The sequence below is a fragment of the Hoplias malabaricus genome, chromosome X2, assembly GCF_029633855.1.
Source record: "Hoplias malabaricus isolate fHopMal1 chromosome X2, fHopMal1.hap1, whole genome shotgun sequence".
NCBI lineage: Eukaryota > Metazoa > Chordata > Actinopteri > Characiformes > Erythrinidae > Hoplias > Hoplias malabaricus.
In genome coordinates this window covers 19,609,712-19,681,800 of record NC_089819.1, presented here as the reverse complement: position 1 = coordinate 19,681,800, position 72,089 = coordinate 19,609,712, and the positions used below count along the sequence as shown (strand labels likewise).

Genomic DNA, 72,089 nt, shown 5'->3' with positions numbered 1-72,089 from the left:
CCAGATACCAACTAAGCACAATGACTAGTACTCCTTGGCCTGTGTATGAGAGAGAGAGAGAGAGAGAGAGAGCTGTGAACTGAGGAGCACTGGAGTCTACTGGATTTGTCAAATACTCTCTTTTTCTTTAGCTGCAGCTGAAAATGCTTCTGGTGCCCTGTGGTTGTAAACGGGATGTATGTAATTTAATAAAACATTAGAATTAGGATTATTTATGACTGCAGTGGACAGCAGCATCTGGGGGCTCATGATAGTCCTCTTATTGTTCTCATTGTCCAAGAACACAGCTCTTATAAGCATACATGTCTCAGATGACTGTGCCCTTTGCATTTACATGACCAAAGCAATTGATCTGGTTCACTGACTTCGGTTGTAATCAATAGAATAAATCTGATTACATGGAAAATTTGAGAAGAAAGGGAAAAGATAGAGGCTTCTTTATATTATATATACGCCGTTGCTCACCATCAGTAGCTCTGTATTTCAATGACAGCAACAAAAAAAAGGCCACAGAAATGGTGACACTTCTTGATTAAAAAGAAGTGTTCCTTGTAAGTAAATGTCTAGTTTAGCAGAGAGAAACCTCTTACAAATCTGCAAAAACTGATTTTACCCCTTACTTTAAATGTGGTTGGTCTTCTAAGACATCTTTAAACTTAGTATTATGCAACATGACATAGGTTACAATAGTGGCAATGATTTTAAAAGTAAATGTTTTGACAGTATCAGTATCAGTGCAACTTAATTAAGTCTATATGAGCTCAATTACCACCATCTGAACTGAGGAACGCTGTGATGGAATTTACACTATGCTAATTGCTAAAAACAATGCAGAAAACTTTCTATACTTCAGTAAGTTACATTAGCCTCATAAATCGTGTAAGCCAAAAAAGCAAATATGGCTGACAGACTATATTTAGGTAAATGGGAAATAGTACATTGTGTACACAAACACGTCTGTTAAGCCAATATGGAGGTTTGTCTGTGAATTAGGAAGCAGACAGCTAGAGGGTACATCTCAGGGTTTGTTTGTTTTGTTTATTAATGGCAAACGCTATTTTGCCTTCTTTGAACCGCATGAATCTGTTTTCAATGAGCTCCTCAACGAGGATTAGAACAGACAACCTTATTGTCCTTCATAACAAACTAGTCATAAAATAATTGTGCCATCGTATTGAGGAGTCTCATCATAATGCTGAGTATCTATGGTTTCAGAGGGAATATATTTTTCCTCACGTAAATGAATAGCGGCTCCCTGTACAGTGAGACAGATGGTGGTTATAAATATAACGATGAGATTGCAGAGGTCTGGTTGATGTAGTTAGAGCGACCCCTACTGGCGAAACTGGGTGTCGGGTTTTGTGTGTGTGTGTGTGTGTGTGTGTGTGTGTGATACAGGTTTCACTCATGTTACGGGGACCTAATGGTTTACAGATTCTGAATGTGGGGCCTCTTACATTTCACGGTGAAGACATGTTTAGCGTTAGGGTGAGGGTTAGGGTTAAGCATTAAAAAGTAATAGTTATGGTTAGGTTTACAGTAAGTATTCATGAAATTAATGCAATTCAAATATACATATATACAAGCTTGTGACCTTTAGGTGCTGGAACATTTCGCTAAGGATTTGATGGCATTCAGCTATTCAGCTACGAGAACAATACTGTCACATGCTGATGACTAGTTCTAGATCCCAAAGGAATGGATATGAATCACTACAGAGAACGCAATAGTACTGTTCCACAGTCAAGTGCCAGGGGGCTTTACACGTTCTAGAACCTCTAGAATGTTTGCCATTGGCCAATGGTGATTTAGACTCACAGGCAGCTGCTTCAGAGCATGCCATTTGGTTTCATGCTTTTCTGTAGTCATCTGTGTCACAATGAGTGCATCTAAAAGTAGATGGATAGATTAATTATAAGGGGTGTCTACAAACTTGGACATATAGTGTTCATCGATAACTAAACAGATTTTACTCTTAATGGGCTATTTTCTGCAGTACCACTCTTGGCCAAATGGAGGCAACACAAACACATTTCTTATTTGTAACTTCAGTTTCACTTCTGTGATCGTCCACTGTCTGATTGCCAGGTGAGCTTTTAGAAATACCTTTGTTGAGTTGGAATAAGAGATTTGTAGCGCACAATAACGTGAATTCAGCATATAAGATCATTATAAATCCCTTGTAAATCTTCTGTTAATAGATATGTGCTTTAGAAAATATTTAAAAATAGAACATTAACCCAACGTGCTTTGATTTGCGTGATTACCTGAAAATACATTACATTTACTTGATTCACATATGTACATTGTTCACTTCTAAGTATAATACAGTATATTCCTTCATTCTGTAACCGGTTCATCTGGATTAATGTCACGGTGATACAGAGCCTACCCAGAATCATTGTGCCCATGGCAGGAACAGATCCTGGAGAGGACAGAAGTGAATCACACACTCACATACTAATACCAAACATATCACACACAGTGATCCAAGTCGGGGATTAACCCAGTACTCCATAGGGACCCAATCAGAGAGTAGTGCCCAAGCAGAACAGAATGAAACTAAAGAAGGAGTTAATGAGTCTATATAATTGACTAGAATATCACACAGTAGATCCCTTTGACCTCTTAAACACTTAAGTAGAAACAATTTCATATATATACATATTGAATATGATATATATTGATACATACCCACCTGGTGTGTACTGAATAAGTTCAACGTATTACTTTTCTCAGTGTATTAATACATGTCCTAATTTATTATTAATTTATTATTATATTATCTAATTTGTTTGTTCCCTCTTTCCACCACACTGAAAAGGTCAGGACTCAGAAACCCACAGATGCTGGAGCTTGCCAAGAGCTTCTGGTAAGAGTGTATATTTTATTTTATTTTATTTTTTTCATCTTTATGGTCCCTCATAAAGAAGCTCTTGGACCAAGCTGGCCTCAGGCTGGCCACAGAGAAAGCTAATGAAAGATGGTGGGTCAGAGAGCTAAATGACAGTGATTCAGTCCAGAGAACATGTATTACAGGCTGAGAAGAGAGAGCAGAGTGAGCTGAGATGAGATTTGAAGCAGACACAGTGACACAGGCCACATGGGAGTTTGGCAGTCTGAGACTTCCAGCGATACTGGAGCAACTGGACCTTAAGAATAACTCCAGATATGTGCAGAACACAACTGCAGTGTATATCAGTGAGCTCAGTCATCTGTGTTTTTTGCGTGCGTGTGTGTCTGTCCATCTGTCCACTTGTGTGGGTGTGTGACTGTGTCCATCCGTTCACCCAAATGTGTGCAATGCGGGAGAGGAAAAGAGATGTATGTGTGTGTGTGTGTGTGTGTGCATGCATTTGAGTGTAGCACAAATATTTCACATTGTATGGCCCAAAACTGTGGGCCATACAATGTGACCTCACATTTCTGGGACTTCTCTTCCAAATTGGTCCCCAAAATGTGAATTGTTAATTTTTTTTCAATGAAGATTTTCTTAAGGTGAGGGTTAGGGATAAGGGTAAAATGAATGGAATTCTATGTAATTTTCCCCAAAAATATTCTTGAAAAGAAAGTGAATTTCAAGTCCAAGAGGCTAAAAACATTTTAATCTTAATTTCTAAAATTAATAAATGCATGAAAACAAACGTTTGTATACAGTGTATTCAACGGGATATTTCCACATTCAAAGTTGCTTGTATATTCCAAGAAATTGTTCATTGACGAGTATATGACCTAAAGCATAACGTTTTGACTGGGAATGTAATGAAATGTGGTCTCTGGTGTTTGCACAATACTCTATAGTAGATATAGGATATCTGTATAATGCTACATTGTAAAATTGTATTAGGTGTTTCTGCGTGTGTGTGTGTGTGTGTGCGCATGTGTGTGCGTGTGTGTGTGTGTGTGTGTGGAGCAGAAGGCTGTGACAGCAGTACTCTCAGAGGGCTCCAGTCACAGATGGACAGTCTTAGCCAAGCTCATTCTCAGCCATCCCTTCAGTAACTCCCACTCAACAACCAGTGCCCGGTATAACTAAAATGTGAATTATTTTAATTAAAAACAAACTTTAAACTATTTTCAAGTCCATTTATGTTTAACTGAGAGGAACTATGTGGTGTTTCACAGTAACATGTCCTTTAAGGTATGAAAAAATGCAGCAAATTAATAATAATACAGAGCAAACTTTTCAAAACTAGTGTCAAATGCACATATTCAGGAGGTGAGAAAATGTGAGGGTTTTGGGGCATTTTCCAAGCATTGGGATTATTTAAAAAGATTATTTGTGAATGCTTTCCTGAGAATAATCCTTGCTAGTGTTCACTGTGTTGTTGATTAAGAAAACTTGCTCATTAATGAACACATGTCCCCAAACTTTTGATGAGTACTTGCACCATTCATTTAAATTAGGTCTGGAAATATACTATACATCTAAACAAAGCTATATTAGATAATGCCCTTACCTCCGGCTAAACGCACTGCCAAGTAGACAAAGTGAGCAATTGCAGTCATACGGATTGCCTTTTCTGAATCAATAATGATAATATATATAAAGAATAGTGCTCTTGCTTTGCTTGGAATTACTATATCTTTAGGCTTTATAGCAAACTATCTCACCTCCAAGACTAAGCTATTTGTATTCATGGCTGCAACTCCAATTCAGCATGGGCAATGTTAATATGGTTCTGCTGCATCAATACTGTATGTGATTCTGTTAACGTTTATATCAGAGGCCCTGCAGAATTAGCATGTCGAAAAATAGAACAGAGCTTCAGACAGCTGAGGCATGCTTGCTCCTGTGTTGCCCAGTCATGTGACCTGAGGGCTAAGAAACAAATGCATGCTAACATTTGTCACACACACAGAGGGTACAATCTGAAATGGGACATACACCTAGGGTGACCAGACGTCCTCTTTTACCCGGACATGTCCTCTTTTTAAGACTTAAAAAAAATGCCCAGGTGGAATTTCACAAACGTCCGGGATTTTGTTTTTCTAGAGCTTACATAGAACTTCGAGAAGTTTCGTTCACAAACTAGTCCCGCCCTCCCCTACTCCGATTGGTTCGCTTGAGAGAGAAGGGGGCGTGGTGAAGTAGCCTAAAATCTTCTGATTGGACGGTCTGACTTTAGAGCTACCGTTATTGGTCGATAACCTTCTCTGTAAACATTTAATTGGTCAGTCTGCATGTCATACACCTGAACTTAATGTCATCATGCCTAATGCCAAGTGTTAGCCAGAAGGGTATAAAACTTTGCACTCCCCATGAAATGCCCACACTTTGGAATGATGGCACACCATTCTATTCTGTGGAGTTGTGTTTGTGATGCAAAACTAATCATCCAAATCCATACCTAATTTCACTAATGTTTTCATGGTTTAATGTCTTCAAAGTACTTACAGCAATGCTCCCACATATAGTTTAAAGCCTTCATGAACAGATGTTTTTACTTCAGACAGTAATACCCTTAATTTCAGAAGAAGTATTAACAGCAGGTTTCCACAAGCTTTTTCCAATATTGAATACATGCACAATGCTACTTGTAATTTTAATGGGGAAAAAAATATTGTCTGTTTCATGCTGTGGGGAGATTTTGGGTTGACTTTTTAGGCACTACCATTACAAAACACCAGCTGACAAAATATCTCTTGGAAGAATGGAGTTTAATCCTTCAGTACTGTTCCAGACTCTTGTGGGCTTTATACCAAGGCACACTGAAGTTCTGGTGGCCCAGTACTATACTAAAACACATTATGTTGATTTTCCCTTCGTTTGGGCCTTGTCTTTGTCAAAAATGTATTCACTGTGTTATTGTTATGCTCAGTACAAGCCTAATGCCAATCAATGGTAGCTGTTATTTCACATGAACCTTTTCAAACCAAACCAATATATCAGGATAGAACACTCCATGCTTTAATTCGAAGCCATAAAACATGCAAACACAATTCTGTAACTTTAAAAAAAAATGAATCTTAGTCCAGTGTTTTAACCATATTTTTTGATGGAGTGGTGAACATTTCCAAGTGCGTTACAGATCAGCAGGTTAAGGCTGGGTAAAAATAGTGTCATTCTTGCCAGTAATGACAAAAGCATGCCTACTGATCCGCAGGCAAACCAACATCTTTTCTCAGATGCAGAAGCCAAGACCAATAAGCCGCTTTTTTCTGTTGACTGAGTTCAGCACAGATAATTGGAAGTGACTTAAGGCAGCAAGAAGCAGTAGGGTTTCCATAATGCATTAATACACTGTATAGTAGCTTTTCTGCATGACTTTCTATAAAAAAGCAATAGTGTTAGGAATGTTCTGATTGGAGCTAGGTTACTATATATATTCATGTATGTTAAAGTCAGTATATTCCATTTAGTTATTAAGGAGGAAAAGAAACCCCTTTTTTCCCCCATTTCTGAAGTCCATATTATACACGATGCACTAAATTATTTCTGCTGATCCATGCACTGCTGCTTTTTCTTCTTGGCAGAGATGTGTTGGGGAGAGCGGGAGAGTGTTGGGGGGAGAGAGAATGTCCTAATTAATCCTCATGTAAATTTCACCCCAGGCAAAATGAGTCTTTTTGCTTTCATTTATCAGACAGAATTGGCAAAAGGAGCCGCTGGGGAAAGTCATTTGTAGACCACTAAAATGCTGCTTGTTCTCAGGGTTTCTTCCAGTCAAGTTGAGATCTGTCTGTGCTTCATCATGTGAGGTCATGGTAGATAGAGCAAGTCATACAATGGCCAAGAGTTTAGATTTGCCTCCAAAAACCTTTAATTCTGCTTGCGTTCTTGGGAAAATACACTCAACATAGATCTACAAATGTTAGCATAAGGCTTACCCAGACAAAATCTGCATGAAGTACATTGCATTCAATTCTACTCAACCATCAGCATAATCAAAATATGCAAAATACATCATTTTTAGTTAAACCCTACCAAAATAAACTAGACTACCAACATACAGATGACAATGAACATCTTTAAACTTTAATCAGACAATGACAATCTTTAAACGTTCAGCTTTCTGTATATTTACTATTTAACAGTAATATGGGTTGGTACAATGACTTTGTATCAATTATTTATTGGTACAGAACCTTTAAGATTGATATAATGTTATACTACTTTGGCGTTCATATTTGTATATTGCTGGGGATGAAGCTGAAGATATATAAACTTTTGTAAAACTTTCATTTCAGAACAGTAGACTGTGTAAAATATTCTGCTCTTCAAAAGAAAAACATGATCAGTTTGAAATATTGATCAAATCTAAACATCTGTTCAGTGTCAATAATGTCAATAATCTCTTGTTTGCCTTTGGAAATTTTTCTGGTTCAAGCAGAATTCAATTGCACAGTCATGTGATTGCACCTAAGAGCAGTATTTGAGTGATTGTACAGAGCAAAGACATCATGATAGAGGCACATAAGTAAGTGTGTTGTAGACTGTAACATAGTAGGTTTAATTGTGCAGCACCTTTCATACATGTAATGTAGCTTAAAGTGCTTCAAATAAAAAGTGATAAATGGCAAAATGAGACAATACATTCTTGTAAACATTATTAAGAATATTTAACATCACCTGGGATGAAATAAAAAGTAATAGAATCAATAGCAATATGATTAGAAGAAATAATAATACATTGGGTAGGTATTCACTATAGTAAAAATGAACCCTTAAAAAGTAACATGAGAATTACAATATAAGTAGTTATGAATTCAAGCTGAATGGCTATTTAACATGTCAGTGGTCACAAAGGTAGATCACTAGTGAAGTGGAAAGTTGTCAGGCTAGGAGTAATGTGTCTGTTTTTGAGTTCAGCCCTCTGACAGTATAATATATGCTGAATGCTGCATGGACAAGGCTATTTATGTCTTTTGGCTTCATGGATTTTCTCATGGAGCCATATTGATCCAACTATCTCATCAGTGGCCTTATTGAATCACCTCCGAAGCCCTGATAGATTGCCTCTACAAGTCACTGTTGCTAATGCTAATCACATGGTCTTTTAAAGGGCAATCAGTCAATGTTCAAAGAGTCTGCCTCAGAATCTGTACTTTGTTTCAGTGTAATAGTCTAATGGAGCAGGACACTGAAACTAAATGGCTGTAATCCCATAATATTCTTAAACGTGAAATCTTGTATTTTTAAATGCTAGTGTTTTAGCATGTTTTTATTGCCTTGATGCCAAAGAAAACTTATGTCTCCCAGTAAATTACAGTAGCGTTTAGCTTGTCAGACCTGACAGAACCTGCTGCTTTCCTCCAGAGACAAGATTAGCACATGAGGATAGGAGGCCAAACCCGAACACATCTCCAGGGAGTTTTTATTATTTACACTCAGCTTTCCTGTGCACCTGATGTGAGCTGACAGTGACCATAGGAAGCTCATGAATAAACCAGTCAGCCCTTAAAAGCAGGAGAGACACAGATTGCAGCGCATGTGTCACCCTGACCAGAGGTTTGCAGGGAGGGGGTGGTGGCAGAGAGTACCGTGCTAAAGTCGGTAACCCTTCATACATTTATATTTCATTTTTAAAAATCCCAGCTTGTCCTTTAGGAGATATATGAAATTGATTAAATATCACACTATCCTCAGGAATAAAGAAGGAAAAATGTATATTTTTCAAGAATACAAAAAATTCTTAAAATCTAGAGTGATAAAAAAAAACACTCCTAACAAACATGCAAGAGCTTACCTGTCACCATCAGATAAAGAGTAGTTAAAGAAATATTCACAATTTTAATCAAATAACCTTTTTATAAAATTCTGAGGACGTATCTTGTAAATGAGTAAAACCCACTGTCACAGTCCAATATGCTAGAAAAGGCATTTGGAAGACAACAAACAGACCTCTAAACATTAAAAAGCATGAACTTTGATGAGGATATTGCTCTAGTCCTGCTCCATAGGTGGGTATTTTTGACTTATTTTTGCTGTAGATGGAACGGACTCTAAATTCAAGGGAGCGCTAACTGCATAAAAGTAAACACAGACCGAAAAGTGCAGAACAAAACAAACTTACAGAAAAGTTCAACTTCAGCCACGTAAAAACAACAATAATTTTATTCAATAAGGTTAGCAACGGTGGCGCAGCAGGTAGTGTCGCAGTCACACAGCTCCAGGGACCTGGAGGTTGTGGGTTCAATTCCCGCTCCGGGTGACTGTCTGTGAGGAGTTGGTGTGTTCTCCCTGTGTCCGGGTGGGTTTCCTCCAGGTGCGCCGGTTTCCTCCCACAGTCCAAAAACACACGTTGGTAGGTGGATTGGCAACTCAAAGTGTCTGTAGGTGTGAGTGAATGTGTGTGTGTTGCCCTGTGAAGGGCTGGCACCCCCCCTCCAGGGTGTATTCCTGCCTTGCGCCCAATGATTCCAGGTAGGCTCTGGACTCACCGCGACCCTGAACTGGATAAGCGGTTACAGATAATGAATGAATGATTTTTTTTCCATAAAACATACCATTCCACATTAAAAAACACAAAGCTTATGAACGTAAAAAAAATTACCAATAAGTTCTTCCCAACAATTGTAGCCATTGCTTTTAAAGTTTCTCTTGTATCTACTCTTGTCTCAGATTGGACTAGAAAACATAATGTAAATGTCCATGTTCCTCATCCATGTGTTCAAAAAACTGCAGATTAAATATAATAAAAAGAAGTTTTAAAATGCAAAACGTGAATTTGACTATGCTAATCATTTTACTGAATCCTTGTGGGTTTAGTGATTTGTAGGCATACCCTGTTGTAGCCTCCCACAATTTCATACATCCTCAAACCCTCTGTTGCACTGGTTTTAGCATTTTTCACCTCGTTCTCAAAAACTATTAGCATATTTACTACATACACACATTATTCCATAAACACTAGAGTACAACAACTATGTGCATAGCAACATTGTACATTTGATCTAAAGTATACAGGAGGATGTGCAGGTTTTATGTAAATACTCTACCATATTTTAATACAGGAAATGAGCATCTCCAGAGGGTTTGTTTGAACAATTACCCCACAGATACAGCAGGATAATTGTATTATATTTTGAAGCTACATTTAATAACAGGCTTCAATGTGATATGTGTTTTAAATATATTATTTCTACGCATTTTTCACAGTACTATAAAAGCCTGTATAATTAGTGCATTGGGGTTGGTAAGAGGTGTGGAAGGGTGGCTTCACTTCCTTTGACCAGCAAGAAGAGATGATGAACTCAGCTAATATGTCAGAGAAGAGCAAATGACATCATTCTCACTTCTCTCTCTCTGTATCTCTCTTGCTCTCACTCACTCTCGCTCTCTCTCCCTTTCACGTTCGTCCTCTATCTCCCATAATTGGCTGTTGAAATGGCATAGCCCCTGTTGTCAGCGGTCTCTGATAAATGGACTGCTTTATTGAGGCCATGCCACATTGTCTGAATGAGTGCTTCTTGCTCTCCTGAGACATTGTTTCCATCCACACTTCACACACACACCCTGCAAAGTAAGGCAATGGATTCGCCTTCTGACCTTTATCTAGCAGATAACATGAGACTGCAGATATTAAACCGATATTATTAAAGTATTGTTCCCAAAATCCTTTATAAATCATTGTTTTTTTCCTTACACAAAATATACTGTATCTGCTGACATATGTTTGGTGTCTTTGTAAGTTACACAGCTAACTCAGATAGCAGAAATGAAATTTGGCAGCTGTTTACATGGATGTATACCCTCTGATATAGCTGGGTTTATAGCTGTTCACAAGACCATGTAATTAATGTAATGTAATTAATAATAAAAGTAAATATTTAAGGGTTTAGATTATTCTCCCATTTTTCTGTGTCAGATTCTTCCCAGAATCCAAAAAACGCATGTAGGTTGATTGTTAGAAAGTGCCCACTGGTGTGGGTAAATATGTAAAGCCCTGTGATGCACTGGTGCCCTGTCTAGTGTTTGTTCCTGCCTTGACGCCAGTGTTTGTGTGTGGGCTTCAGACCCAGACTGCAGCCATGACCAGAATGAAGCAGTAATGGACATGAATGACTGCATGAATTAATTAGTAAATTGAAAATATCTAAGTGATAAACAACATTGTTTTAAAACTGACCTAGAGGATTTGTCTTAAAAAATAAATGTTATTAAAATTTTTCTTGGTATGTTATTTACATCCCCAGAGCAATCAATAAACCAATTTGTCTGATGTAAATAGAAAGATTCCATTTCTGTATAGGCTAGAGGGTCCAGTCAGTTAATAAGGAATTAACTAAATGATTGAATGTCGTAACTGCCTGTCTACTCAGAGCCACTCTGCCTTATGCATGCCCCCATGCACATGGGGTGGAGAAAAAAGGACATAGTGAGAAGGCTTTCAAACTAAAAGAGGCTGGATAAACTCTGACGGCAAACTAGAGTGAACATTGGTGTAGCTGTTGGGTAACTGGACGTTACCTGGACATGATCTAGCAAGATCCCCTCGTACAAAGTCCTGGTAAAGTCTGAGTGAGCGCATGTGTGAATATAGCCAGTAATGTTTCCGAGAATTACACTGCATCTCCTGCACGCACTGCCCCCTACCTTAGGTACCTGGGACATTTCTAGGAACTAATTTTACACTGAAAATCTCCTGCTAAGCGCTACATGTGTGAAAGGACTACTCTGAAAACTAACTATCCAGACCTTTGTTAGAATTCATACGGGAAAACATATAATTTAATATGTGATTTATCAGGCTATGTGCACGTTCAATTCAGCGTTTTGTAACATTATTTCAAAGATTAGCTTACATGCTTACTGGTTTCTACAAAATCACCTACTCCCAATTTAATCTGTCTATTAGCTGATTCACTATAATGGAGGCAATATGCCTGCTCATTCCTGTCCATATTAGCTATGCAAATGAGCCTAATAGGGGGAAAAATCAACTAACATTTCCCTGTAGCTCCCAATGATAGTTAGCTACATTAGCTTTGCAGCTTTACTAGGAAGGAAGCAGCCTTTGATTTACCTATTGGTCTGCGTTTAAGCTCAGGGGAAAACATTATTTAAATTAATGATTAGCTCAAATGCTAGAAAACTGAGTCATATTTGAAAAGTATAACAGCTCATATTTCACCTATTTGATAATAACTGAATAACTCAGTGCTATGAACTTCCTGGCTCTGTGGTTTCTGCCATGTGTCAGAACAGGTGATTCACATTAATAGCTTATGGTGTCACTCCCTCTCTTCTGTGGGAGGAGAGCCAAAAGAAAGACCTAATCCTGAACCCAACATGCAGCAGAGCCAGGCCCTAAGGCAGAGCATTTCAAAAAGCGAACAGGGATGTTGTGCCATGCCACAGCTCAGTTTTTACAATGTCTGTCTGAGGTTGGAGCAGTGGGCTAAAAGGCTCCTTTCAGCTGTAACATCCGCTGTTAATGCCAGTCAGCCTGCATTAAGAGGCTCCTGGAGAGGACAAAAGCTTTCCTATCTACAAAGGGCTTCCACAAGAAGCTTTAAGGCACAGACGTTATTGATATTCGTGCCTAGTAATTTTTTTGGCGAGGGGGAGTGAAAGGCTCCTAGTGATAGTAGGCTTATTGGCTCCCACCCCCGAATGCTCCTGTCAGTCTAGCCAGGGCAACCTCATACAGGAATAGAAGGGATGTCGGGATAGAATGAGCTGAAAATGCCATTAAATCTGCTCTCTCTCTCTCTCTCTCTCTCTCTCTCTCTCTCTCTCTCTTTGTCTCTTTGTGTGTGTGTGAAATGTCTCTCTGCCTGCTTTGCAGCTATTGATAATCATGTACAAGAAACCGAATTACAGTGCAAGAAGATAAAAACACTGCTCTCCGGGTGCTCAGGTTTCCTCCCACAGTCCAAAAACACGTGTCCTATTGTGTGAGTGAATGTGTGTGTGTTTGTGTGTGTGTTGCCCTGTGAAGGACTGGTGCCCCCTCCAGAGTGTGTTCCCGCCTAACCCAATGATGATGATGGAAGGCTCTGGACCCACCGCGACCCTGAACTGGATAAACGGTTACAGATAATGAATGAATGAATCATTTGCTTAATGGCCTTTTGGCAAGAAATTAAAACGAAAAAAAAATGCTGCTGTAGCTTGTAGCTATAAGCTTTTGCAACAGGTTAGATATATTAGTCTGGAAGCATCAGTTCAAAACTAAAGAACGATAATCCGAACACACACGCTTTGGCTGACCATTTAAGTTAAAGTGTAACACTGGGTAAATTAGATTTTTGGCCCAACTATCTTTTTAATGAAGTGGCAAAAGCTGTTTACACCCACTCACTTCAGAATCACCATCACTGTGTAGAAGTCCTCTCTCTCGATTTAGACCAATGAGGCACAATCACATGTGTAATTTAGTGTGACAATGCTCCGTTTAGTGTAATGACTTTCATAACACCATGCAAATTAGATGGCATTATGCGCACAAGAGTGGCTCTCAGGAGAAATTAGATTACCACACGTATCTCCTCACTTTTCCTTTCCTCTTTGCCACAGTCTCTGAATGGTATCTGCAGGACCTAAATGCCCCCATGAAATCTGCAGCGGTCTTACTGCAGAGGTCTCAGTTCACTGGGCTGTGCACTTTCAAGGAGATGGAAGTGAGTTTAATGTCGCTTTTGCTGTTTTTTATTACATTATGTTCCCTGATGTTATTTTAGAAACAGCATAATGTAGTATAATATATCTATTTCAGAACTGCTGTGCTAGTTTATTTTTGCAGAAAAGTCTGGGCATTCATTTGTGACTCTTTGATGCAAGTCAGCCAATAAACATTCTCTATGGCCAACTATTCATTTTTCTGGGTCTCAGCTTTCTCCAGGAGCTTCTCCCTCGGCAGCTGGTCAGTTTCTGATTGATTTTTTAAAACCCTACATTTCTGTTTGAATTCACTGTTTTCCTTGAGGTTTAAATACCGAAAATAAAATTCAGTCCATTAAAAGTAAACTTATAACTGATACATGTAAAGGTTCTCAGATCTGGTTGGTTTTCTCCCATGGTCCAAAAACACACATTGGTAGGTGGATTGGCTACACAAAAGTGTCCATAGATGTTAGTGTGTGAGTGAATGTAGCCCTTGAGTGTGTGTTGCCCTGCGAGGACTGGTGCCCCCTCCAGGGTTTGTTCCTGCCTTGCATACAGTGATTCTGGATAGGCTCTGGACCCACTACAAACCTGAACTTTATAAGCAGTTACAGACAATGAATGAAAATAAATATGTACCATTGTCTTTGCTGTAGATGGTGTGTACAAATCTTCACTCAGAATATCCACAAAACATACATGGCAACATACGCACCATTATGTGGTCTTGCCTAGTCCCCAGTAATTCAAAATAGGCTACTCTAATTTGGACTTAATGAAGCGGCTACAGAAGATGAATGAATGAATGAAATATCCGTAGGGCTGTCCAAAGTTGGGCTTAATATTGTATGTAGATTGTGCTGCTTATGAATCTCACATGGCATGTCATTGGCCTAAATGTTCTTTGAGTCGTAATGCCCAGAGCTGCATTTCAAAGTGCTCTGGGTTTCTCTGAGGTCATGCCTGTGGTCATTTAATGCACACATGCATAAGACTGTTAGCTATATAGATGTTCAATATTTTATGAAGTGCATATGAAAATGAAATTTTCCTAATGTATCATATACTGTGCTGTACAGTTTCAAGGTCTATGAAGATGATGGGCTTTCACTCCTAAATCAATCTCAAGTCAGTGTGAAAAGCAACTTCTACCAACACTACTGACCATAGCCTTAGGTGACCCAGTGAGAACGCATCACTGCCACATGCCCATCTGCTTCCCCACATGCACCTAAGGGAAATCTGGGAAGTGTGGTGTAGGCAGCCCAGGCTATGCAGTTTCCAACACATTTGAATCAAGACGAGAGGAGTGTGATCTACTACATAAGAGTATGATTCTGAGGCCCATTTACAACAGTAATAGACTCATATAGAAAATGGCACTTATTTATTCAATGCTTTCTGATGTGCGTTCATATTCTTATTATATATATCTATCTATAGAAAAGCATGACTAATTTAGGTGCCTTAGAGCAACAGCATATGAACGGTCTGCACGGTCAATGCCTAGTTTCAGAATGAAGGGTATACAAACCCCAACAAGGAATTGTAAGAATTTCACTTCTGCTTATGTATATTGGAGTATATTATTATTAGAGTAAAGGAACCAACATTGTTTCACTTACTTTCTAGCCTTTCATATTTATTCACTAATTACTTTTTCAGTTTTAATTTCATCATCATGTAAATTCATCATGCTTCGTTGGTAACATCAATGACCTTTCAACTTTTTATTTTCCACCAGAAAGGCTGTAAAGATCATCAGTTCCGCTGTGGTTAGATGTTGGGTGTATCAAGACATTTCATTGCAATGTTATAAGTTACTCAGTACCTAAAGTATTGGGTAAGGTACATTTACTTGACTATCAATTTAGGCTACTCTACTCATCTGCGTTAATAATATTTAAAATGTGTTGCAGTTGCTGTGAAACCAAGTATGAGTTTATACACGCACACGATGTTGACACAGTGTTGAAAGATGACCGACCTGGCATTTTATTCCTGTGTACTATATGAAAAAACCACATTGTAGTGTTGCATGTAATATAATGTGATTTTCATGCCTTCATCTCTCTAAATGTGTGAACACACCCCATCTCAGAGATGTGCGTACGATATCTTCAGCTTGAAGTCTGCTAGAGTCCTATTTAAAGTTTTATAGCTTCACCCTCATTTTGAAAGACTCAGTTCAAATGGCATTCATATTTTAAGGACGCGTGCTGCCTTTGAACAAGTTACACTTTCATTTCTCAGGACTCTAATAAAGTTAAAGTTCATAGAAAAACACTTCCTGGTTATACAGCAGCACTCAGGCTGAGTTAAACTTTCATACTAATGCAAAAGACAATTTGCTACAAAAGAACTGTGCTATATCTTCAGCCATAAATGCAGAACCAGGTCATGCATGAACGTGTGACCTAGTGGCCTTATGTGAAGAACTTGCTGATCCCCTCTATAAAATAAAATACCAGTAAATGATGAGAATGTATGCCTTTAAACTGCAACTACATCGCAGCTACATTTTTTTTTTTTTTTTTTTTTTTATTGTACAGTGTCCTTGGGTCACTTGAAAGGCGCTTTCAAATAAACATTTATTATTATTATTATTATTATTATTATTATTATTATTTACATAGCGTTAATGCCCAGACTGGGCGGCACAGTGGTGCAGCAGGTAGTGTCGCAGTCACACAGTTCCTGGGACCTGGCGGCCGCTCCGGGGGACTGTCTGTGAGGAGGAGGCCTGTGTTTTCCCCGTGTCCATGTGGGTTTCCTCCGGGTACTCCTGTTTCCTCCCACAGTCCAAAAACACATGTTGATAGGTTTGAATGTGTGTCGCCCTGTGAAGGACTGGTGCCCCCTCCAGGGTGTGTTCCTGCCTTGCGCCCAGTTATTCTGGGTAGGCTCCGGACCCACCGCGATCCTGAACAGGATATGCGGTTACAGACAATGAATGAAGGAAGGATGTCCAGACTGATTTGCCATTTCTTTACAGGCGGAGTATTTTGGCTACCACCTTTAATTAAGAGACACTGCCTTGGACAATGTTTGGGCGGGGCTTGTTGTAGCCAGACTTCTCATTGGCTGAATATATATATATATACTGCTAAGCTAGAAACAGTTGTAGCAGACATCTTGAAGCTTCCACATATTAAAAGTGTCCACATACATATTAAAAGCACAAGAAAACACATTATGTTTAAGGTGTGAACCAAAAGAAGTAAACTTCCAACACTAACCATATTTTGGGTGACTACTGTTGGGATATGTGGACAAAAATTCTATTTTAACAAGCTACATGTATAATGAGACATGGCCGAATGACTGTTGACAGCTGTGGTTCACGTTATTAGTGGGGCATACAGTGGGTATGGGAGAAATGGGGCTTCCAGTGTTAACATTAATACACACATTCATCACATCCAGTTCAACAGAGCACTCAAAAGACCAGCTGTAACTGTGTGGGGGTGCACCTACTCCACATTCCCTGACACTCCATCTTTTATTGCTTCCTCCCCAAGGTACACCCTCTCGCTTAACAGACATGTTGAAAGATAGGAGGAGCAGAACACCTCAACAGCTGCTTACACACAGACACACACACACAGTGACAAAGGATAGAACAGGATTCCTCAGCAGGTGCTCCTGCACCTACACTCGGCTTACATTCTAAGACAGACGATTAAATGCACCCTGCTTTGAATTTCATTATGCCTGGTTCCAGCAGCCTGTACGCCAGGACAAAAGGCCATCCAGCTTCACAAATCATCCCTCTATCACACAGGCTGGCACCCAGCAGTGTGTTCCAAAATACAGCAGACAAGACAGCCCACTCCTACCTACAGCTCAAAGAGTGAATTATTGCACTTTGGAAAAGAAAGAATAGAGGCAGTCTCTTCTGCCATTTTTCTTCGACATGTGTTTTGGTGATTCTCGCAGAGTTCTGATGCTCTTGACAAACACTATTTTCTAACGGCAGATTTGAAAAATGTTTCCGCTGCCTAAGGGAATTAACTGGGAAGTAAATACAACACTACGGGATGGTTTAGCAGACAGGAAATTCAATGGAAAATAACAATGCTGTGTAGTATCATTCATTCAATGTCTGTAACCATTTATCCAATTCAGGGTCAGTGTATGTTCACAGAGAATTGTGGGTAACTGAGGGCCAAAAAGGATAAGTGCCAGGATAAGTTGTGTCTTTCAAATCGCTCTAAATGTAGGCTTCATTTCTCGGCTGTATACTAAGGATCCTTCACATTGGAACAGACTTGGAGCACAGCTCTTCACTCCTCACTCACTTTTTGAGTAGCCAGTCCACCCACCTACCAATGTGTGTTTTTTTTCTGCACTGTGGCAGGGAACTGGAACACCATGGGGAGAACACACCAAGCTTCTCACAGAACGTGACCTGGAGCGGGGCTTGAACCCACAACTCCAGGACCATGGAGCAGTGTGATAGCTACACTACCATTTGCGCCACCATGCTGCCTTGAGTAGTACTAGTACACTCCTATATGTCCAAAACAGTGGCGGATGCTGGTCTTTCAAGGAGGGGAAACTCAATTGCGGCCTACATCATAAAATGTGTCGGTTTATTTATACGTAAATTCTAACCTCTGTTCCTTTTTAAGAAAATGATCTGTGACCCTGTCGTACCAACAAGGCGTCTTTTCCAGGGACTTGACTAGTGTCCTCTCAATGGCCAGCAGAGCTAGGCTGCTTAAACGGACTTGGCCCATGTGAAGTGTGTCCACCTGTGCTCCCACGGATCTTTACACCAAAGGATCGCTGATTAGCTCATTTCGCTGTCAATCAAAAAGGGATTCAGCCTCAGACAGATCATCCAATCATCATGCAGAAGCTGAGCATCCGGGCCAGCCGAGGTCAGCCCACTGCTCCATAGACCCCCAGAGACGCTGAGCGTCCGATGGGCGGGACAAAGCCCAGCATTTATCCAATGACTCGTCTCCTTTCGCTGCACTTCGCTGCTTCGCTATTGAACTCTGTGGACGCTCAGCGTCCAGACTGTTTAAAACACCGTGAAACTGCGGGAAAGCCACGTCTTTACCAGTGATAAGAAGCTGATTCTGAACAAAAGTTGAGCGCGTTGTAGTGCATATTTATTCAACGACATGTACACACAACAGTATATATTTGATCACTTATTTTTTTACATTTTAGGGGAAGCTTAGCTTCCCTTGCAGTCTTAGAGCAATCGCCACTGATCCAAAAGTGTATAGCCATTCCTTATTAGTAGTATCTTGAGCTACTTTAAGGTGCAGTCACAGAAAAGACAGACATATTTACATATAATGTAAATAATGTACTTCTTAATGTAATAATAATATGATTCTTAATGTAATAATTTTAATTCTGAACACATCCCCCACTTTGCTGGCCATGTGCGCAGACACTGTGGGAGTGTGTTGGGATGCTTGAGATTGGGAGATTAGAGGGAAGTCGCATCATGTCAGAATCAGAGCTGCCACAGCACAGAAGGTGGGGGAGGGATGAGGAAGAGGATGCTGATGAAGAATGACAGCATATGTCACCAACAGTGCATCAGGTGTACAGCTCTGCTAGCATCTGCATAAGAGACGAGAAATAGAGACATAGAAAGAACAGTCCGCAAAACATTTAGGCGTGTTAGGACTGCAGGGCCATGATGGGAAATGAGCTGAGAGACAGATGGAGGGACAGAGCAGAGAGGATGAGGCATGAGACAGTGAAAGTGAAAGGTAAATACATTACATGCATTACAGAAAGACTGCAGGCAAAGCAAGCAAAAGAATATTCAAAAGAAAGACATATTCAAGTTGTATCAAAACATAAAACACTAAATATCAGTGAAGCTCAAAAAAAGAACTGATTTTTGAACAGACAAATTCAACAGTCCGTGACGAAGTTCCTGTGTAGTGTCAGAGCTTTTACTCTGTGGACAGTTTCACACACTCACACAGTCACACACTCAAACCTCCAGGCAATTTGACGCACGCACCCAGTCACTCATTCCTGTAGGAAAAAGAAAAAACTGAAAGAGGGCAGCATGGTGGCACAACAGGTAGTGTATCTGTCACACATCTCCAGGGTCCAGGGTTTGTGGTTTCAAGCCCTTCCTTGGGTGACCCCTCTGTGAGGCATGTTCTCCCTTTGGGTTCCCTCTGGGGGCTCTGCTTTCCTCCAACGATCCATAAACATGTTGGTAGTTGATTCAATAATTAATCAATAAAATTAAAAATATTAATTAATGAATATTTGCCAATCAAGCTAAACAAGCCTATGGCTCAGTTATGTGTTGAGGATTTAGATGTTTAGCCCATGTACCTCTAATGGCAATATGCCCTTTAGAGCTGGTGCTTTGTCAAATTACTAAGTGCACATATGAGAAATGCCAGTGAGCGGAAGCAGATGTTTGGATTGGAGACAGGAGCAGCAGTGAACACTAAGTCACATCAGTCTAACATCAGCCTCACATCTGACTCCTTGTTTCCAGCAACAACCCCAGTCTCACTCATGTACATCTACGAGACGCTTTAAAAACTAAGCTGTAACTGCAAAAAACGGCAAAAGGAATATGAAAGGGGAAGCCATATTACGTAGTTTGAGGTGCTGTTTTGAAACATTAGTCGTTTATATATTTTTAATTAACTTCTATTTTTGTGTCATGTTGCTGAACAGGCATGATTTTAAGGGGTTAATCAATGACTGGAGAGGCCTATGCCCTTGTTTGTAGTCAAGTATATGTACTTGTTGAACAGAATGACTGTACTAAAGATCTTTGAGTTTTAGACTTGAATGTGAATTAATGAAAGAAAATGCGAACGTGAACTTGGGACAGAAACTGATTTTAAAAAAAGGGATTATTGGGATGATTGTAATATTTTCAGGAGCAACAGATCTCATCGAGTTCATATGTTGGATTTACTTAAATGAACCGATTCTTTTAAATGGTCCGGTCAGAACGAATCGAACCATTGACACAACACAGGACAGGAAACACTTTGCCACTCTACAGAGAGAAATGTAATACGCTGTGTGCACTCTACAGAGAGAAATGTACACTTCATGTTGGAGTGGGTTATTATTTGAATGATTTAATGGAATTACATTGTGTAGCACATTAGTTGAAACTGATGTTTAATCATTTTTAAATTGTGTAAATCTGGTGTTGTAATGCTGGCTGACCAGGCGCATGGTGGTAGGCCAAAAATACAATATATTAATAATGAATGCGGTAAAGTGTATTTCAGAATATACCATAATATTCAGTTATGGGAATGCTTTTTAAAAGATACATAAAAAACAAGAGTTACACAGAGCATACAAATGTGTTCTCCCTGTGTGTGGAGGTGGGAGCAATGCCCAATCCTAAACAGAGTATTTGTCCTGAAGTCCACATCTGTGTATGCCTGCAGAGCTGTAGAACAGGGGAACACAACTTCAGTCCTAACATCCAGCACAATATGGTGATTCATTTTCAGAAGTGTAGGTAGAACACAGAGTCACTTTTGCCTTTTTTTGCCCATCAGATTATCGCTCAGTAGAGATTGCTGTGCATGCTTACTACAGACTACAGCCATGAGCATAATGACACAGTGCCAGTTTCCCAAATCTCTGAGACCCAGGGCAACCCAAAAAATCAAATGGGCGGTGCTGTTTAAAGATATGAGATATTCAAATGTGGGCTCCTTAGCTGCATACTGAGCTAGTAATCCTAATTGAATGAATGCATATAAACCAGCATGTGGCACCTAACACTCGAGATCTATTGCATGTTGGTGAAGAGTGGAGTATGAGGAGGATTACAGAGAGTAGGGGGCAATTAGGGACTGAGTTTTGAAACAAATGTACGCTTCTGGGACTGGGCTTCACTTGAGTTGATTCGAGTGAATCGAGCAGATTGATTCATGTTTGAGACTCGGTCTGCGCGTCGCTCTGCGCTCGTTTAGCCAGGTCTGAGGGAAAGCAGTGGGAGTGGGAGCAGCTGTGGCAAAATGTCCAACTAATCTCGAAAGAAAAGCGAAGTTCCAGCGGAGGAAACACCACCGCACGGGTCTCTGAGCGGGACCGAGGACAGAGACTGGTCCCCGACACTAAGACCACACTCTGCGGCGGTTCAGAAACGTCTCGGACTTAAGGAAACTTCACGGGAAAAGAGCAAATAAGAAGCGCATAAAAAAGAAAAGAGAGAAGACTGGCACACGCACAGTGACAATAAACGCGCTCAGTCAAGTACAGCCGCTAACGTTACTGCGAACTGGAGCTCTTTATCCTGCCTTATTGTCTTATTTCAGAGGGTGGGGAAACAGCACCTGGGAACTGGCTTGTTATTTTTCGTCTTTTTCTCTTTTAACTGCACTCTCAGGAAACAATGAAGACCTAGCGTTAACTCCCGGAGTGTCCGTTAGCCTGGCTAGCTAACGCACAGTTAGCCTGCGAGCTAGCCGCGCTAGTTTCCCCTCAACAAAGTTAGTTTTTCTGTGTTTACACTTGGGACCGGACCGAGAGAGGGACTTTAGAGAGGGCGGCTGGTTGGAAACAAAGGACAGGGTGATTTGAAGGGCGGGCTCTCTTCTTTTGAATGGACGCGGAGGTGAGGAGCGAGGACCGGGGCTCGGTTACGGAGGGCAGCAGAGGACCGGGGCCCGTGCCGTTTTACCCCAGGGCAACCAGCCGGCCGCGGGTGAGCGACAGTTTCTCCGCCGTTATGATTTTCCCTATGGCTGGAGATGACCTCTCGGGCCCTGGGAGCTCCACCGCCGACGCGGGAGGAGGCTACTACTCCCCTGGGGCGGAGGGCGCGGAGAGCCGCCTATCCCCGGGCTCCACCGGCTCGGACGGGCACTGTGGCTTCCCCCCGCTACCCCCGCCTCCGCCGCCGCCCGGCTCCGGAGCCCACGGCAGTGTGGACGAGAGCGACCAACAGGACGGACCCGAATACGAGGAGGAGGAGGCTGTGTTCCCTCTCTCCGCGCCACCAACCAACCAGTAAGAGTCCAATTCACATCCGACACGGAGCTTTCCAGCAGGTCCCGACAATAGCTTACCCTGGGGTTTCTCAGTGGGAAGGCCAGAGTAAAGTGATTTCTTTATAACCCAGTGAAAAAACATTGGCTACACTTTACTGTAAGTCATCGTTCATAACGGTGCCTACATGACAGCTACATAATCTCCTCATGACAACTGACAAAATCCTACCTCCGATGGCTTATTCTCACCAGCAACAGTTGTTATATCACACTATAATCTTAAAGTAAGGCAGAATAACTCGTTAATGACAGGTAATGCTTTATTAAACCTAATGTACAGCGATTAATCATAATAATTTGACCACCTTGTTTTTACATCCACCGTCCATTCTCTCAGCTCCACTGGCCACACAGGAGCACTTTAGTTCTACCATTACAGACTGTAGTCCAGCTCTTGATCTGCGTACTTTCTTTGCATGCATGATTTTGGTGGTGGATATTTCTCAACATTGCCGTGACACTTATGTGTGTATGTTGCATCGGTACAAGTGGATGAGACAAGGCAATGCTGCCCTGTGTCCATTCACTGTCCACCCTGTTAGCCACCTACTTCATTGGTCTACATTGTAGATTTAATGTCAGAGAAAGTAGCTAATCTTTTGTTTCACTGTTTTTTGTCATCCTCCTGTCCTTCATCAGTTGACACAGGATGCTGTTAGCTGGATTTTTTTGGTTGTGGACTGTTCTCTGTGCTACAGGGACACAGAGGGGTTTAAAACTCAAGCAGCCCAGCTGTGTCTGATCCACTCATGTCAGTGCAATACACACTAACACACAACCAAAATGTCACTGTCACAGCAACGCTGAGAATGATCCACCACCAGAATCATAAATGCTCCGGTCATTTGTGGGGCCCTGAGAGTTTGAAGAACAGGGTGACAGAGCAAACGATGGACTACAGTCTGTAATTGTAGAACTTCAAAATGCTGGTGAGTGGCTGGTCAGTGGAGCTGAGAGAATGGACCATGAGTGTAGAAATAAGGTGTCATGAGGTCAGTATATTACAACTTTTTATTTGTGGAGGTATAAAATTAATGTGAAGATAATGTTTTGCCTAATTGTCCACTGGACAGCAGTGCAAACTTGAGTTAAGGTTAATCTTCTATTTAGCTGTCTGATGTAGGTCCATCTTCCACAAGTAATGTAAGGCCTAGATGAAATGCATGAAATAGGGTAGCCTGCCACAGTTGTGATCCCCAGTTATGTAATCAAAAGCCACCTAGAACCTAAATTAGTTCTGTTGGCCTAAAAATCCTCTGCCATTCATATCAAAGTACTGTACATGTCACTCTTGGCACGAGTGGCAGTTGAAACAACTGAAAATGTATGTGGTCAAAAATTATTTATAAACATAGCATCTGTTTTGGCGCTGTGTATGTCTAGGTTTAAACAAAACCTCTGACTAAAGTTTGAGCTGAGCATGTGTAGTGTGACTTTGCTGGTAAAAATAGCTTCTTTTTAATACATAAAATAATGTTTTGATTTCCAAAATTTGTAAAGAATTCTAACCACAGAAAAGCTGTACTGTGCACTTATGTCAGTGACGAAGACACATGAATAATATGTGCACTAGACACTAGTTGATTATTAGCTGGCTAATTTAGTTTTTGTACATTTAGTTTTTGTGAGAAAAATAAAAATAAAATGGTGTTATGTGAAACTTAATAATGGCTAGCAAGTAGTATAAAGTTGGAATTGCTGTACCCATTTTACAGTAATTCTTTTAAAATGTCAGTCAGTTGTGAATAATTTATAAAAAGTAAGCATTTATGTTTTACATTTTTATTATAAATGCAGTTCACATTTAATAATAAAAATGAACAATACACAATGTGTCAGAGTGGCAAAACAGTGGTGACACATTAACACAACAGGATTTCACTATTTATTTATTTTTTAAACATAAATTGAGATGGGCCGATGGGCATGATACCATGATTAAAGCAGGAAAACAAAGCTAAACTAACAATACCATGCCTTGTTATAGTATTGCCTTTAGATATACACTGTACCGTTTGATTATGAAGTTCTAGATTATTTATTTAATGAAAGATCATATTAGTAAACGTCTGAATTCAATCTGTAGTCATGATCAATAGTACCCTATTTAGTGTTCTATAAAGTGCTGTCTAAGTAGTGGTTAAGGAGTGAGAGAATGAATGAATCCTAACAAACACAGACTATTTATGTCTCGGAGCCAACAAAGTGTATTTCCCAAAAGATTGTATTTGCTGATACCAAATAATACCTAATGACATTTATTTGACCTAGGCTGATTGGTACTGCAAGTTTGTCACATGCTGATGAGATCAGGTGTTTGGCAGTTTTTATCTAATCTCTTTTGCATGTCAATCTTGTTTCATTAGCAAAGCATTGCTGTGTAGATTCAGTCATTTTTCTGTTAGCAGATTATTATGACTGCGTGAGAGTGAATGGCAGTGAGTGAAAGGGTCTGTTATATTGTAGTAATATTGGATTTGACAGCAGTTGTCCATGGGTAAGTGCATGCTAGTCATCCTGGAAGAAAATATTTTTCAGTTAATTTATTATTTTGTTAGATATTAATCATTATGGCATTGAAACTCTGGAAATAAGTGCTCTCCAGGGTTCACATGTCACAATTTCTACTCAGCTCGGTTGAAACTATAAGCGAGCAGGGACTAAAAAATGTACCTTGGTCCAGGGACCAGGTCCCAAATTTGGCTAATGGAAAAGCAAAAGAGCAGAATCTAGTCATGTAGATTCCATGCACTAATGGTGACAAACTAGACAGTCCTGTGTGATGGAAAGCATTCTATATGTTGATGAGACATGACCATTTCTGTTAATGGCTCTGGAAACTACAAAATATTACAACAGTTCACGGTTGAACTAAAAGGCAGTGATCAACAATATTTCTACAACAAGCAAAACACCAGCCTTGTTATCATGTGGCAAGCAAAGGCTTTTTATTGATCTTTTCTTCAATAACAATCTACTAATATGCTTCAAAAAACTTTCCTACTAAGGTTGGCTTAATGTTACTGTTAACTAAAGATTGGCCTGTCAATCACTATGAAATGCTTGGCTCCAGCACAAACTAGAAAAGTGAAAAAGTGACCAGCTAGTAAAGTCAAGCCGATCCCATTCAGTGGAAAAGCACCATATTATGGATTGTGTGCTAGCTGAGTAGATTATTGACCCAATGCAAGTTTGCTGGTTAACAAGTTCATGAAAGGATAGGCTGTCAGTGTTTCCTGTAGATGGTTATTTTTATTTATTTATTTATTTTTTTTCTCTCTTAAGCGCTGGCAGGCACCTTCAACACCACCCCCACATCCAACCGGTGCAGCGCGAAGTTAATAAAAAGCAGAGAAGAATAAATACACTACACAATAAATTTTACACACACTATATATTTTTTTTATATAAATTCAGTTGCTGCAGCTGGCTTAGAGCACTTTATTTTCTGCGATTTCTTTTTAAAAAAGAGCTCCATGGCTCTATCATAGGGGAAACTCTGACATCGTATATTGCAACAATATTCTGTGATATATTACAAGTTAAAATACTAGTAATTCTTTGTATGGGGAGAAATAAAACAAATACATGTGTAAGTTAGTGTCGTTTACGTGACAACTGGATAGAGAATTTTTCTGTATTATAATTATTAGGGAGGCACCAATTTTGAATTTTTTGGGTCAAAGCGATAACCGATATTAGCACGTTGGAGCAGCCGATACTTATATTAATAATCGATAAATTTTGTCTTTTTGTAATTAATGTAAATTCACATTGGATTAAAAGAAAACAATGTTTTGAATCATAGGTTGTCATAGGACAAGCCTTTTCTTTAATATTTGTACATTTCTGTACTTTTTAATTTTGTCTTTTACGTATATTAGATGAAGTTAATTTATCCTTTTATCAAAGGTTTACCACTAGTTCTGCATGAAAGGTTTCTAGAGGGGAGCTAATTAGCACAGCACTGGGTTTGTTTTGGAGAGCAGCTCAGAGTGAACAAGGGAGAGTGTGTTTGTAATCATTTTTCATCAAGTTTCAGTAATAAAATCAGACGCTGAATGACTCTATGGGTCTGTCCCAAAACCTAGAGAGCTTTTTACGTCACAGTGTGCTGACATGTAGGCTGTCAAAATTCTTAGATACCTCATAATGCTGTCTACTAAGATATCTTAATTTGGCCAAAATTTAAGGCATCATCGAACCCTTCCTTAGCCACAAAGGCAATCCCACGATGCAATGCGAGAACAACCCGTGTCAATTGCGCTCTTCTTCCAGAGCAAAATAATAAAAAATGGGATGATTAGACTCCACGGTGCATTTACTATGCAGTATGTGCCAAACAGAAAGTAACATTCAAAATGTTTAAATGTCTAACATTCTAAATTGTTAAACCTATCTAACTTAACTTTAGTTAGGCGTAGGGTTGGTTAACTAAAAAGCAGCGTATTTAAATTGGCTGCTTTTTAGTTGAGTAAACAATGTTTCAATTGACAAAGAAACTAGAAATTTGAATCTTAGCGTATTCATAATTTTTTGCTCTTTATTTTTTTGCTACATTTATCATCAGAGTGCAGAGCTTACAAATGTTGGATTTGTTAGGTTATTTGATGGATCATGTGATGCCAAATTTAATCATATATTAGTTTCATTCTGTATGATTATCGACGTTCATTACCGGGCACTGTCCTCAGTTCATTTCACCCAATTTTAAAGGTAGCTTAAAAATATGAATATTGACAAAGCCAAGAGGTTGTTGTTTGATGGCGATGTCATGTTGCTTTCAGTTCTTGGCAGTTTTTCTGTGGCTTTTTTGTTGTTTATATCAATATCGGAATCAATGTATCAACCGGAATGAAAAGATATATATCGTGATTATAATTTTAGCTGTATAGTCCAGCTCTAACATCAATAACCTGGCATTTGTTTTTTCTTATTTTTTATTTCTAATCATCAGTAGTAGTATTACACTGAATCAAAATGGATTCTTACAGTTTAAAACAATTGCAGTTTTATCACCATCTTTAACTGTATTTCTGCACTCTATTTGTCAGGTTTTAGTTGAAATGTAGTCGACACAAGGGTGAGCCTTTCAAACTAGTCTCCCCTTTTTTTATTATTATTTATTTATTTATTTTTTTAAATACATGGAGATTTAGTAACAATTCATGCTTGGTTCCTTGTCAAAGTCACTTGCCTATTGTTTTACTTAGTTTGCTTGAATTTATCTAGGATGAGAGGAACACTAGAATAAATAGCTTCTGCTCTAGGATGCAGGGCACTATTCCTTGGTGCCTTGTAAGTAGAGTTGAAAACATTGACGAGGTTGGACAGGGTCCCATGTTTGCAGCATGTGTGACTAAACTTAGTGTTTTGTAGCACTCCAAGAGTCAGCCACAATCGTCCATGCCTCTGTAGTGCAGTTCGTTCATAAACAATAGTGGCAGCAGCAGGACAAACATTGCACAGATTCTAACTAGCCTAATGCCTAATTAAGAGAAAGGAAAGCTACAACTCCCAGGGTGGCCACAATTATGTGAAAATACCAAAATGCGAGCTAAAACAAAACCTGCCCCTGAAAAATTAGTAGATTATTTTGAGTTTCCACAAAGATTAGAGGGATTTTGTCATTAACTGCTTTGCTTGAGATCAGGGGAAATAATGAGTGTTGGATTTGTGGATCTGTGCCACTGCTGTCTTTATCGTACAGTTGCTTACGATGTGTTCACTGAGGTGTTAATTAGACACTCGTGAGTTTCTTTTATAGAAACATGGAATGACAAAAAACCTCATACATTGTACTCATTTAAACTGTTCAAGCAACCAAAGACATGCCTCCAGAAAGGCATTTTCATTGATTTTAACTAATTTGCTTTCATAAGTTTAATAAATCCTGCTTCTCCGTCTATTGACCTGTGGCTCTCCCAAGCAGCAACTTTTCTTCCCTTAGAGAATCTGACTTAGGATCTATGTCACTATACAGAAATTCTGGTAGCTTTGTGTCGTTATAGCTTTTTAGGCTTATATAGAAAGCATTTCTTGTAACTATGTCTATGGAACATCATTAGACTTGGTATACATATCAGTGATGAATAGAGTGCAATTACGATCAGGCATAGTTTAGTGTTTTCTTATTTTTCATATCAATGCTTTTGGTTTGGCTTTGTGGAGGTTAATGTTGTCAATTTTACAGTACTCGTCCTAATGTGAAGAGGTTTTTTGTCATGGTTTCACATATTTTAGACATCACTGATAATTTTTTTTCTAATGTTCTTTTTATCAGTAAATTTGTTTTGTAAATCATATAGGTGTGTTTTTGTCCCATTTAGGTGTCATTTGCTTATTGCCAAAAATGAATTGGAAATATAAATGCATAGTATAACTGGTTCACTTTCCAAAATATGTACGATACAGGTACATTATAGTTCCATAAAGGTACCAACACTGGTGTTTAAGTCCAATTGTGTTCCCTAAAAATACATTACATACTGTTCTCCAGAAGAATAGGTGAATATTTGTAAAATTACATTATAGTATAGGGACGCATAAATACCAGTTTTTCCTAACCGAATATGAGTATGTGTATTTTTGTACTTGCTGTTGCCGATACTTACTTAGAATTAAGCAATCAGGAGTGTTGTGCAATAGTGTAGTTATCAATTATAATTTTTTTTTAATTAAACTTGTTTTTGTTTTTAATTTAATTTTAAATAATGTTAATTTAATTTTATTAAGCATTTTCCCACATTACACCACCAATAATTAGAATTTCGCTTTGGGATCAAAGTATCTATCTATTTATAAATTAATAAAATGAGATGCAACAAGCTCTGGATATGCATTTGCACAGTGTTGTGCACCTTTGGTAAGACAGTTTCTGTTCCGTTATATCTAGTGTTTATTTAAGAGCAGCAACCTGATCTATGGCGTTGGATCTAATTCAAAATTCGCAAGCTGAGAGAAATTTTGTTTGAGGAAAAACCACGTCAGGCAATGAACAGTGCTCTCGCAAAGTGGAAAACATTTCCCGGGAGTAAAAATACACTTTGAGTGAAGAAAAACCCACCTTGTTCGAGGACGGTCAAAACAGTGCGACATACTCACTGCTCTTGGGTTCTACCTGCAGTCCGGTTTGCTTGGGCTGCCTTCACTGATTGTGAAATAATTCCAGATCTGCGATATTTTGAAATAATTCCAGATTGGCGATAATTTTGAGTTGTCGACTCATTAGCACAGCAACGTGTACTAGGCACAAGGTATTGAATGTTGGTATCGAAGCCTTGTATGTGATTACGAGTAATTCAAAATGGTGTCGGGCAAATAACTGAAATAATCAGTATCGTTATGCATCTCTATTATATTCATTTATTCATTATCGGTAACCGCTTATCCAGTTTAGGGTCGCATTGGCAGGAACACACCCTGGAGGGGGTGCCAGTCCTTAACAGGGCAACACATTTCATTTTACACAGTACTATAATTGTGTATAAGGGGGGATGAAACCATCAAAATATAAAAATCTACAAATATAGGAAATTGTAATATTATATTCCCTAACTAAAGATACTGAAATATACTGCTCAGGGTACCACCACAGGACACATTTCGAATAATCAGCCCTATTAGGTTCTATAAAGAATGGACAAAAGCTCAGATCATTTATTGCTGGGTTGCATCAACAGCATGGATTTTAGGGTTTTGCTCCACAGTCACTGGTCTTTTAGCCATCCGTCTGTATATCAGTGGACAGTACCCATGTGCTGCTGCTCTTGCTGTCGCTGACTCTAACAAGCTGTGACACTCTGTCATGTGTGAAGAAATACAAAGCTGTTTCACAGCTGTTCCTAGACCTTTATCCACTCTACCTTTTTCCAGTATGGAAACTTTTTAGGGAAAAAAAATCACATGTCCTGGTTAGCCCAGGTGATTTACATAATGGTTGAATTTTAAGAAACCCAGAAAATGTTCAGTGCTATTAGTGGTCGGAAACTGCCAACAAATATTTGGAGATTTTGAACCTAAAAATATATATTATTTGTTCATATTTTTAAACCAGTTTCTGAATTTTATTTTTATTTTTATTTTTTTTTTCAAAATCAACAGTGACAGTAACCTTATTACATTTTCACTAGATGCCTGAAGTTTGCATATTAAATGGACAATGCTTTGAAACAGTAGTGACATATTTCAGGAATATTTAGACAAAAATTGTCCACCCATAGAATACTGCACAAACAATGAATCTATAACAGTCTGTCACTAGTTGTTTTGAAAAATTAGGTAAAGATTGTTAAAAAAATAATAATACAGACTTTTTAAAAAGCTAATGCACAACCATAGCAGCCATTTCCCATCTGTTGGTACAACAATTGGGTGCTTTGTCAGTGAACCCCAAACTGGTCATAGTCATAAACCTGCTTGAAAATACTTTTGTAATATTTAGTAAGATTGTAATGTTCTTGTGTTAATGATGATTAATGATGATGAAATTGAACAGAGTGAGTGGACAGTTGGAGTTGAAATCTTTGGACTATCTGCAGTCATCCCTGTCTCCCCATTTCTCTCTCTCTCTCTCTCTCTCTCTCTCTCATATATACCCACCGCCCCCCCCTCCACTTAAATCCTGCACTTGCTCATTCTTGTCTTTATTTAATGCCTTCAGAGACAGGACTAACAGGACTAGAGATACAGATGAGGCATATTTCCAGCATCCCATTGACAAAAGGATATATCTCTTCGTTCCTAATAAACGACTGACAGCAAAGATTCTTCTTTACATCAGTTTGCTCGGTATTTTATACATATGTGAGATTTATTCTCCTACCTTGTTTTTCTGAGGTGGGTGAAACTGTACTGCTGTGCTGACCTAGGGAAAGATGCATTGCGCTTGGAGCTGATGCTATGTAATGAAATAATGGTGAAGATCAGATTGGAAATGTGCGAGTTTTGTCTGGTGAGACGGACAAGGCAGACAGCACTGATTGAGTCTGGGCTTACCTTGTGAACGGGAGAGGAGTGCACCGAACAGGCAAAGATGCAGCAGCGGATGAATTCAGTGTAAGTGGGTCACAAAGTCGCTGTCAACATATAGATTGCTCAGTGCGTATGCCTTGTAGCATTTATGGTACTTTACTATGGGCTTTTAAATATTTTTTGCTCAGAAGACACCCATGCATTGTAAGCAATGATCAAATATTGTTTCTAAAATAACATGTATACCAGTGGCATGAAGGTTGGGCGCACATGAAATAATTGTTTGCCGTATAATGTAATATATTTTGAGAAATAGAGGTTTCTTAACTCTTAAATGTAGTTTCGTGTAAGTATTTGTTTTCTTAGTTATTGTTTCTTTGTTAAATGAGTTGTAGAAACTGACATGCATATCCTAAACCTAGCTATGAGGTTAGGAGCACCTAGCAGGTTGCAGTGTTTTGTTATGTTTATGCTAAATACTAATGTACTGGTGATGTAGATTGAAACCTATTTTGATAATATCATAGTATTCCATTGAAGGCTGATACTAGGGTCTGGTTTTAATGTCATAAATGACAGTATTAGGTACTAGCATTGGTACAAGTACAAAGTTTTATTGTTGCTTTTTTTTTCGTTTCAGTAGAAATAACATCATTACCATTAACTTGGGAATTAAACCCTGTATAAGGACCTTGCCATGAATGTGAGATGAGCACAGATCAAACTGAGTGACAGCTGGCAGCATGACAGAATAACATTTCTAAAGTAGAATTTTGCAGGTTCATTACTTGATGAGAATGAGTTGTGATTGGATGCCTTTTAGAGACGCATTTCCGTTTTTTTATTTTGAGGTGAGCAGGATCTATTGGGAAAAAGAGGGACCACTAAAAGTGCCTTAATGGAGGTTGGAATAGAGGGCGCGAGAGAGGGAGGAAGAGCAAGAGAGCAACCCCTCAATCAAGTTTCAACAAGCCCAGGCTGCCCTTGCTTCCTTTGAGACGCAGCCTTGTAAATTGAGAGGTCTCCTCTTTTTTTTTCTCCCCCCCCCCCCCCAGGATGGCTGCCATGGACTAACCACAAAAAGGTCACGTCCTGTTTTCAATAAGCAAAACCTGAACCTGAAGCTCAGAGGGAGAAAGAGAGGACAAGGTACTGATGAGAGGGTATCTTGTCAGTATTGGTGGAAGGACCAGTTTAGCAAGCTGAGAAAAAACAAATTGTGAATAATTGGAAATTCTCCTCTTCAAGTCCTTTACGGTAAAAATGTTGTTGCTTAAACATTATGCGCATTTCAATCATGAAAATGAAAGACTTTTGGTTTTCTGAGTGACATTTCAGTTGTTTTCCTTCTCCCTCTTTTGGTAAAAGTACAAGTTTGAATAAGTGTTGAAGGAACCTGTATGTGGGGTTATGTTTCTTTTACAAAAAATAATGTGCCTGCATGTAAGGAAGCATTTGGTCACTGTAATTTTAAAAAGTTTAGAAGTATTAGTGTTTGCACTTTTAAATAAGACTTGCATTTAATCTGTGGTTGGATGGGCCCTGTTTTAAAGGAACAATGACCATACAAGTTAAACCTGATTTTGGATGCATTCTGAATCCTGTTACAAGGTGTCAGCAAGTTGGATAACAGATTCAGTATTCTGCATAAATATTAATGACTCTGAAATCATTGTAGCTTAAATTTAAATAATTTTCTTTTATTGCCTACAGGCAGGTCTATATTTGAAATTCCCACTGAACGCATGAAGAGAGTAAAATAACCCAGTTCATTAAGAAGCTCAATTTTCTGCAAGTTCATTACTGATATTGGACTTGCATGCAGTGCATAATAGTACAGTTCGATTTACCAGAAATTGAATATGGTATCTAGCGTGAAAGTGTGCATATCTAAACGGGGTGACAGCAGTTGAGTTGTCTTGAGCATAAACACACACACACTGCAAGAGCGCAGCCTGTCCAACCCAACATGTTTCCTGTTCCTCTGTTTGAGTGTGAGTCACTTTAATGCAGCGAGGCAAGCTCTTGCTGTGTTACTGTCAGATGGAGGCTCAATTCGACAAGTATGACAACACAAGTGACTAGCGTCTAATCTCACCCAAAGCCACAGTGTTCTCATTTTGTTGACTACCAAAGCTTTCCTTAGGAGTTTTATCTGGTCAAGAGGTATGAAATACATGAACATTTTATATATATGAATTTAAACTCCCCTCATCCCTCCCAGTCATTGATTAAACCATTAGAAACTCACCTCTGTAAATCAGTATTACATATTTAAATGTTATTTCCAAGAAAAAAAAATCTCCTACAGCCTTAAGTGGCTCAGACATAATTGTACACACATTCGGTATGCACAGATCCATGAAAATGCAATTAATCTCTTTCCTTAAATTTAGCACTGGAGCTATAAGGCTCACATTCCTAACTAAAATAACATTATTTTATACCATTTCGTTAAAATACAATACCATTTCTCTTCACACCCTTAATTTGTATCCAGGTCTCCAATAAGGGTTGCACAGACTTTTCTATGTGGTCACATGACTAACATTGTCACAGAAACTGATATTAGATCCGCACCCTGGTTCCTGAGGTTGGACAATGTTGCCCAAAAAATAAAACCCTGACAGGGTGGGGGTTTTTTTGTTGTATAAAAAAATTGCTGGACAGTTTGCCTTGATATTTTCATTTTGATCTCACTGCTCCAATCCCCAGTATTAACAGGAAATATTATATATATATTTTTTTCCCCATTTGGTTATTTTGGCATTTCTCGGAAACACATGGAGTAATGCAACAGCTGCACATTATGATCCAAAGCACAGCCAGCCATTCACGATCCAGTACTGAGGTTCAGAAATATAGGTCAAACCTTGTGACTAAGGTGCTAGAAGTTATGTTTGTATCTTGCAGGCTCTCTTTTAATAAATAAAGTTTGATGTATTTGATAAGTTAAATGGTGGTAGATCCATTGTTTTGATGGTGTTACTTAATTCTTTTATGAAATTGGAAGATTTACATTTGCAGCTTGTCTTCATGGTTGCTACATGTTTCATGCTCTGACATGATCAGGCATTCCTCAGAGTGACGAAATCTGTACTTGTATATGCTGTCCTAAGATGGAGCAGGGTCGGTTTGCTGCTTATATTTTACTGTTAACCTCAGCAGAATGTTAACACAGGAATTGAGGAAGCAAGGAAAGCTAGAGCCCTGGTTGTTAAGTTGAGGAAGTATTCATAACTGACTATATGTAATTTCTGATTTATTTATTTATATTAATTATTATAGTAGGCTTTTTTTTATTTTTATTTTTTTATTTATTTTTTTTGTAAAGATGGCTTAGTGTTACTGGAGAAAACTACAGTAACTACTACTACTACAGTGGCCAGATATTCATGGCATGCACTCAGCATCTTGACCCATCAGTGTTATTTGGGTGTTTTAAAATTATGGTATTCACATCAGCCAAAAATATATATTTAGTTTAAAATAATGCAAGCAACAAACCCGTGTCACATTTGTTTACTTGTTTTCATTATTCATTTTTATTGTTGATTATTGTCAAAATTCATTTGGTAAACTGTCTTTGTGCAGTTTATTTTCAGGCCAATAACAATATTGTGAAAGTGATCTTATTATCTACCAGAATATGCTTAGCACACATTAGCTGATCTACTAATAAATCTCTCTAGCTGATGTCATTTTTATTATGTAAAGTACTTCAAGGGTGCAGACCATGAGTGACTTAGGGACTCTCTACTGCTGCCTATGCAGTTTTACTCTGTAAAAAGCTTTATGCAGTCTTTACACAGTTAAAGCCACAGCATCCACACTTAAAAAAAATATTCATAGCAGTTGGCCTCAGTGATCAAATGGAGTTTTCTTGTTTATCATGTTTGGTCTGACATCCTGCTGGAATAACATCAGATAGGAGTCCAACTGCCTTTTCATTCCATCTGGCATCTTTAACATATTTGCTCAGTCAGCATTATCACAGTATTGATCTATTGGCATATTTAGAAAGTTAATAAATGACAGAACATGTTTACACTATCTTATTAATATTCTGTTCTTTGTAAGGTATAGTTTTGAATTTGAAAATGACAGAATTTGATTATCTCTCAACAAACAATGCAGTTTTAGAGATATTTAGATCATCGTATTGACAGGCTGTGTGCTGTTATCTCGGCATAGAGCACATGCTGAAAATAACACATGGCCTTCCTTTCTCAGTGCACATCTTTCATTCACCCACCATCACCACATGCTCTCCATTTCCTCCTCAGAAACCACACATAAACTCTCAAGTCTCTTTCCACAAATCTTGATACAGTACTTATCATGTCTTGTTTTCTGTGAGTGTTCTGAACTGGTTCCAGTATTTAATATTTTAATATTAATATTTTGCAGTGTTTAAAACCGATTAATTTTAAGCATGAAAATGACCTTACCTTTATCACTTAGGTATTGCATGGTAATTTAATGCAAATGCTTGGTGTCTTATACCTCCTGTAGCGAAAAGTTTGACGACCATAGACTCATGTTCAGCTGCTCTAGTGTGCATTCTTTTGACAGTGCAAATCTATAGAGATTCTAGTCCTTTTGTGCATGAGTATCTTTTGTGTACAATGTGTGCACCTAAAATAGTTGATTTCACTTCTTAGAATTGGTGTTTGGATTGTTTTTGACATATTCCATTGAATTAACCTCTTACTGAAATCTTCGATTAGCATTACCACAGCATTAATTTGTTACTTTCTTACTCTCTCATTTTTTCTTTAACTCTGTGTCTGTCTTCTTGCTTGCTTTCTTTTTCAGTCTTCCTCTTCCTGACATTCTCCCTCTAGGTTATGTGAGACAGGGCGCAGAACCAGGCAGCAGTGTTAATTTTTATCTTCCTCTACAGAGACCTGAAATTCTCTGCAGTTTTAACCCGTGTTGTTAGAAAAGCTATTGTTTAATTTATAGTGAGACAAGATGTTAATGGTCTGGGCTCCAGCTTAAAAGCTTTTTAGATTTCATGCTTTGCTGAGTTTCCTTTGAGAGCAAAATTTTACTTCTGATGTATTTAGACAACCCTATTTGGAGACATTGCTCTTAACATAGACCCATATGGGGCATGCATTGTATTAGAAGTTTCTTAAAGCGCTTCAGAAGTGTGCTTTGTCTGTTAGAGTATTTGTCAGGCTTCCCCATAAAAAGCTCATTATTCCAATCTCTATGGGGGCTGCTTTAGCCTGAGATGCAGGAACATGGCTCTTGTTTTATCAAAATAAACTGGGACATTAAGGAAATCAAGCTGCATGTATTTGTGACAAATTAGCTACTTTTTTATAATAACCTGTATTATTTTCTTCTAGATGGTACCATGGGAAGCTAGACAGAACCATTGCTGAGGAGCGGCTGCGCCAGGCCAGGACACCGGGCAGCTATCTGATCAGGGAGAGTGACAGACGGCCTGGGTCCTTTGTGCTGTCCTTTCTAAGCATGACCAATGTCGTCAACCACTTCAGGTAAAAGCCCAAATCTCAAATTCCAATTTTAAAACATCTTCACAGAATCTCAACACTGCAGAACTGAATTGCTGTAAAGTGGGTTTTTTTTTTGTTTTTTTTTTTAATTCCCTTATATTTTATATATTGAATCCGTTTAATCAAAGTGTTACTTTACTAGTGTGACCACAGTTTTAGTTTTTAACATTCATATTCATTTAAACTAATTCATCACATTTTAGATCATGCATCAATAGCTTGTGTCATCCAATTGAACCTAGAGTTGAATTACCTCAGAATTTCTGTACATACTTTAAGTTGTTCTACAACAAAAAAACAAGCTGTGGTTGGCATGTCACAGCTTGTTTAAATAGGTTTTTTTTAAAAGACACTTGGGTTGATATTTTTGGATATGGGGTGACCAAAGATGGACAGTGTGGGCGGACATGAAAAAGACAACTCGTCAGCCTTTGGCATGAATATATACACCTCCACGGTCTGTGAAATGCTCTTTCCTCATGTCCAAATATAGAAATGGTATGTACTTGTGCTTGGTTTCTAATTAGACTGCAAGGTAACATCATGAAGACTTGAATTGACTAGTCAAGCCAAACTGCCTTGGCCTAATGGTTAGAGGACCAAGCCTGGTCCTGGAAGGTTGCCGGTTTGATCCCCAGGATGGCAGGAACATCCATGGCTGAACTGCCCTTGAGCAAGGCACAAAAGCCCCCAAACGCTCCACGTGTGCCAGGGATGGCTGCCCTGCCCTGTCTGTTCAAAGCCTTGTGTGTGTGTGTTCACTGCCACAGATGGGATAAATGTGGAAGAAATTTTTTTGTTGTACAATGACAAATAATTGCATATTATTATCATCAGTATACATTACATTAACACTACATTCAGTATTGATAAGTCAGCCCAACAATGTTTCATTGTAATTTTTGTTAATTTGTAAGTGTTTTCTAGAAAAGGACAGCACAGAACTGCATTATTTTTGGCCTGTAATAGATAGCAAATATTGCTAAGTGTGCACATTTAAATGTTAGGTAGCTTGTTAGGTAAATGTTAGGTAGGCTACCACAGACGTATGTGCTGTTGCATAAAAGTAAATGTTTTCTATAGGAGTATTGGCAAATATCTATCAGCTCTTTCAACTCACCCACTCTGAGTAAAGCAATAAATTGACTTTTAATAGTAACAACTGGAAATGTGCTTTATCCCTCTCTGTTTGAGACAGCAAAATCTTGCAAGTGGTGCTAAATTACAAAGTTATCATATGATGTTTCACACAACTGATGAAGTAAGCTGCTCGCTTAGGTGTTTGCATGTGGTTACACAACAGCCTCCTGTGCTTTGGAAATTAAGCATGTGTACTTTTTAGGCAATAGATTTGTACCATTGTGAGCTTTTGTGAATGTTTGATATTGAGCATCCCCTCAGGACACAAAACAATAAATCAGAATAATGGAAAATTTACAGTAAATTTGTATTTAAAATTATTTGTTTGAGTATTTGATGATTTTGAATATGATTTTAAATATGCATAATGACACACTGAAGACGACAATGTAAAAGCCATAACTGTGTAGAAGACTTTATTACTGCTTGAATTCTTCATTTGTACACCCAAGAATGCTGCCGATTGAGGTACCAAACTATTTGGGCTTTGTCTCTTATTCCAGGATCATTGCCATGTGTGGGGATTACTACATTGGTGGGAGGCGTTTCTCTTCCCTGTCAGACCTCATTGGTTATTACAGCTATGTGTCTTGCCTACTGAAAGGTGAAAAGCTGCTATCACCAGTGGCTCCTCCAGAGGTAATGCTGTTATTGATACCAGAAACATTCCTGTATTCACACAACTGTTAAATGTTCACAGACACATCAAGTAAAAAAACATCAAAAGCCACCAGAAGCCCCTTCTATATAAGCATCTGCATCAGTGTCAATGTATTAAGAGCAGGTGAACTCCTAAAGCTTGACAGAAAAAGCTTTTTAAATGCAGTTCACTTTTTTCTCTTCACTCATCTCTTTCTCAGACTTGAGATTGCAGTGATGCGTGAAGTATTTCAATAGTTTTATGCTGACTCGAGGTGTGTGGGTATGTTTCTTTTAGCCTGTGGAGGACAGGAGAAGAGTAAGAGCCATCCTTCCATACACCAAAGTGCCAGAGACAGATGAAATCAGGTATGTATACAGTAGTCCAACATTCATGTTCAGTTTCAATGCCATGTTGTGTCTGGTTTCAGCCCACTGTTTTTAATCCTGCGTTCACTTTACATTGTAAGTCAGATGTCCGAGCTGGGAATGATGTCACAACCGAACTGACTGGGTTTCAGTTAAACACTGAGAATACCCTATGCTCAAAGTTTTAGCTGTTGACTTGTTCCCAGTTAGCGTTGTCAGAAATACCGGTTGATACAGCATATTTTGAGATATTTTACACCTCCAAACACCATGGAAACACATCCATGTACAGCAGTTGGATAAACTGTGTATGAATATTTTAATGAGACAATATAGATGTGCTTAAACTGTATAATACAACAGTTTTTACATACTGTTGATGTGTGGGCAGCCATTTTGAATTCTGAACTCTGGGTCGGTGAGGGTTTCCCGACTTTCCAAGTAGGAAGTAAGAGTTGTAGCGGCTTCCACTTGAAATTTCCTACTTGGAACTCAGAAATTCCAACATCTGAGTTAAAATGGAAAAAAAGCATAAATAGCCTTGTCCTGTCTGTTAATGCTACATCTACTTATGTCTTTTACACTTGCAGTTTCATGTAAAATATGTTCTCTCTCTCTCCGAAAGTCTTTCAGTTGCAATTGATTAATTGTTGCATTTACAAGTAATCTACAATGCCTTTGTCTTCAAGTTTCCTCAAAGGAGACATGTTTATTGTTCATAATGAACTCGAAGACGGCTGGATGTGGGTGACCAACGTGAGGACGGAGGAACAGGGCCTTATAGTGGATGATCTTGTTGAGGAGGTGGTGAGTGCCTTCCCCTTTTAGACCGCACCTCACTGATATCTGCAGAAAATTCTGGATTGGAAAGATTCTGAAATAATTTTAGTCCAGCCTATAACACTATTGTGGTTAACTCACACCAAATCTGATAAATTCCTGAATCAGATGTTATTCCAGATTTATTTATGTGCCACTACCGTTTGCCCGAGATCCTCTAGCAGAATGTCACAGCACTTCTCAGCTAAAGTGTGCTAGTCTTTATATCACGGCAGTATTTGGCAACAAAACAGATAGGTATTGATTCTTCATTGAATGCTGCAGGGTCCTTGAGCATTTGTGCTCCTTCTGAAGACCATCATATGTCACAATGTTGGATGAAGTATCCTTTTTTTTTAAGTAGAAAATATATAAATCATATTGGTATGAATCAATCAGTAACTGTAGTGTCTGTGATGCAAAAGAAAAATGCAGAAGTTGTATTGTGCCCTCTCTAATGCCATCTACTGACTGACTGTAAGAGATCTTACAAAACTAGGTTATAAGCTGTAGTATTTTTTATTTAATTTTTTTTTTCCCTCATGAAATGGTGCTCACTTTGATTAATGACTGACTTTGTTTGCAGGGACGAGAGGAGGATCCCCATGAGGGTAAAATGTAAGCCACTATAATGTTTTGTCTCATATTGTGGGAATGCTAAAGAATTAATGTGATCAGTGTTTTATGTTTATTGGAATTTTTCTGCTGGAGACTGTCTTTTATTAGACTGTGGTCTAACAGCTTATTTAAGGGAAAATGATTAACACCCATGGCCTACTTAAAGAGATGTGCAATCTAGCACTCGTGAAGAGGCCACTTTATTTTAATTGAGAGGTATTACTGCTCTCTCAAGGCCAATGACTCTACTCTAAGCTCAGCTTTTTACGGGAAGCTTACATTACATCCAACGGAAGAAAAACGCCTGACCTTCAAATGGCCTCATGGTTTCTACACTGATGAAAGCAGGAGTAATTACTATTCATTTGTTTGTTGTAAAATTATGCTGGCAAACCACCAGTTTTTACCTGGAGATCATCACAAAAGAAGAGTGCTCCAAATTCCCAGCAGAGACATGCAAAATGCTTGTTGGCAATTAAAGAACAATTTAATTACTGTGATAACAAAGACTTTATAAGCAAATAAATGCATGGATTACTCAAAGGATATAAAATATTTGGACGTGGCAATGTTTAGTTCTTTAGTTCTAATGGACGTTATTTTTACTGGAAATTAGCCTTGGGTAATAAATCTGTGTAGGTGATTTGAAGAATTGGATAGACTGACAGAAGCCTATAATTACTGAGATCTATTTTGATATACCATGAATTAAGCAAGCATACATTGACTCAGAACTGACTCACAATCACTAATGGAACTGTACTGGCTATATGTTCATAATTTATTGTTTTCTTTTTGTCTATTGTCCTTATAGCTGGTACCATGGAAAAATCAGCAAGCAAGAAGCATACAATCTGCTGATGACTGGTATGTGTTTTTTTTTTTAGTGTGGAGACTTTGAAACACGCATGCAAACTTACACAATTTCTAAAGATTGGAGCATTAATAAATGTCTCTTTTATGCTGAGGTGAATGTATAAACAATAAAGCCCTATCTGTAAATAATGACATTTAAAAATTTGTACTCTGTGGGTTCAGAAATTGCATCATAATCATGAAAAACATTTGTTCTGTAAAAAGCATGGTGAACTTCCTTTGTTGTCTAAATTCAGAATGACTACCTCACTCCAGAGCATAACCTCATTACATTACTGCATGACATCAGCGTGTATCTTTGCTTTATTACAATATTCTTTCCCTCATAACTATTTTATAGCGTTATGAGGGCAGCATGTGAATCACTCTGTCATTTTCTCCTTTTCTCCCTCTAGTGGGACAGGTGTGTGGCTTCCTGGTGCGGCCATCAGACAATACACCAGGGGACTACTCACTATTCTTCCGAACCAATGAGAACATCCAAAGGTTCAAAATCTGTCCCACCCCGAACAACCAGTACATGATGGGAGGAAGGTACTACAACAGGTATGTCCTGAGGCAATGACTTTGAAGTGCGGTAGCAAGGCCCAAGGGCTTCCCCTGAGGCACAGGCAGATATTCAACCCCCCAATGCTTTGTCATTAAAGGGAATTTCACTGGGAACATGCGTTAATTAATATTTAATGTGACACATAACAGGCATCACCTATAGATTTATACGAGATTATCACTGCTATAAAATACATAATGTATGTGTAAAAGCTTACTGCCTTCATTCAGTACCTGCTATGGATGCAACATGTTTATCTATATATTTTCTTAAATAATACATCGTCTGAAAGATACTTTGATTTGAACCGTATTTTAAACCAGTGTATAATGTACGATGAAATTTGAAAACTGCTCTGAAAAATGTATTTCAACATTAATTAAACCATCTATATATGCAAAGTACCTTACGTTTTATGGCAGTCTCTTAATGTTGTTTCCACATTGCTTTTTTTGGCAGTATTGATGATATAATCGAGCATTACAGAAAAGAGCAAATTGTAGAAGGCTATAACCTGAAAGATGCTGTTTCAGTTCAGGTAAGTGAAATCAGACCTGCTTTTAGTTGTGGCTAAATGTTAGATTTCATAACGTACTTAATATCTTGGTTTGTTTTTAGCAACAAGAACAAGTTCTCTCCGACACTGTTGATGGAAGAGAAATTTATAACACTATACGTCGAAAAACAAAAGATGCTTTCTACAAAAACATTGTCAAGAAAGGATACCTCCTGTTCAACAAAGGTACTAAATGGCAGTCAGCTGCTGAAGTTCAATGTTTTGTTTTTGTTTTTTTTTCCCCCTCTCATCTTTCTCTTTTCCACCTGCTTAGCAGCACTTCTTACATGGGTACAAGTAGTTGTGAAACATTAAAATGCAATTTTATTCCATTTCTGATCTCCGCAGGACAAAACAGTTTAAACAAAAAAAAAGGGACCAGGCTCTTCTATACCAAACATAAACTTAGTGAAACCTTCACAGCTCTCTTTGATGATTCCACACAAACAGAGTTCTGAGCAGTGCAGGAGAAGAGCAAAAGAGATAGAATTATCAGATTCTATATAATAAATTGACTAGTTTTATCAGAACGGTTTGTGGGTTAATGTCTCTGTAGGAGGCCATATTGATCTGTATAACCGTAGCAAACTGTACAGCAAAAACATTTCCCTTCGTATGTGTGTGACATTATAAGAGTTCATAATTGAAAGTTCAACTGAAAGGATCCAAAATTACTTGGATAATGTACAGGGGTTAGACAAATTGGCTAAATTGGAGCAGCCTGGTGGCCAGTCTTCATTAACTGCACATAGCACCAGTAAGACCATGTGCATCCAATGGTTCAAACATTGTGTCCTGAAGGCGGTGCTGTGTATCAGGACGACAATGCACCAATACACACATCAAGACTGGTGAAAGATTGGTTTGATGAACATCTCCTCTAATTTTTTTATGAACATCTGTGACAGTGCAATGTGTCCTGTTTGCACCTTTAGCAAGTTTTATTTATTTATTTATTTTTTTTAATTTTAGGCAAAGGAAAGCGCTGGAAGAATCTGTACTTTATCCTGGAGGGCAACGATGCTCAGCTTATCTACTTTGAGAGTGAGAAGCGTGCTACCAAACCCAAAGGGCTCATTGACCTGAGCGTGTGCTCTGTGTATGAAGTGCATGACAGTCTGTTTGGCAGGTAACCAACAATTTTCAGTGCACATTTGCGTTAATGTTTTTAGAACCAGAACCTACTGCTAATAAATTCATGCTATATATAAACAATGAACTTATTTGAAATATGTGAGTATCATGTGTTTTGCAGGCCAAACTGTTTCCAGATAGTGGTTCAGCACTTTAGTGAGGAGCAGTACATTTTCTACTTTGCAGGAGACATACCTGAGCAGGCACAGGTCTGTGGGTGCTCCGTATTTTTATTAAATTATTTTTGTTTGTTTTTCCTCACCTAAATTTTCAATCTGACCATTAATTTTAATGTTTGTAGGACTGGATGAAATGCCTGCAAACCTTTTGTAGCAACTTAAGGAAGCCTGCACAGGCCCCCTCTAACAAGCGTCTACGTCAGGTAAGGGGCAGTAGTACCGCAATGTTTCACCTCACTTGTTGATGTAGTGACTTGTATCCATTATCTAGTAGTAGTGGTGTCTTAGTATAAGAGTATTTGGACTCCTCCTATTTATATACTGGTGGGTTTAAATGATCTCTTCATCCTTTTTGTCTCAGGTGAGCAGATTAGTGCTTTACGTGGAAGAGGCCCACAAACTTCCCATCAAACATTTCACCAACCCCTACTGCAATATCTACTTGAACAGTGTGCAGGTAGCCAAAACTCACCCAAGAGAGGGTCAGAACCCTGTGTTCACAGAAGAATTCATTTTTGAGTAAGTAGATATATATTTACTCTCTTTATGCTGTCACTTATTTTGGTTCAATGTGTATATTTTATTCCTACTCTGAAATATCTCTTTTTACTTTTTCAGTGACTTGTCAAGTGAAACTAACAGGTTTGAAATCAGCCTAAGCAACAAAACTAAGAAGAGCAAAGAGAGTGACATTTGTAAGTATACACTTCTGTTACAGTACCAATTAAAATATTAGCAGTCAGTTATATATATATATATATATATATACACACACACACACACACACACACACACACATATATACATATATATATATATATATATATATATATACACACACACACAACCAAGGAAACACAAGGCATTGAATATTTGGCTATTAACCATGTGGTGGATCTTTCACTGCTACTGTACATTTTGGCCAGTGTTGATCATTTCAGGCACAATTTAATTTTCTTGGGTTAGAGTGCCCTCTGCTGTCAAATGAGTAGAAATAGACTTCAGTGATATTTAAAGCATGTGTGTTTGTCCATCCAGTGTTCATGCGCTGCCAGCTGAACCGGCTACAGAGGGGCCAGATGATTGACGAGTGGTTCCCGCTGAGCTCTCATGTGCCTTTAAAGGGTATCGAACCAGGCTCCCTGCGGGTGAGAGCTCGCTATTCCATGGAGAAAATCATGCCTGAGGAAGAATACAATGAATTCAAAGAGGTAAGAGCCACAGACCTCAACTCTGCCACAGCATGTGCAAAGCTCCATTAATATGTATTTAAAAAAAAAAAAAAAAAATATTACACAGTAAATATTTTTATATATCTGTCCATTCTGTCACTCACTAAAAGGAGATGTTTATGATTATGGTCATTCAAACAGCAAATAAAAACTTTAAAGGTGCTGAGCTTCTGAACATAAACAAACTATAAAGAACAGTGTTTCCCTACAATCGTCGACGTCCCATCTAAGATTTTTCCACACATCCAGTTACATCTGAGTATGTACCTATAGTTCAAAGGAATGAGCACAAAGTTACCTGCACAAGACCTAATGAAATATTTGTAATTATCATATATATAAAAAATATATAATGGTAAAATACCGTGTGAGGACTGCAGGTTCAAATAACACAAAATCAAAACATTAACTATTTAAAAAATGTCCCTAGTGAAAACGTTGTTCGTTTACAAGTAATCTCATGGAATATATCAGACACAACATGATAAAACAGTGATTCTTACAAAATCTGCAACATTTTTGTGTTGTTTTGTTATGGTTTTGTGGTTTTAACTTAAGCACCCCCCCCCCCCCCCTTTGTTTGCATTGTCCTCAGCTCATCCTACAAAAAGACTTCCATGTGATCTATGCGCTGGCTCATGTGTGTGGGCAGGACCGCACCCTGCTGGCCAGCATTCTGCTCAGGATCTTCAGACATGAAAGAGCAGAGGCTTCCCTGTTGAGGACTCTCAATGACAGAGAGATTAACATGGAAGGTATAAGACAGTACTGTTTAGTTTGAAACTCTGTTAAATTCCCCAACAGCGGGTTTTGCTGCTGTTTTGCAAAGATTAACACACAGTATATAATTAGCAAATGTTGTTAACTGCTTTATGGTGTTTCATTTTATTTCTTTAGATGAAGCTACCACTCTGTTTCGTGCTACCACTCTGGCCAGTACTCTGATGGAACAGTATATGAAGGCCACTGCCACACCCTTTGTCCATCATGCTCTCAAAGACACCATTCTCAAAATTATGGAAAGCAAGCAGTCCTGCGAGGTTTGTCCATAGGGCGCTGTTGTACTCTTTATTCAGACTTGATATTGAAACTATACAAATAAATGTGTAGCTTCTTAAATGAAATTGAAAGTTATTTGCAAAAAGTAGCTTTAGGTTGTTGCTTTTTAAATAAGAAGGGCAGTTTGTTTTACTTCTTCTTTATGTCTTGCTGAACATGCATTGGTTCTGCAGCTATAATTCACTGACTGATATTCTAGTTTATTAATGGTCGGATGTTTCTCCTTTTCTCACACTTACTTTTGAAGCTGAACCCGTCCAAACTGGAAAAGAATGAGGATGTGAATTTGAATCTCACCAGTCTACTGACCATCCTCTCTGAGCTGGTGGAGAAAATTTTCATGGCTGCTGAGATCCTGCCTCCGTAAGCAAACTAACACACAGCTTCTGCTTGGAGATGAGTTACCATTTGTTAGATTTGAAATCATGACTAGCTTTTTCATTCTTTGTCTCTATACGTTGTTTCAGGACATTGAGGTTTATATATGGGTGCCTGCAGAAGTCAGTGCAGCAGAAATGGCCCACTAACACTACAATGCGGACCAGAGTTGTGAGGTAAGATCTCACTTTTTATTTATTTATTTATTTTTAAGACAGCCTGGTTTTTAGTTGAGTATGATGATCCTGTTTTGGTCTGTTTGCAGTGGTTTTGTCTTCCTGCGGTTAATCTGCCCTGCCATTCTCAACCCCAGAATGTTCAACATCATTGCTGGTGAGAACACAGTTTTCATCTTATAGCTTGGGGATAGTTAAAACCATACTTTTGTAGCTGAGTTTGGTATTTGGGGCAGCACAGTGATACTGTCAGAAAGCTCCAGAGTTCTGGGTTTGAGCCCCATTCTGATGAGTGACTGGAAGGAGGTTGGTGTGTTGTCCCTGTGTCTGATTGGGTTTTCTCTGGGTGCTCTGCTTTCCTCCTACAGTACAAAAAAACCACAGTAGGTGGATTTGCCATGTAAAATTGTCAGTAGCTGTGAGTATGGTGCCCTGTGATGGACTGGCACCACACCCAGGATAAGTTCCTGCCTTGTCCCTGGTGGGCTCTAGATTGACTTCAGCTTCTCAACTGTTACAGTGGTAAATTGCAAAAAAGGTAACAGAATTTTCCATGTCCTTTTCCAGACCCTCCGTCCCCCACCGCAGGCCGAACACTTACGTTGGTGGCCAAGTCGGTCCAGAACCTGGCCAATCTGGTGGAGTTTGGCGCCAAGGTTTGTTTTAACACACGAGTAAACGGATTAGTGTATATTTCATAATGGGACACAATGATTTGATATTTTTACGTTTGTGGTCTAGGAGCCCTACATGGAAGGAGTGAATCCATTCATTAAGAACAACAAACAGCGGATGATCATGTTTTTGGATGAGTTAGGGGTGAGTTGCCGAGAATGTACTTTGAACACAGATCCAATCACAGTTAGCCAAGAGGCAGTGTCATAACGATTAAACATGCAGCTGGCACAAATCTAAAAGCTGAGTGTTCCTAAACTCCTTGATAGCTACATGTGTCTCAGTACCTTATGAAAGAAACACACTTTGGCACTGTATGTTTTGCCTATTGTTCTAGATGCATGGTAAGGGATTTCGAGTACCTCATTCATGTTAAATTTTTTAGCTCTGATGAGAGGCTTGGTAACTGATGTTTTATTCCTGATCTCTTCAGAATGTCCCTGACCTGCCCGATACTACAGAGCACTTTAGGATTGATCTGTCCCGAGACCTTGCTGCCCTGCATGAGATCTGTGCTACTCACTCGGATGAACTTCGCACCCTCAGCAATGAGAGGGGAGTGCAGCAGGTTGGTGTTTTTGTGTCACAAGATATTGTTTTGAAAAAAGGTTAGCCAAACATAAGGCAAATGCCTCTTCTGGGGGATACTTATTAAACTTTGTTGTAGCTTAGAAGGCTACAACAAAGTACAGTATGTGGAAAATCAGTTTTGGAAAGAGAAATAAAGAGGGCGTGTTTGACAGTTTCCTAAATACCCTGCAATAAATTCATGTGATCATATTCCATTTTGCTGCATAAACTATACATTGTTATAATCTGTTAGGGCTAAAGCAGAGTACATTTTCCCAGACTCTGCTGCTGTTTTTCCAGTGTGCAACATGATACTTCCTAGTTTTCTATTTAGTTATATAATTAAATTCCATAGTCAGACTTCACTGATGTTGTTTTTTTTCCCCCCTCTGTTCCCCACCTCCATATGCATCTCTCTCTGCAGCATGTGCTGAAAAAGCTGCTGGCCATCACTGAGCTCCTCCAGCAGAAACAGGGGCACTACGCCATGTCTAACAGCAACAGGTAGTTCCATCTCCCTCTCCCTGTCACTCAATCTGTCTTCGTCTACATGGAGTAGCCAGTGGGATCCCAGCATGCTCCACCTTCATCACCATGGCAACCTCTCTCTCCATCACTTTCCCCACTCTCCCTCACCTTCCTCAACCATGCCACAAGAACTATGCAACTACAGCGATGAATAAAAAAAGTAGCCTGGGGCCCAAATCCTGCACCAGTGACTTTTTAAGCTATTCACACAGCAACTTCAGTTTGACTGTGCCCCGCATCATGGGTACATATATTTTTCTTCTTGTTTCTTCCAAAACGGGTCCAATCAGGCCCATGATGCTCAGAGTACCATTGAACAATGGTTGCCAAAGCAAAGCATTCTTTTTGTGTGTGTGCTTGATATAAAAACACAACTGACATGAAGCTGCAGCGATCTCCTGTAACTGGATTATGAGCTATAATGCTTTTTATACTGTAATTTGTTACCAATTTACAAGGTCATGAATATGCAAAATGTGCTCAGACTAGTGTTCTTTGTTTCATTTAGTTATGATTGTGGTGTAGACTGGACTTTTTTTTTTTTGTTTTTAAGAGAATGATTATTTTATATCAGACCAATAAATTCTCTTGCTGGAATCATGAGTATATAATTTGCATAGTCCTCCCCCCAACATATGATTGGTTCAGTCTTCCCTGAGATTAATTCAAAAACAGACTCAGGGGAAGAGTAAATAAAAATGTTTACAGCAGTAAAAATGTTATAGTAGAGACTGTATCAGGAATGCATGCACTTATTAAACATTTTATAAATTACTCACCGCCTTCTTTCTCAGATTGGGGTGTAAAAGCCAAAGTTTAATTTGAGAACTTTCCAAATGTCTTTTTCCTGTGTTTAATGTCCAAGTGTGTTTGCATTTTTTGTAACTAGCTATTGGCTCTTTTGAACAAATGTAAAGTAAAGCACTGTCATGAAAATAAGTACAAAACTTTTATTTTCAGTAAATAAACTTGCATGACAAGGGGGCAAATATTGTCTAGGTATTTACACAATACCAAAAAGAAAATATCACAAGGACTAAGTGGCAAAATCAAAAAGGAGCTGGCGTTACCCTTCACTTATTTCGACTAAGAAGCTTTGTAAATCTGTCTGAAACTCAGCAATGTGTCTTTGTAAAATGCAGCTGTTTTCTGGAAAGGATGAGAGATTTTGTCACAAAGGATCCAGGTCTTCATCAGTCCACTCCTACAGATGATACGCAGTAATTAGATATCACATAATGAAGACAGTGACAAATGAAGATGGTTTCATAGAAACCTGAAGGATGTCCAGAAGGTCAATATTTACCTCCTCAGTAACAAGGGGTTTTTTCACAACATGATCATCATCTTCATAGCCATGTTTTCTTTTTCTGGAGGACACAGAAATATTCATCACAAACATAGTAGCTTTAACATGCTGCTTTGGAGATCTTTTTCGGTAGAGACTGTAGCATCACCCATGTTTGAGCATGCAAGCTATCCTCCATGTGTAGTCTTAGCCTCCTGTCCATGTCTTTTGTAGTTTCATATTAGATTTAGTTAACAGCAAGTCAACTCATCACAACAAAAGGTAGGTATAAGTTATCATTGAGTCTTCATTTTTTAAAGCTGTACACATTAAATCACAATGCTACTGCAGAACCTGAATTCAAATATATGATCATTTATAAATCATGACTTTAAGACAGCAGCATGTAACTGTTTTAAACAAAGGACAATAATAATGATTTAATTAACTATTTATCTTAATTTACAAAGCTGTTTGAATAGCAAAATAATCTATCATTCAGTGTCTACAAGCAGACAGATGTATCTAATCACCAGCCAGAACATTGATGCCTAAATCTTTCTCCGTTTTACAGACCTGAATGTACCATTATGGCCACCACTATCCAGGTCCTCTGATGTGGACAGCCACTGTGTAGGAAGGACTCCCTCATCCAAACACGTAACAGAGCTACAGCTGTGGACCTGTGACTTTGCGGACCTCCAACTTTGGGACCATACTTCCAACCATCTATACTAGATTTAAATCAAGTCACATTTGTTCAAGTAATGACACAGGATATTGACGGTGGTCCTCGAAGAGGCAGGGTATAGTCTATCCTCAAACCTCAAGCATTGTCAGAGAGGGACCCTTCCTTTGCAAGTTGGTCCACTGGAACCATGACCACCTTTCTTTTTAAAGTCCAGTCACAAGCAGAGTCTTATCCTGTTAGTTTGAAAGACTAGTTGAAAGTCAAGGTGGATTTTAGGGATCATAGGGGACTACAGCTGCAGCTGCCTTTAGCACCCCCAGGGCACTATACGTCTGTGGTAACTGAGCGGTGTGCACTGAAGCCCTTTTCGGAATGGGCAAGAAATCATCAGGGACGCGAGAAGCACCTGAAGAACAAGCCTTAAGAAACCTACTACACTCAAATCTCACCATGCAAACTTTTCCTGCATTAGTCTGGAGACGTCAGCCTATAACGATAACAACGGATCCTATCCTTACTCTTCCTGAGCTGCTTTGCTTGATGAAGTGCTGCACCTTGGCTTTTTATCTATAAACCAGCATCTGTGTGATGTAGGAGGCGGATAAAATATTCAAAAGGACAGATAACAAGGTTCTATTCCTTTCTGTACTCCGTGCATGTGTTTACACTTGATAAACTACCCCCCAGGGTCCCGAGCCTAATCTCTGATTCTGAAACTCAATCTGGACCACTTCACGTCCTGTCAAACTGACACAGTGGTTTTGGGAATTGCCCTGGTAAACCCAAGAAGAAATGCAATACCGACTCTCTCAAAAAAACTCCTGCGCTCATTGAGAGTATGTAATCAACAGAATGCCAACAGAATGGTGTGGCAGTGTGATTGATGTGAGCAGTTATACGAATCCTTTGATTTTACTTTGTGTAACACCTCTACATGCTTTCCCCAACATCATGCTGGTAGATTTTGTGAAGATAAAACATTTGTTCCCTGTTTACACAGCTTTGCCAATGAATCGAATCATTTTTGTATGTGATTAACCGTCCATGCACTCTTTAAAAATTAACTTTTGCTGAACTAGGCATGTACTGACCTCCACAAACTTGATATTTCACTGTATACCAAAATATATTCCTGTTTTGTAGCTGCAAGGCAATGACCTACATTCAACTTACTGTAGCTTAGCTGTGTTCAGTGATCTAAATGACCTGAGAAACAGCATGAGAGTGATGTAATGACTCCTGTGAATTTCTGAAAGCTCATGTATTTTTATTTTTCTATTTGATGAACCAAGTCACAACTTTTGCATCTTAGATACCAAGGCACCAAGCAACTGACCAGACGGAATAAAACTTTGTAATATATTCCTGGTGTGATTTCTTTGCCAAAGACTAAAATCAGCACCTCCCCACACCTGTAAATTACAACATCACAATGAAGCATTGTGGTTTCTACTTACAAGCTTGTGTTTGAGGCAAATTCAGCATGTATCCTCTCCAGTTTCTGTTTGCACATGTTCACTTCCTCCGCTCTGGGAAACTCGTATTCCTTCAAGAGTGTTGTTAGTCCTGAAAATGCAGAAAGATGACCCTTAGCGATTGCTTTGTGATTAGAGTTTGTGTCCACTGAGGTCAAAATAAAAATGAAAAACAATCAGTAATACACTTATGCAATACGTATACTCACGCCTCATTGTGTCATACATCTTTGAGAGGGTTTCTTTGTCATTCTTTATCCCTATGCATTCAGTAAGGTATCTGGATGGAGAAAAATAGCTTCTTTGAGACTTGTAAATGCTGACATGTAAAGCAGGAACATCCCGTCCCTGGCTAAATGAAAAACATTGCTTAAGAACTAAAGTCACCAAGAACACACAAGGTTTCCTTTAAATTAGTTACATTAAAAATGTTTAGCTTGAGTGAACCCACGTTTCCATGGTGAGGCCAGCGCGAGCCGCACTGTTAAGTACAGCTGTCAGGGCGATTTGTGAGGGTGAGAACATAAGCCCAGCATCTGTCATTGCTGCTCTGTTGAGAAAATCATCTGCATTCTTCCTCAGCATCTCCGGGTTCTCCAACAGTGGATACCTTGTCTAGAAAAAGCCACATCACTTCTAATAAAAAAAATTTATAATCACAATATACAAGGTGAAGAACACCTCGTTAAAAAGTGAATAAATATTTCATGGGGTTGCATCTATGATTTGTGTCAATTATCTTTCTGAGCATAATCAAAATATCATTAGCTGCTGAAGAACACCAGCCAAATTCGTAAGCCACAGTAAATGGATTTTACAGAGGTCACCAATTTATGATACTGCAATTGGCTCTGCTGAAGCATTGTAACTGTTCTATTGAGTATTGTAGCAGCATTCAATTCATTTGCAATGAGCTGGAAAAAATGTGATTCTAAATAAATATTTCATTTATATCAGTAGCTCTTTGCACTAACATTCTTGTGGCTCTATGCATGTAGTCTTAAGCCTTCTCAGGTGAGCACAGGCTACATAATGCTTATTACCATCCTTGATTTCTGAAGAAAGTTGGATAAGCAGGTGTCCACAAACATATGGCCTTATGGGGAATTTTTGGACATTTCTACAGGAAAGAAAATTAACGTTGACACACACACATACTCTGTCTGTTCTACCTTTAGGTCTATAAGGAAGCCCTCCATGGGTCGATAGGGGTTGTGAATCACCAGGTGGAAGTTGAGCTGCTGAATGAGGAGCAGCTCATACTCCAGAATCTGCTCCAGGGCTCTTTCTTGAGCTGCTGGATTCTCCTGAAGGTTCCCCACAAACTGAGTGCAGGAAACATTAAACTCATCCACCTTGCAGGACAGGTATGCACATGTCAGCCTAAAGAAAGAACAGTGGACCAGGTCAAAATACAAATATTACAATATAACCTCTTCAGCTGCAAAGAATGCCTGGCCCACTGCAACATGGTGACCCCATGTTACTCCACCCACCACCTGGCAGCGCCTATAGATTATTCACAATATTTATGCTCTCAGGTGGATTTTGGGAAAGAGAGGGATGTTGTTCAATTTGGAGGTAGCAGGACTCCTGTGTCCTGATTAATTAGGCTTTACTCCACCGACTGACTCTGCCAGAGGTCCAGTTTAAGGACACTGTTTGACTAAATTTATGTCACTAACACTATGTGCGTACTTTCCTTCAGCAAATGACCTCACCCAGAACAGGCTGGGACCCAGAAGAATTTGTGTCCTGGATATGTAGAGCAGTCGTGGAAAAAACTACCCAGTAGCAACGTAAAGCAGCTCAATCTTTTATTTTTTTTTATGTATAATTTTACATTGACAACATACTCATACATCATTTCAATCAGGTAGGGCGGCATCTAGTGCTCTCTCTGCCCAGTCAATTCAACAGCCCATTCAACCCATAGAAAACCGTGGTTCACGTGGGGTTTTGGGTCTGGAACCTACCCGGAATCATTGGGCACAAGGCAGGGTTTTGTAGTAAAACTGTTAAAATCTCAGGATGAATCTCTACCTCCCTTCTTCCTAGAAAGTGCACTACATAGGGCAAGAACATGTGAATTTAATTATCAAATACTTCACCAAATACCAATAAAAATCTTAAAATCATCTCTATGTGGAGGCTGAAACCATCTTTTCAAGACAGATGCAGTGCACTATATAGGGAAAACGGAGCTATATGAGACACACCCCGAAAACAGTCAAGTTCGATCATACAAGTGTCTTTTCCTTTTCTAATTCCTTAAACTTTAAAGACACATTTTGTATATCTAGTCTTCTGTCTGTATTTTAAACTAATTAAGGTTATTTTACATTTGTTGTAGAAATATGTCAGTGAGCACATTTTAAAAACAAAAGCGAACAAAAGGTAAAATTAACGACTAATACAGAACTAGCATGCTAGCCGGCTAATATTAGCCTTTAAAAGCAAGCTGGATAAATACACCTGTCTGCCATAATGTTAAAATTACCTCCTTGTTTCTAACATCCCTGTCCATTTTATTAGCACCATTTATACTCTATGTGAACTATGTAGTTTAACAGTTACAGACTGTAAAACACAATCATTTAAATGTTATTTAAATATCCTAAGTTATTGTAAAGCGCTTGTTTTTGTAATTATGACAGATTTATCTAAAAATAAAAGATTTGTATATGTACTTTTCATTTTAATCCATGTTGCAAATAAAAATGTCTGAATCTATGAAAGCAATAACAACAACAACAACAAACAGGGAACACTACAACTAAAAACTACTTTAACAGTTTTAAATGATCATCAACTGTTGTTATATTTCTAAGCAATCAAAATCCCATTGACATAATACATATACTTACATTATTGTCCTTGGGTGATACTCCATTAAAGAGTTGTTTAAATAAAATCTTCTGAAATACATACACGCTGTACCCTAAAACAGAAGAAAAGACATTTTCATACAAATGAAATACATAATTATCCTACACCAAAGCAAAAAGTCTGACAATCATCAATGGGATATTATTCATTTATTCATTCATTCATTATCTGTAACCCTTATCCAGTTCAGGGTCGCGGTGGGTCCAGAGCCTACCTGGAATCATTGGGTGCAAGGCGGGAACACACCCTGAAGGGGGCGCCAGTCCTTCACAGGGCAACACACACTCACACATTCACTCACACCTACAGACACTTTTGAGTCACCAATCCAACTACCAACGTGTGTGTCACGTGGACACAGGGAGAACACACCAACTCCTCACAGAAAGTCACCCGGAGCGGGAATCGAACTGACAACCTCCAGGTCCCTGGAGCTGTGTGACTGCGACACTAACCTGCTGCACGCCCCTCAATGGGATATTTCAAATAATAATAATAAAAAATACTAGGCTTTAAGGTTTAAACTTGTTTTACTTTTACATTTTATTACTCTGAATGCATGCACAATTCCATATTTTGTCATGATACAGATCTTCAGACTGTTTTAACTGAATCAGAATACTTACCACTACAGACTTGGGCATTGCAGGTTTAAATACTGAGCAGAAGTCCAACAGTCTCTTCTCATAGTATCTGAAAAGCACTTTCTCTTCAATAGGATCAATATATATGGAATCGTGAATCCCTGGCTGTTAAGGAAAGAAGATATTTTAAACCCTAAATTATCTCAGCTAAGTCCCAGTACAGTGTTATTGCTGTTTATGTGCACAAAATTAGGAATGTATGGAAATCGCCAATATGCAATGATTTTTTTTTTCTGCTTGTGTTCCAATTCTGATACCAATATCAATACACCAGCAATAACAAAACATATAAACTGAGACTAAATCCACCCGTCTACCACTGGACAGAACTGTAACAGTTAATTGTGTTGAGTTACAAAATAAAATAAAAGCAGACAGTTAAGTACTTTGAGAACAATATATACATCATTAAACATTGATTTGAAATATTAATTAAAAATACACATTTGTCCGATGCCAATATAATTTTAGTGAATATGTGCTGATACCAGCAAAATGATTTACTTCATCCCTTATAATTCATACAGGGACACAGACGTACAATGATACTTAATGATGCTTTCTTTCTCTTACATTTAATGCAAAAGCCTCACCTATGAAATCTTAATCATGACAAGACCCTTATTTTATGCATACTATTTTGATGACACAGAGCAAACACAGTTTTATTACTATCTATTATATCTGTTATCTAGTACTGATCATAAAGTCAAAATTTTGATCAACCACTTTCCATACTCAGAAGTCATCTTACCTTTCTGAGACTGCGGGCTTTTGTGCGAAACTTTTGGTTAGCCTCCTGTCTCAGTGCTTCCAAGGCTGCCACATTTTCAAAAGTCCAGTATTTCTTCTGGGAGCTGTTATGATACATGGCTGGAGATGCTGTAGACATTGATAACCAGCCAGTATTAGGCACCCTTCAATGAGAATCAAGGTTTAAAAAAAAATCTCTGTTTTGCAAACTGCAGTGTTACAAGGGCAGTCTCAAAAACATGTCATTTTTATTATACATTTAACAATCGATTTTATCAAATTGTAATTTTTAAATAAGATCTATTAAAATTTGATAAAAAAAAGACATCCCTTCATTATCTGTAAGCACTTATCCAGTTCAGGGTTGTGGTGGGTCCAGAGCCTACCTGGAATCATTGAGCGCAAGGCAGGAATACACCCTGGAGGGGGCGCCAGTCCTTCACAGGGCAAAATACACACACACACACACACACACATTCACTCACACCACACTCCTCACAGACAGTCATCCGGAGGACACCCACGTGGACACAGGGAGAACACACCACACTCTTCACAGACAGTCACCCGGAGGAAACCCACGTGGACACAGGGAGAACACACCACACTCCTCACAGACAGTCAGCCGGAGGAAACCCACGCAGACACAGGGAGAACACACCACACTCCTCACAGACAGTCACCCGGAGGAAACCCACGCAGACACAGGGAGAACACACCACACTCCTCACAGACAGTCAGCCGGAGGAAACCCACGGAGACACAGGGAGAACACACCACACTCCTCACAGACAGTCAGCCGGAGGAAACCCATGCAGACACAGGGAGAGCACACCACACTCCTCACAGACAGTCACCCGGAGGAAACACACGCAGACACAGGGAGAACACACCACACTCCTCACAGACAGTCAGTCGGAGGAAACCCATGCAGACACAGGGAGAGCACACCACACTCCTCACAGACAGTCACCCGGAGGAAACCCACGCGGACACGGGGAGAACACACCACACTCCTCACAGACAGTCACCCAGAGCGGGAATCGAACCCACAACCTCCAGGTTCCTGGAGCTGTGTGACTGTGACACTACCTGCTGTGCCACCATCCCTCCCCATAAAAAAGACAAAGCATTCAAAAAAAGATATTTCAGTTGCTTGTCTTTAGTGTGCTTGTGAATAAAACAAATGTAGAATGAAGCATCATTGAGCTAAGAACTGGGACACTTACAGAATCATGTGGTGATATTTACTTTTATTTTAGTTTTGTTTCCTCCCTGAGAGCAAGGAGACGGTGGACTACTGCTGACCCACTGAGGGCAAAGCTGGAGGTCCACTAGTGTTTTACACAGCGTTTTCTGGGCGGACCGCTGCTGATTAAACAGAATTTTAGACAAAATGCCACATTTTAGCACTTTTCCATTCACAGTTTAATTTACATATTTTTCCTTCATTAGATTCTATTTGTTATCTTTTATAAATAAGATTAGTAAATAATTTAAATCCAGCACAGTGTCAACATTTTTAGCATTTAATCACTTTATATCAGGCTTACACTCATTATTATATCTCTAATAGTTGTTGCTAATATTTGTATTAGTTTGTTTTCCAGAATAAAAGTCTCTGTGAATGTAGAATCTGTTTGAGGAGATTATAAATGAGTTATATCCTGTACAGGACAGTAATCTGAGTGGTCCGACGGTGGACCAGCAGTGGTCTACGGTCAGTGGTGTGCCAGCCTTTTTATGCCAGTGGACTGATATATGCTCGCTGTCTGAGCTGTCCTACAGCTTTTTTTTTTCAACAGAAAAATCAACAGTCTGCTGCGATTAAAAGACTGAATTTAGTGTGATAATTTTGTGATTTTACCTCCTTTCATTTGACTTCTTTTAGTCATATGGTTTAAGTGATTTGGTGAAAATTCAGATTTGAAATATGGATAAAATCAACTGGATTCAGGCACCATGAATCTGCTATGGTTGGAGACCTTGGTGTAAACAAGTGATTTGCATGTTTAAGACACAGCGAATTATCTGATTGATTAAGCCATTCTTCCTTTGTTTACTGACTTATTATTTCATTCACATAAACTAGTATGTGTCACGTGTCAAATAAATGATTATAAGCAATAGTTTATCAAAATAACCTCTACTTCATGAGGGTCCATTCTACCTGAATGCAGTTCATCATGGACTTGATAATATCAGCACACTCAGACAACTAACTCTAGACGGAAATGCACTGTTTATCTGCTGTACGGCTCTAAGACACAATGTAAGACCCGGGATCACACAAAAAGGAACATAGATCTCACCTTAGTGTCCACACTGTGACTTCACTGCAACAATCAGCGAGCTCATCACATCCGAACACAATACCCCAATTTCAACACGGAGTTACAACTTCTTCATCGGCGGAGTGAATGACAGACACGGCTTTACTGCCGCCTAGCGCCCCTGTCCAGTCAGTGCAGTCTCAATTAGTCGCCAAACAAAATGTCTTTATTATTTCTACCCAAGTGTCCTCTGGTCATGTTTACAGGCAAGTGTGTGTGTGTGTGTTGCCCTGTGAAGGACTGGCGCCCCCTCCAGGGTGTATTCCTGCCTTGCGCCCAATGATTCCAGGTAGGCTCTGGACCCACCGTGACCCTGAATTAGATAAGCACTTACAGATAATGAATGAACATTGTAGGGACTCTTTTTCCTTTTGGCACTGGTCCACTAGTTATATTAATGGATAATGTAAAGATTAGGGTGACCAGACGTCCTCTTTTACCCGGACATGTCCTCTTTTTAAGACTTAGAAAATGTCCAGACGGAATTTCACAAATGTCCGGGATTTTGTTTTTCTACAGTTTACATAGAATTTAGAGAAACGTTTCGTTCACAAACTAGTCCCGCCCTCCCCTACTCCGATTGGTTCGCTTGAGTGAGAAGAGGGCGTGGTAAAGTAGCCTAAAATCTTCTGATTGGACGGTCTGACTGTAGAGCTGCCGTTATTGGTCGATAACCTTCTCTGTAAACATTTAATTGGTCAGTCTGCACGTCAGTAGTCCTTGTTTACGTCAGGCAAAGCTCATGTACCCACCCTCATCTCGAGCAGCTATGCCAAAACGTGAATGTAAGTTCTCGGATGAATTAAAAAAGAAATTCCCATGTTTTGTGTAGCTCTTTCACCCTAGTAAAGAGAAGTGTCCAGAACGAGTAGAGGCCTAGGTGATGTCCCCACATTGCCTAGGAAAACTATATGTGTGTGAGAAATATCTCAGCTTTAGATGTCTGTGCTAAATGCTGTTGACTGTGATACTGTAACTATACACTGCAAAAAGACGAATTCTTTGTGTGTGCAAACATATCTAACCAATAAAGCCTGGTTCTGAATTAATAAAAAAGGTAGAAAAAAAGGCTTCATCCATTTTTTTTTCAAAGACCAAAGACCAACGTTTATTCTTAAATATTGCAGATTAACAGTAATGGAAAATATTTAGAACGTAGTCCCTTGTTCAAAAAAAAAAAAAAAAAGTACATTGACGGGTTAACTGGACGCATGCGCACTGGCTTGACGTCGCCCGTCTGCTGTGTGTCAACAAAGTATGGCGGCACCGCGCAGGAAGTGGACCCTGGAGGACAAGCGCAGACTGCTGGAGATGTACGACCGGCTACCCAGAATGACCAAAATCAAAGCAGCTGACCGCCTAAACGTCACCCCGTCTTTGCTGTGTAAACTGCTGCGGAACAGGAGTCTGATAACCCGGGGCGACCTACAAGTCCACTACAATAAAACGCCGAGGCTCGAGGCAGCGCTGTGGCTATGGATCGACGAGTGCAGCCGGCACGGCTCCCCGGCCTCGGACATTATGATCCACAGGAAGGCGATAGACCTGGCCGCGCGAATGGGGGTCACGCAGTTCAGGGCGAGTCCTACGTGGTACAGAGGTTTTAAGAGACGAGAAAGAGTGGTTAGGAAGAGGTACCACATCTACCCGGACCACACGGAGAGTTCAAAGCCATGTAACGTTATTGCGCCTGGACCTACCGCGACAAAAGTCCAGCACCGGCAGGCTGGAGGAGAGTGGCCAACCCTGGCGACACGGGCTGCAGTCTCATCAGCGCAAACTGAAGCGCCTCAAGTTAAACGTGAGCTCTCGGAGCCCACAGTGATCTCTGCTGAAATCCACGGATGCATGCAGACCATCATCGTGCCTTCGATCTACCAAATGAAAGAGGCTATGAAGACCTTAGCCACGGGATTGTTATACAGGGGTTTCAGTGACTTCAAACTCCTCCATCATTTTGAGAAGGAGGTGGCCGGTGTTGTGCAGAGATCCATGGCCCAGGAAAGTCAGGACAGTTTTGTCGCTTAATTAATGGGACCCCATTTGACAGCTTTGGCAATAGACCCTTTATGTAGCTTCAGTATGTGACTTGGATCAGCAATTCCTGAAAGATATGAAAGCACAGCTGGAGGACAGAGGTGTAACAATACACATTTTCAATCTCTATGGGATTTTAACCACTCTATTGCTAAATGTAAATACAATGCTTGTATTTAAGTCATGTTCAGGTCAAGTTTCTACGGTGCTGAAATATCACCCTCCATGCTTCACACCAGGTTTTCACTTCAAATCATCCCAGATATTCAATTAAATGTCATTGCTCCAAAAGTACAATGTCCACTGCTCCACACTAAAGTTTTGGATTTATATCCCTCTAACCTCCACTTGACTAACGACCTGATGACTAGTACTCCCCCTGGGGACGATCCACTCAATTTTTATAACCCCCAGCTTTGTAAAACATACCTCAAACAAATGTAATTGTTAGAGTTAATGACATGTTCTTTTCCAGATCAAATAGAGGAAGAAGTTATGAACCTACTCTGTTGATAAACAAAACAAAACCACGTTATTACGTTCTTGATCCCTGGGATTGAATTTTTTGAGGCACGGATGTATGTTTTTAGAAACATTGTTTTAACTCAAATAGATTCAGATTTGCTGCAACAGTGGATCACAAATCCATGCCATGTTTGTGAACCGTTATCAATTTCTAATGTAAATTTTCAGTTGAATTGAACGCCAGAGTATTTGCTTTTCTTATGTCTGAGTGAAGGCTGAAGACTGAAGAAGAGCTCTTAATAATCTTTGCTCTATGTCAGTTATATTTACACCCTGAGAAATGACTTATTCATCACCAAACCTTTGACTATCGATGCAATAAAAAAAAGGGTCCAAAATTTCCACGTACAGCTGTTGAGCTAATGATTGTGCTCTTTACCTGACCTTCAACCCAATATCATAAATGTGTGAGGAAATTCATTCATTCATTGTCTGTAACCACTAATCCAGTTCAGGGTCGCGGTGGGTCCGGAGCCTACCCAGAATCATTGGACGCAAGGCAGGAACACACCCTGGAGGGGGCGCCAGTCCTTTACAGGGTGACACACACTCACACGTTCACACCTCTGGACACTTTTGAGTCACCAATCCACCTACCAACGTGTGTTTTGGACCATGGGAGGAAACCGGAGCACCCGGAGGAAACTCACCAAACTTCTCACAGACAGTCACCTGGAGCAGGGCACTGTGGGGAAATTTGCATTTTCTATTCATAATTAGAAGAGCACCAGACGAAAGTTCCTCCCCTTGGCCGCTGATTAATTATTCATGGTTCATCGCTTTCATTCAATCATTCACGCTCCTTGGCTGCTTCCCTTTATTCCACTGAAACCATTAGACTTTGACTTTTCTAAATGCAAGCCCCATTTCATTCAGCTGTTTCCTAACAGTACTATCACAGTCTGTTTTTACCCATGTCAGTAGTGCCTGCGTGTTTTTTATCTGTTTGGCCATTTAGCGTACATCTACATCACCAGTAAATATACATCAATCAATGACACTGATTATGACAGTCTCCTTGTTTCTCCACTGACTACACAGGGGCATTTGTAGTGTTAGAGTTATAGACGCTCGTATAAGTCAGTTGCTCTGCATACTTTGTTTTTCTCGTTTCACACTGTCCTTCAGTGATCTGGACCACCACAGAGCAGATTTGTTTGCTGGATCATTCTAAGAGCTGCAGTGATATTTACATGATGATGGTGTGGAAGTGTGTTTTGTGCTGGTATGAGTGGATCAGACACAGCAGTGCTGCTGGAGTTTTTAAACACTGCGTCCACTCACTGTCCACTCTGTTAGAAGCACTTACCTTTGTCATCCATCTTGTAGATGTAAAGTCAGAGACAGTAGTGCATCTGTTGTACAGTTGTGTTGGTCAACCTCTAGTTCCTTATCAGTGGACACTGGATATGCTTTTGTTGGCTGGATATTTTTGGTGTTTGGACTATTCTCAGTCCAGCAGTAACAATGAAAGCTTTAAAAACTCTAGCAGCACTGCTGTGTCTGATCCACTGCTCTGTGGTGGCCCTGACCATTGAAGAATAGAGTGAAAGGGGGCTAACAAAGTATGCAGAGCAACAGTCAGGCTGCATTCTGTAATGGCAGAACTACAAAAAGCTCCTGTATGGTCGGTGGAGTGAGTGTATAAACTAGAAAGGCTAGAATGGCCTTATTTGCTTGAAGCATTAACTACTTTTGGAACCAGGTATGTTCCTGCTGGCTCGTTCACTCATGAAATATTGAATACCGGTCTCATGAAGACAAATCTGTGAAGTCAAAGTAATCACAGAATCATTCTACTTTCTCAGCAGTACACAGCTACAATGCAGTGGTTTAAGACGTTTAGACTAAAGCTGAAATGTTATGGGTTTTTTTGTTGGTTTCTGCAAATGTTGATTCAAAAATGATTTACAGAACACGTGGCTACATTTCACATAAACCAATTACTTGCAAAGTAATTAATGTGTATATATTTCTGTAGGATTAAAAATGCTGAAGAAATCCTGGTAATAGCTAAACTTTATGATTCTGATTTAAACTGCTGGCAGCAGCTAATATTTCTCTTCAAGCCGATGTCTGCTGACACAGATGTTTCCAATGCCATTGTGCATTTCTTGATGGTTTTCACTCTCAGTTCGAAACCACACAATAGTAAAATTCAGTGCATGTAAGGAACATTCGGTTTGACTTGTCGTAATCAAGACGTAATTGTCTTTTCGTGGCAGTCTACCAACTTCTTTTCAAACATTAGCCCTCTTGGTAAATTCCAGTGAATTGCTGACTCCATCTTACTGACTTTTTAGCTGTGGCTTTCTATCACACCTGGCCAGACCTTGTTTAAACACTTGCTGGTTCTGAAATGCGTTCATGTGTGAAAGGGGCACCTGACCTATGAGCAATAATTATCTTAATGTTTTTCAGAGGCATCATTTTAATTATTAAGTGTTGTCCACTAAAATAGAAATGGGATACTGAGGGAAGTATGTTACAGTTTTAGATTTGTTGCTCCTTATTTTTATTTGTTCAGAAGTGTGTATTTAAGGATTTCATCACACACAACGTTATTGTTCAGTGACACAGTTTTGGTGCATTTTTCTTCTGACAGAAACCAGCCTGGATGGTGACTCAGTCGTTACAGTTCTTTTTCCTTTAAAAGGTTCTTTGAGTGTGAACTACACATAGTTATTATTTAACTATATTAAATTTTTGCGTTTTTGGTCTGAAACGAAAAACAGCAACCAATAACATGTAGGTCAGTGTGAAATACGTCATTTGTACGGTGTTTACATAATTGCCTTTGTCAAATGGCCGCACGAGGCCGCTATTGCCCACATTTCCAGCGTTGTCCCTCATTTTTATCAAGAAGGAAATTTTCACAAACATCTTTTTACATGTTCTTCTTAGACCCTTTTTCAAACACGTGAATTTAATATTTCCTTTGATATATTTTTGTTGTGTTTTTGTGCGACGTTTACAAGATATACCTGTAGTTTAAATAAACATTTGAACCTGGGAACCTTTGTTGCATGTATTGGATTTTTTTGTACCTCACAGTGTACCATGGTGTGAACAAGACATCATACTGTTACAGATTATAATACAATTTTGATGTAACTGCGTTAGATTTTTTGTTTGACGTTAAGATCTGTATAAAAATTCAATATGATATTTTTCATATCCGGTGTGTTTTGAAGGTTTGACATTATGTTCAGAGCTCACAGGAGGACATTTGTTGTGTAATAGCACAATATTTGTAGTGCCCCTCTCTTACTCCTATAAGGAGTACATCATAGAAGCTCATGTTGCAGTAATGATTAATCCAAACCACGTTGTGTGTTTTGTATGAAAGCTTTTATCAAATATCACTAGCTGGTAAAACTGCTATCAGTCTTCCACAGAAGCAAATGGCTGTAGCTTCCCTCTCTCTAATAAGATGAGCTGCAAATAAATGGATAAATAAACAATATGTGCACCACATCTTTGCCGTAATACATTGTTGTTTTCAACTAACAAACTTGATTTCTAAAGATTAAAACACTTAAAACTGTTATTTTTAGTAAAAAACAGAAAAAAGAAAAAGCCTCTACCTGCTTGGCAGCCAGTGTTGTCTGTATCTGCAACAAGGCAGAATTACCAACCCCCATTTCAGAAGCTGTGTGTAGCCTGATTTGCATAAACATGAGTAATTTATGAATAATAAATGCCCCTGTATTCAGCGTGATCCATTAATTTGCATATCACCATGCCACTACAGTTATTTTTTCCGTGTGCTGTGCTATCATGAAGCACTAAGAAGCTGCATTAAAACAGAATCAAAAGAAATGCAGGAAAAGGTGAGTATTTAATATCTCTTTTCTTTCTGTGTTCTTGTGTCTGTTTTCCCCCTTCTCTCGCTGTCAGAGAGCCGTGTGCCATTTGAACATATTGTGACCGTTTTAATTGTCGAACCAATATGGGTCCGACTAGCTGCTGGGGTGTGTGTGCGTGTGTGTGTGTGTGTGTGCATGTTGAGGGGCTTGTCAGGATGTACAATACCTAGCATGCATATGTGCTCTCCATTGCATAAACATGAACTTCTGCTGCATTATTGATGAGATAGCGGCTCGCCTATATAGATAGCCAAGAAGGTGCCCAGACAGACAGAGTGATGGCTTTGGTTTATTCTTTTGCTTGTGTCTTGCCCAAAGATTCTTCAAAGATTTTGTCAGATGTGTGTGGTTTTTTTCTGCATCTCAGCGCTTGAACTAGCTGTCTGCATCTCACTGTGTTAAGAGGGTGCATGTAGAACCCTGATGAGTGACTTCTCCGTGTGTTTGGACAGAGCGATTGTTGATGGATGGCGTTTACCTCATTCCACCTTATGTGGTCGCTCCCTTCTGAATCGGCGTGAGGTCATTTGCATGATCTATTTGTCATGCGGCAGCAGGTTCTCTGGTGTCAGCAAAGCCTTTAGTCCGCCGCTGTGCATCCGTAGGATTTGTAGATTTTATGTAATAGAGGCTATTTCCTGAGCTGTCGTCGGATGCAGATTGGGTCCAGTAGGGTCTTGGTTGCTTTGTGTTATTGAGAAGTGAGAAGGCGACTGGCTCATTCGATCAGGAGACGTTTTTTTTTTTTTTTTTTTGCAATCAAATGGTGTTGATGGTTCTGTTAGACTGTTGATGGTTGGTGGTATCAAGCTGGCCAACTGATGGAACGGATCATGCCTGGCATCCTGATCCCATCCTTTTTCTTTGTTGATGTTTAAACCTCATTTCATTTGTATTCTCATGCCATGGCACAGAGCCCTGTTATTTGAAGTATCCCATATTGGTGCAGCCTGTTGTGTTATTACTCTTTAAATATCAATGTAACAGCTCTTTGACAAATGCAGTGGTTATATGTGGAACAATGACAACTTAAAATGTCATTTGAAGGCACGAATGGTTCTGTGCATGGGATGATTGTTCTTTTCTGTGATATATATGCTTCTTAAAAGGACCTCCTTTTTATTATTATTTTTTTAAATTACTCTATAAAGCCCACAAAGGCCTTGTACTGTTATTCTGAGCCACAGAACCATTTTCTGAATGTATAGCTGAAATATGTTGAAACTGAATGTTACACTTTTGAAATTAATGATTCTAAGTTGGCTTTGACCTGCAGTTCTAAAACCTTCCATTGATATTAAACCTTTACACAATATGAAGATTCTTTAAATGCCATCAAAATGTCATCAAACAATGCATTCGAATGTTTTTTACGGCAGAAATTGTTATTCTTGTTCCTGAGGAACTGTGGTCTCATAGGGCCAAATATGACCTTGTCATGAGAATACACCTGTGGGGTTAAATGTTCGGGGCAGCAGCAAAATCCACCGCAAAAATAAGGTTACACACTTTCTAAACCACTTAATGCCTCTCATCAGTGCAAAACAAGCTAGCATGTTCAATGGTATCTGTAGCTTACTGAACCATTTCTTCTTGCAGGTGGTAATATTTGTTTTTTCTCATTCATTCATTCATTCATTCATTCATTCATTATCTGTAAGCGCTTATCCAATTCAGGTTCGTGGTGGGTCCAGAGCCTACCTGGATTCATTGGGCGCAAGGCGGGAATACACCCTGGAGGGGGCGCCAGTCCTTCACAGGGGAACACAGACACACACACATTCACTCACACACTCACACCTACGGACACTTTTTGAGACACCAATCCACCTACCAACTTGTGTTTTTGGACTGTGGGAGGAAACCGGAGCACCCGGAGGAAACCCACGCGGACCCACGAAACTCCTCACAGACAGTCACCCGGAGCTGGAATCGAACCCACAACCTCCAGGTCCCTGGAGCTGTGTGACTGCGACACTAACCTGCTGCATCTATCACTACATCTATCTATGTTATTTATTTGATTTTTTCCCTTTTCATTTTCCATGGGACTTTCCGACCCTGCTAATGTCTGGTTCATACTTCTGAAGACCCGTAATGTAAACAGCCTGTGTTGAGATACTGCCATCGATCACATATGTTCTCATAGGTCTCAGCGCTCATAGTTCTCATAGTGCAACAAAAATCATTCCCATTTGTATATTGTTGGGGTCTTGTGAGCACGGCTACCAGACACCCAATCAGCAATGCATAGTCGAGATTCTCCAGGTGTCCACATCAGCGTGTCACCAAGACTCCGTGTGCTACACGTTTCAACACAGAGATGTTTACGTGGATGTACACAGAAGTATAAACCGTCCTAACCTCATGTTACAGCCATGTATTTATTGCCGTGATAGAAGAGAACAGTGATGGCACAATGAGATTTCTTGGTTTAAATATCCCACACTAGGTTTGTTCCCACTCCAGTAGACTATATCTGGCCCCATGAGCTCAGAACTGTGTTCCAAATTGCTCCCTACTCACTGTCCCCTACATTGATTACAATATGGTGCAACATTTTTATAAGAAACTGAAATCAGGGAGGTAGTAAACGACTTCAAAATAGCGGAACCCTGAAACAGTGCACTGTAGATCGTGGCAATGTTTGGACACAGCACAAGAGTGATACGACCCTAGTCACACCTATTTTAACTCAAAAAAGCTTATTAGTTGATTAGCTGAAGCAGGTGTGTTAGAGTAGAACAAAAACACACAAATATGAAGGGATTGCAGTCCTCTGCTGTAAGAAAACAAAACAGCAAGCATCACAGGAACACTCCATGCATTACTGTCACCATGATGAACAGCTGTCTATATGGGCTCCGACACATCACCTCTGCCCAGAAATCAAAGACACCCGTGTTGTGACAGTGCTGAATCTCGCCATGAACTCTAATCAAATCCAGGGCACTGTGATAAACTTGTGAAGTCAGAGTGGTGTGTAGGCTGGAGTTTTTTTTTCTCCATCAGCATAAAATTTTATGTTGTGCAGAGGTGGACACAAAGAGTCTCCTTTTATCACGAGGAACTGACAAATCGTGCTTGATCCTATGCCTTCAGAGGATCCATTGATGATTGCAGGTTTGACTCTGTTTCATGACAACGTCAGCCATATATTAAAAGTGCCTTTGGGGTCTTAATTTCTTCTATACATTTACACTGAAGCTATGAAGCTATTAATAGCTAACAGATTATACTGGTAAATGCACAATCAATAAGCATCATGCAAACTATATCATACAGTGACTTGCTGAGAAATCATAGATAGGAAGTTCTAGAAAAGGCATAGATGAAAACTGCAGTGTTATGCACCTTGAAGTCAGAATTTTGTTCATTTCTTTTGACAGTATAAGAGTATATAAGGATATGTCAGAAATGTACTAAACAATATAACGTTGTAGGCATGCAGTTGCTAACTGCATGAGGCAAATTTGTGTGGCAAATGATCTCAAGCAAGATTGCTCCACTGCAGCACGGAATAAAACAAAAATATATTTAATAAATCCTCCGAAGTAGTTTCTGATCACATTTAATGAGACGGCAGACGTTATTACATTACAGACCCTTTCATGTATTTCCAAATGCAACATTAATCCCATCTTCTCTTCCTTCAGCAAGGATAAATATGACTGTATTAATAGGACTCTATTTGATGTAAAATAAAGAACTCTTTTTTTGATTTTTTGATTTTTCTCAAAATGAAACATTAGAGGATTTGTACATCTTTCGGTGAAACTGACAAGGCTTTTGCCGTGCACCTTCCGTTTTGGTCAGGAACAAAAGAAGCAGCGGCGCATCAGCGCTTCACCATCTCTTTATGCAAAATTAATGCATCCGCCCCATGACGGCGTGATTTAATTTCTCCCTTTCGTTTTTTCTGTTGCTTGTTGCCATGACGACCAGAGGAGGGCTGCCACGACATTAGCTGCTACAGCAGGAACAAATGTGGCTCCCCCCATGCAGCCACTGAATTACGCCAACCTCATCAAGCCTGCATGCAGACTAGCTGGCACTGTGCCAGGGTAAAAAAAAAAAGGCAAAATACGAAGAAAATATCTTGTATATTAAAGTCGTAGTCGCTGCCCACGGACAGCGGATGATTCATTTCAGGAGTTTTGTCATGAGACACACTAAGTCATCGCTTGTATCAGGCCAAATCCTTCTAAATGAGGAGCTTTTCCATGTCCCCCTCCTTTTTGTTCAGTTACACATATGCAATTTAAAAAGCATACTCTAAATTCATATACACTCAGTGCTCAAATTTTTATGGTAAGACTTCTATAACTAAAATCCAGTTCTGTATATGTTTAACACTCTTTACATATATTTTCTTTTGTTCCCAGAATATGTGTCTACTATGCAAAAGCCAAAGGGCTCCTTATATATTAATTTGTTTATTCTTTATTTGTAACTGTTTATCTTAGTCTGGGTAGTGGTGGGTCCAGGGCCTACCCAAATCACTGGGTGCAAGGCAGGAACACACCCAGGACAGGGCTACACAGACTCCCTCGGTCGCTTAAGCACACATTTGTGGACAATTTTACACAGCCAGTCAACCAGTCAGAATGTTTTTTGGACTGTGGGAGTAAACAGGGACACTCAGAGGAAACCCACACAGACACAGGGAGAACACATAAAACTCCTTACAGACAGTGACCAGACTGGGGGTTTGAACCCACAACCCCAGGACCCTGGAACAGTGTTGCAGAATCACTACCTGCAGCTAGTTACTTACTACTTACATCTTATAAGATAACGAAGAAGAATAAAAACTTAAAAATATGAGCTGATACGCAGGAGTCTTAATGATCAGAAATGTATAAATATCACTTATTAAATACAAACCATCAATGATTTCCAATAGGAATTTCAGTTTTTCCTTAGCTGGAACACCAGACACTTTTCCACTTTGCCTCAGTCCATCTTAAATAGGCTTGGGCCCAGAGAAAATGGCAGCCTTGCTAAATCTTTTTTATTTAAAGAAGTTTCTTCTTTGCGTTTGTGAGTATTAACTTGCATTTGTGGATGCAGGGACACACCGTGTTTACAGTCAGTGGTTATGTAAGTGTTTCTAAGCCCATGCTGGGCTTAGAACACAACATTCTTAAAAATAAAGGTTCTACAAAAGGTCTTTTGAGTGATGTCATAGAAGAACTACTTTTATAGAAAGTTCCATGCTTGTTAAAGAGATGTGTGAGTGTAGAACCTTTATATGGTTTTAAAAAAAACTTGATTGAAAGGTTCTTTAAAAATTTAAATATTATTTTCAAAAAAGGTTCATTATGGATCCAAAAGTGGTTCTTCTATGGCATCGCTGAGGGAATCTTTTGTGTAGTGTTTTTAACCCAGTGCCCAGTATTAGTATTAATTGTCTGAACCACTTAATGATGTAATGTACTGTGGATGATGAAATACCCAAGTTCTATACTATTTTATGTTAAATGTTATTCTTAAATTGTTGCATTATTTGCCAATGCAGTGGTGCACACCTCCTTATATGTATTTTTATTTTTTTCTGAAAGACTGTGCCTCTCTGAACCAATCATGTCACTGACCTGTTACCAATTAATGTTATTTATTATTTAATTTATTTAATTATTTATTTTAGCATTACACAAATTCACCAGTCTTTTTGTGTTGGATCGTGTTGCTGGCATCAAATTCAAAATTGGTTTACATAAAAAAATATTCATAATAAAAATAATTTTATAAATTAATTATTAATTTGACCCTTTGAAGTATTGTTTTTGGATGGTTTTTAACAGAGATTTTTATTTACAATCTGCCCAGCGTCCCGATGTTTCTGGAAATTATGTAGCTATATATTTTTCAAAGGGGCAAAAACAGGCTTCTGAACTTTAATTACATGTTTTTTCATTTGTCAGGAGATGCTACATGCTATGATGCTAGATATGAGATGCATATGAAGGGAGAACAAAGAATGTTAAACAGATGTTAAATATGCAGGTAAAATATAAGACATGATAGGCCACTAAAATTGTCAGGTTTTGTCTTTGGGAAATCTGAAAATATGCTCAGGTGTTTGTCTAGTTTTCACTGTTACATTTGAATGGATCTGGCCAGAATCCAATAAAATTATTAATCAAACAAAGTAAAGCAAGTCTCACTAATAGAATGAGATGTGAAATATAGCAAAGGGTGGAACAAAAAAGTGAAAACTGTGCCCTTATATTTAGTTGTTGAGGCTTTAGTGTTATTTATTTTTGTCACTTAAAAACAATCTTGTTCTGCCTTCTGCACACACTGGACAATTTATTGAGTAATAAATGCTTGTAAATGGAAATGGGGTGAGAATTGACTGAGGGAGTGCATCAGAATATATGTGAGTGATATGTTTGGAAAGACAAATCACTTATTTTTTAAGAAGACATGTCTAAAACTGTGTAGTGGGATTTTTGTTTTTTTGTTTCTTAAGCGGCCATAGGTTAGAGGCTTTTTGTCGTGGTCCACCATTGGCTTGTGCTGAGCATCGCAACAAAAGGCGATTGCAGCAGACAGAGATGGCGTCACAGTTCCCTGCCCGGCAATGACCATGTTGCCACCCAGATCATGTTGACTACGATGATAAAATGTGTGTATGGGGGGGTGAGATGGGGGTATGTAAGGGTGTGTGTGTTTGTTTTTATTTCTGCTTTGTCCACCATTGGAGGAATATGTTTTTCTGTGAATTCAGGTGTGGAAAGCAAAATGTCTCAGGTTGGCATTAGGCACCCAACCCCCCACAAAACACACACACACACACACACACACCTTCCCACTGGCTGTGCAGTGTGCTACCCCACCCACAAACACACACACACATTTCTAATTGACCTTTGTGTCTGCATCTCGTTCATTTCCACACTTTCTCATTTGCATGGCAGTGTTTGGCACGTCTCCAACTGCATGCAGTGACACAAAATGAGAAACACAGACCCACTTTACGTGATTCGCATT

General features: G+C 39.2%; 2 protein-coding genes across 5 annotated transcripts; one reads left to right on the top strand and one right to left on the bottom strand.

Annotated features, from left to right (window-relative positions):
• Positions 1 to 21,497: 21,497 nt before the first annotated feature.
• Positions 21,498 to 49,472, top strand: LOC136676445 (ras GTPase-activating protein 1-like). The gene is made up of 25 exons (XM_066653483.1): positions 21,498 to 22,543; positions 36,918 to 37,070; positions 38,732 to 38,867; positions 39,166 to 39,236; positions 39,926 to 40,043; positions 40,642 to 40,673; positions 41,488 to 41,540; positions 41,945 to 42,095; positions 42,559 to 42,637; positions 42,718 to 42,841; positions 43,628 to 43,784; positions 43,911 to 43,998; positions 44,091 to 44,171; positions 44,330 to 44,487; positions 44,587 to 44,663; positions 45,007 to 45,179; positions 45,796 to 45,955; positions 46,098 to 46,240; positions 46,507 to 46,622; positions 46,727 to 46,813; positions 46,903 to 46,970; positions 47,381 to 47,469; positions 47,555 to 47,632; positions 47,922 to 48,056; positions 48,483 to 49,472. The coding sequence occupies exons 1-25, from the start codon at positions 22,137 to 22,139 to the stop codon at positions 48,564 to 48,566; spliced, it is 3,018 nt and encodes a 1,005-aa protein (XP_066509580.1). The 5' UTR covers positions 21,498 to 22,136; the 3' UTR covers positions 48,567 to 49,472.
• Positions 49,473 to 49,563: 91 nt separating this feature from the next.
• On the bottom strand, positions 49,564 to 59,131 carry LOC136676446 (cyclin-H-like). 4 transcript variants are annotated; one of them, XM_066653488.1, is made up of 10 exons: positions 58,639 to 58,767; positions 56,328 to 56,490; positions 55,556 to 55,678; positions 54,908 to 54,981; positions 53,213 to 53,423; positions 52,492 to 52,655; positions 52,250 to 52,320; positions 52,023 to 52,131; positions 49,893 to 49,956; positions 49,564 to 49,790 (listed from the first exon to the last, which is right to left on the bottom strand). In XM_066653488.1, the coding sequence occupies exons 2-10, from the start codon at positions 56,463 to 56,465 to the stop codon at positions 49,758 to 49,760; spliced, it is 987 nt and encodes a 328-aa protein (XP_066509585.1). In that variant the 5' UTR covers positions 56,466 to 56,490; positions 58,639 to 58,767; the 3' UTR covers positions 49,564 to 49,757. The 4 variants fall into 4 exon arrangements, with proteins under 4 accessions (XP_066509585.1, XP_066509584.1, XP_066509581.1 ...); XM_066653487.1 differs by lacking the exons at positions 49,564 to 49,790; positions 58,639 to 58,767 and adding an exon at positions 59,100 to 59,131 and having other exon boundaries at positions 49,818 to 49,956; positions 56,328 to 56,455; XM_066653484.1 differs by lacking the exon at positions 49,564 to 49,790 and having other exon boundaries at positions 49,818 to 49,956.
• Positions 59,132 to 72,089: the final 12,958 nt, after the last annotated feature.

What these genes read in the sequence shown, in the direction of transcription:
- LOC136676446 (XM_066653484.1), bottom strand. Translation starts at nt 56,465, where the DNA reads ATGTCTACAGCATCTCCAGCCATGTATCATAACAGCTCCCAGAAGAAA. An exon ending in GCTTCCTTATAGACCTAAAG is followed by an intron (nt 52,656 to 53,212) that starts GTAGAACAGACA and finishes GGCTTTTTCTAG; the next exon opens with ACAAGGTATCCACTGTTGGA. An exon ending in TTTGCCTCAAACACAAGCTT is followed by an intron (nt 49,957 to 52,022) that starts GTAAGTAGAAAC and finishes TGTGTCCTCCAG; the next exon opens with AAAAAGAAAACATGGCTATG.
- LOC136676445 (XM_066653483.1), top strand. Translation starts at nt 22,137, where the DNA reads ATGGACGCGGAGGTGAGGAGCGAGGACCGGGGCTCGGTTACGGAGGGC. An exon ending in TCCGCGCCACCAACCAACCA is followed by an intron (nt 22,544 to 36,917) that starts GTAAGAGTCCAA and finishes ATTTTCTTCTAG; the next exon opens with ATGGTACCATGGGAAGCTAG. An exon ending in AATGTTCAACATCATTGCTG is followed by an intron (nt 46,971 to 47,380) that starts GTGAGAACACAG and finishes GTCCTTTTCCAG; the next exon opens with ACCCTCCGTCCCCCACCGCA.